The sequence below is a fragment of the Verruconis gallopava genome (assembly GCF_000836295.1).
Source record: "Verruconis gallopava strain CBS 43764 unplaced genomic scaffold supercont1.68, whole genome shotgun sequence".
Taxonomy (NCBI): Eukaryota; Fungi; Ascomycota; class Dothideomycetes; order Venturiales; family Sympoventuriaceae; genus Verruconis; species Verruconis gallopava.
Window position 1 is genome coordinate 1 of NW_015622204.1, and position 67,411 is coordinate 67,411.

General features: G+C 46.6%; 15 protein-coding genes across 16 annotated transcripts; 6 read left to right on the top strand and 9 right to left on the bottom strand.

The window, feature by feature from the left end:
• Positions 1–4,504: 4,504 nt before the first annotated feature.
• Positions 4,505–6,007, bottom strand: PV09_09422 (uncharacterized protein; the record flags this gene model as incomplete). The annotated part of the gene is made up of 2 exons (XM_016363479.1): positions 4,505–5,797; positions 5,858–6,007. The coding sequence occupies 2 exons, from the start codon at positions 6,005–6,007 to the stop codon at positions 4,505–4,507; spliced, it is 1,443 nt and encodes a 480-aa protein (XP_016208678.1).
• A 2,046-nt stretch (positions 6,008–8,053) lies between these two features.
• PV09_09423 (uncharacterized protein) lies at positions 8,054–9,210 on the top strand (the record flags this gene model as incomplete). Its single annotated transcript, XM_016363480.1, has 4 exons — positions 8,054–8,059; positions 8,184–8,240; positions 8,294–8,387; positions 8,468–9,210. 4 exons carry the CDS (start codon positions 8,054–8,056, stop codon positions 9,208–9,210), a joined length of 900 nt encoding a protein of 299 aa, XP_016208679.1.
• Positions 9,211–10,945: 1,735 nt separating this feature from the next.
• PV09_09424 (uncharacterized protein) lies at positions 10,946–12,603 on the top strand (the record flags this gene model as incomplete). The annotated part of the gene is made up of 3 exons (XM_016363481.1): positions 10,946–11,029; positions 11,088–11,575; positions 11,664–12,603. 3 exons carry the CDS (start codon positions 10,946–10,948, stop codon positions 12,346–12,348), a joined length of 1,257 nt encoding a protein of 418 aa, XP_016208680.1. The 3' UTR covers positions 12,349–12,603.
• A 566-nt stretch (positions 12,604–13,169) lies between these two features.
• Positions 13,170–15,096, top strand: PV09_09425 (uncharacterized protein). The gene has a single exon (XM_016363482.1). The coding sequence runs from the start codon at positions 13,391–13,393 to the stop codon at positions 14,885–14,887; it is 1,497 nt and encodes a 498-aa protein (XP_016208681.1). The 5' UTR covers positions 13,170–13,390; the 3' UTR covers positions 14,888–15,096.
• Positions 15,097–15,289: 193 nt separating this feature from the next.
• On the top strand, positions 15,290–18,348 carry PV09_09426 (uncharacterized protein). The gene has a single exon (XM_016363483.1). The coding sequence runs from the start codon at positions 15,399–15,401 to the stop codon at positions 18,288–18,290; it is 2,892 nt and encodes a 963-aa protein (XP_016208682.1). The 5' UTR covers positions 15,290–15,398; the 3' UTR covers positions 18,291–18,348.
• Positions 18,349–18,655: 307 nt separating this feature from the next.
• Positions 18,656–20,773, bottom strand: PV09_09427 (uncharacterized protein). The gene has a single exon (XM_016363484.1). The coding sequence runs from the start codon at positions 20,631–20,633 to the stop codon at positions 18,717–18,719; it is 1,917 nt and encodes a 638-aa protein (XP_016208683.1). The 5' UTR covers positions 20,634–20,773; the 3' UTR covers positions 18,656–18,716.
• Positions 20,774–21,018: 245 nt separating this feature from the next.
• On the top strand, positions 21,019–22,731 carry PV09_09428 (uncharacterized protein). The gene is made up of 2 exons (XM_016363485.1): positions 21,019–21,756; positions 21,885–22,731. Exons 1-2 carry the CDS (start codon positions 21,368–21,370, stop codon positions 22,624–22,626), a joined length of 1,131 nt encoding a protein of 376 aa, XP_016208684.1. The 5' UTR covers positions 21,019–21,367; the 3' UTR covers positions 22,627–22,731.
• Positions 22,732–24,284: 1,553 nt separating this feature from the next.
• PV09_09429 (uncharacterized protein) lies at positions 24,285–26,291 on the bottom strand (the record flags this gene model as incomplete). The annotated part of the gene is made up of 5 exons (XM_016363486.1): positions 24,285–24,841; positions 24,899–25,296; positions 25,349–25,525; positions 25,583–25,721; positions 25,787–26,291. The coding sequence occupies 5 exons, from the start codon at positions 26,289–26,291 to the stop codon at positions 24,285–24,287; spliced, it is 1,776 nt and encodes a 591-aa protein (XP_016208685.1).
• A 1,291-nt stretch (positions 26,292–27,582) lies between these two features.
• Positions 27,583–28,587, bottom strand: PV09_09430 (S-methyl-5'-thioadenosine phosphorylase; the record flags this gene model as incomplete). Its single annotated transcript, XM_016363487.1, has 2 exons — positions 27,583–28,490; positions 28,557–28,587. The coding sequence occupies 2 exons, from the start codon at positions 28,585–28,587 to the stop codon at positions 27,583–27,585; spliced, it is 939 nt and encodes a 312-aa protein (XP_016208686.1).
• A 1,118-nt stretch (positions 28,588–29,705) lies between these two features.
• PV09_09431 lies at positions 29,706–32,823 on the bottom strand. Of its 2 annotated transcripts, XM_016363488.1 has the most exons (3): positions 32,277–32,823; positions 31,939–32,165; positions 29,706–31,877 (listed from the first exon to the last, which is right to left on the bottom strand). In XM_016363488.1, the coding sequence occupies exons 1-3, from the start codon at positions 32,537–32,539 to the stop codon at positions 29,974–29,976; spliced, it is 2,394 nt and encodes a 797-aa protein (XP_016208687.1). In that variant the 5' UTR covers positions 32,540–32,823; the 3' UTR covers positions 29,706–29,973. The 2 variants fall into 2 exon arrangements, with proteins under 2 accessions (XP_016208687.1, XP_016208688.1); XM_016363489.1 differs by lacking the exon at positions 32,277–32,823 and having other exon boundaries at positions 31,939–32,271.
• A 999-nt stretch (positions 32,824–33,822) lies between these two features.
• PV09_09432 (uncharacterized protein) lies at positions 33,823–36,869 on the top strand. Its single transcript, XM_016363490.1, has 3 exons — positions 33,823–34,675; positions 34,762–35,324; positions 35,438–36,869. The coding sequence occupies exons 1-3, from the start codon at positions 34,071–34,073 to the stop codon at positions 35,473–35,475; spliced, it is 1,206 nt and encodes a 401-aa protein (XP_016208689.1). The 5' UTR covers positions 33,823–34,070; the 3' UTR covers positions 35,476–36,869.
• On the bottom strand, positions 35,514–37,784 carry PV09_09433 (uncharacterized protein; the record flags this gene model as incomplete). The annotated part of the gene is made up of 2 exons (XM_016363491.1): positions 35,514–37,330; positions 37,508–37,784. The coding sequence occupies 2 exons, from the start codon at positions 37,782–37,784 to the stop codon at positions 35,514–35,516; spliced, it is 2,094 nt and encodes a 697-aa protein (XP_016208690.1).
• A 470-nt stretch (positions 37,785–38,254) lies between these two features.
• Positions 38,255–39,572, bottom strand: PV09_09434 (uncharacterized protein; the record flags this gene model as incomplete). The annotated part of the gene is made up of 7 exons (XM_016363492.1): positions 38,255–38,378; positions 38,425–38,532; positions 38,593–38,997; positions 39,049–39,194; positions 39,262–39,318; positions 39,376–39,427; positions 39,479–39,572. 7 exons carry the CDS (start codon positions 39,570–39,572, stop codon positions 38,329–38,331), a joined length of 912 nt encoding a protein of 303 aa, XP_016208691.1. The 3' UTR covers positions 38,255–38,328.
• Positions 39,573–39,838: 266 nt separating this feature from the next.
• On the bottom strand, positions 39,839–41,877 carry PV09_09435 (uncharacterized protein). The gene is made up of 2 exons (XM_016363493.1): positions 41,590–41,877; positions 39,839–41,540 (listed from the first exon to the last, which is right to left on the bottom strand). Exons 1-2 carry the CDS (start codon positions 41,781–41,783, stop codon positions 39,929–39,931), a joined length of 1,806 nt encoding a protein of 601 aa, XP_016208692.1. The 5' UTR covers positions 41,784–41,877; the 3' UTR covers positions 39,839–39,928.
• Positions 41,878–44,955: 3,078 nt separating this feature from the next.
• Positions 44,956–46,727, bottom strand: PV09_09436 (uncharacterized protein). The gene is made up of 4 exons (XM_016363494.1): positions 46,259–46,727; positions 46,169–46,209; positions 45,800–46,115; positions 44,956–45,751 (listed from the first exon to the last, which is right to left on the bottom strand). Exons 1-4 carry the CDS (start codon positions 46,530–46,532, stop codon positions 45,225–45,227), a joined length of 1,158 nt encoding a protein of 385 aa, XP_016208693.1. The 5' UTR covers positions 46,533–46,727; the 3' UTR covers positions 44,956–45,224.
• Positions 46,728–67,411: the final 20,684 nt, after the last annotated feature.

Genomic DNA, 67,411 nt, shown 5'->3' on the forward strand with positions numbered 1-67,411 from the left:
AAAAAAAAAAAAAATTGAAGAATAGAATTAGAAAGAAAAAAAAATGTTAGAAGGGCACATGAGGCGCCCTTCCGGACGAAACGAGGGGAGCGAAAGGGGTCAAGCAAAGGTGCTTTTTTGAAGGCTGAACTTTGCGCCATGCAGAGCACGCAGCGGACGGACAAGATGCTAGTACACCGACCAGGTATTCCCTATTCAAGCGGTTGGACGGGTGTGCACATTTTTTTTTTCTTTTCTTTGTTAAGAAATCAGAACGCGCAGAACCGGATGCGAGAGCTCGATCGGACACTTTTTTTCAGCATATTTTTTTTCCCATTCCCGTCCTTGTGTCTAGTTACATCGCCGTGTAGAAGCGCCAATGCCCTCCTTCTGTGTGGTTTTTGGGGAGTAATGATGATGATGACGATGATGATGATGATGATGATGATGAGGAGGAGGAGGAGGAGGAGGAGGAGGAGGAGGAGGAGGAGGAGGAAGATGATGATAGTAATGATGCTGATTATGCTGCCGCTGCAAAGTACCACACTCAAAAACGGTATGATGCAACTCAGCCAGTCCGTGCATGTGAATCCGGGTCAAACGTCGCTCTATATACGCCCGCCTACGACTCCATCTCTGTGTCCTCAGGCTTTGCTAGGCCGTGCTCCTTCAGCAGCGCATCGATTTCTTCCGCGTTCCACAGGTGGTGGTAGACCTTGCCCGACTTGGTCTTGCCTACGGTCGCAAACTCAACTGGATGGCAGCACATCGTTAGCTTTTGCGATGCTGAACTCTCTCCCAAGATGCCTCAGAAGCAGTCGGGTGCACTTACTCTTCTCGCTGCTCAGCTTGGTGGAATCCATCGTCTTGCTCAGCACCTTGACCGCCAGCCCACACGCCTCCTTTAGACTGCACTCCTCGTCGTAGTCCTGTTTTAGCAGGCTCTGCGCGCTCGCATTGTTCGCTCCCACGCTCGTCGCCTTCCAGCCCCCGTAGTTACCAGACGGGTTGCTCTGATATAGCTGAAACTCGCGCTGGGGGTCCCAGCCGGCATAGATGAAGGAGACGCCGAAGGGGCGTAGGCCACCGTGCTGTGTGTAGCCCTGCTTGAGGTCGCACAAGCGCCGGACGAGTTGCTCGCAGGGGATATCTTCGTTGTATGAGAGGAGGTAGCGCTGTGCTGCTTGGCGGGCTATGTTGATGAGGATGTTGGCGTCGGCTGTCATGCCAGCGACTGCACATATCATGTTGCTGCCATCGTCATCACTCAGCATGTGTGTTGTCACGGCGTGGGTAGAGGAGGAAGAGAGCATACTCATTCAAAATGTACAGCTTCTCCGCAGACGTGTCCTGCTCTAGCAGCTTGCTTGTGACTTTGCGCTCCGCTGCCAAAACAATACCATCCTTCGCTAGTATGCCCAGGGCTGTTCCTGCATGTGAAATGGCCTCCAGCGCGTATTCGACCTGGTACAGACGGCCCTCTGGCGAGAAGATGGTTGTCTGGACAACCTTGTCAGCGTTCGACGCTCAATGATACGCCAGGCAATGCGCTTACTCTTGAGTCGTATCTTCGTGACATCTTAACGCAGTCGAGGGCACAATATACGGATTGTGGAGCTGTAGATCGAGGTGAGTGAGTATTGAGTTGAGCAGGGAGGACTGCGATAGAATTATTGCTTCAGCGACGAGGCAGAGCGTCTAGGCAGGCTATTGCACGCGTCCGCCCTGGCCTGGCTTGGGCTTGCGGAGGCCAAGCCACACCTCCGAAAGCTATGACCTTCGTCCACCACGGCAAACTTTCTTGATACTCTCTGCATGACTTCGATGCCGTCGTTTGTCTCGTCGGACGGTGGTGAAGATGTACACCCCAGCATCTCAGGTGCAAGCCGCGCATCTACCGCCACCTGCGCATCAATCTCCTCCCCCGCTGCCTCCAGGATGGACTGAGCACAAGGCTCCAACGGGTGCAGTGTGCCCTGGGTGTATACTGTGCAGAACCAATCGCTGACTATCGGACTAGGCCACACGTACTACTACAACAAAGCATTGAATACATCTACGTATACTCGCCCAGCCCCAATTGCTGAGACTCCCGCAGCCCCAGCGGTAGTCCAGCAGCAGGCTCCAGCGTTCATTCCTAGCTACAGCGCAGGCCAATTCGCCGGTGGCTTCAATCCAGCACAGTTTCAGGCGCCTCCTCACCATCCATCTTTCGATCGTAAAAGAGACCAGAGGCCACCTCGCCGTCCGGATAATGATCGCCCAAAACATAAGTACGAAATCCCGGGTTGCGCCCCTTGGGTGCTTGTCAAAACCAAGCTTGGACGCCGATTTGTTCACAACACGAAGACAAAAGAGAGTCTATGGAAATTTCCTGATCACGTGATGAAATCTGTCGTGGAATTTGATCGAAGGGAGCGGGAGAAGCAAGAAAGACGTGAGCGTGGCGAGGCCAGTGATATAGAAGACGACGCGGCCGAAATGGCTGCGTCAAAGGAGGTCAAGGTTGTTCCTGTGCAACAGGCTGATAATGATGAAGACTCGTCCGAATATGAAGAAATCGAGGTTACAGATTCGGAAGCGGACGATGGAGGAGAAGCGGACGTTGCCGACACACAACGGCCTTCGGAAGGATTCGCGCAGACAGAAGACCAAGGCCCAAGAGAGTTCACCGAAGAGGATATGATGTATCAGCTCGAATCCATGCAACAAGGTGAGGGGGGTTATGACTTCGAACCGGGAGCATATTACGAGGAAGAACCCCCTTTGTCCGAGGAAGACGCAAATGCACTGTTTCGAGACCTTTTGGAAGATCACCACATCTCCCCTTTCACACCATGGGATCGTATCATTGAGGCTGGCCACATCATCGATGACGAGAGATATCTTGCACTTCCGACAATGAAAGCCAGACGTGAATGTTTCGACAGGTGGTCACACGACAAAATACAGGCACTTAAAGAACAGCGAGAAAAGCAAGCCAAGCAGGATCCACGAATACCGTATCTGCAATTGTTGGACGAGCACGCGAGCGTGAAGCTGTACTGGCCGGAGTTTAAACGCAAGTTTCGGAAGGAGGCAGCAATGAAGGACTTAAGGCTTGCGGACAAGGAGAAGGAAAAGCTGTACAGGGAGCATGTAAAAAGATTGAGCATGGAAAAGGACGTCTTGAAGAAGGATTTGACGTCATTACTGAAGAGCGTGCCACTGGGGAAGCTAAATCGAGGGACAAGCTTGAGTGCACTGCCGTCAGAGGTGGTAGGTGATCTGAGGTACATCAGTTTACCGGCCAAGATTAGAGATGCCATGATCGAGGCGTACATATCAACGCTGGATCCCGCACCGTCGAATGGGGAGGGGGTGGAAGACGCTGAAGCGGAAGTGCAGAAAAGGCGCGATCGTGAACGCAGAGAGCAGGCTTTGCGTGATCGGGAGGAGCGTGTGCGGGAAGCGAAAAGGAGGCACCAGCGCGACTTACGGTACGGGAGGGAGCGGCTGAAAGAGAAGGAAGAGGAGCTGGAGAGGGCGATGAAGGTGGGCAAAGAGGGATTAAGAGGCCATTTCGTGACCGACGAGGAGATGAAGGACGCGCCAGGGGAATGATCACCTGACTTGCTCGCTCCGTCGCTCTTCCCCCTTCGTGTTCGGCTTTGCGCAGTGCTGCGCCTTCCGAGCGACCAGCAGACGGTCGATCGCAACTTCCCAGGCTGTCGGCCGCTGAACTCAACTCCAAAACGACGATTCAAGTGCGGTCGGTGAAGTTTGGACATGACACTTCCGCCCCGTGCGTTCACCAACACCGTTCATGGACGTGGACATCATCAAAGTCAGGGGGATGATCGTGGTCTACTCGGTTGAGCATAAGAGCTACGAAAATGGTGTTTCTACGTCCAACCGGGTCTGACTCCTCGATCGTGACTCTCTTTTTATTTCGACATCTCGCCGTCATGCCTTGGAACGAGAGCAGGTTCACACAGAGCGAACAGCTAAGGCTAAAATACCGTCAAAAACACAGGTTGGGATGGATATGAGACGAGAGCTGGTTGGAAGGATGAGAAAGGGATTGATACACGATGAGAGCTTAGAGACGACGACAGCATTCTGCGCGATGGTTGAAAATATGGGCGAAGATCAAGGTCGCATCCTGTCAGTAAAGGCTAAGCTGCCAGTCCTACGATATACGATAGTGTTCGAATAGTAGCAATGAAAGTGAAAAATGCTGATGCATGTCAGCATCACAACCTTTGATTCTCTGTTTGACTAATTTTTTTTTTCTCTTGTGCTTGCACAACCACCCAGCACAGTCAGCGCTTATGCTGCTTCTGAATGACAATCTGGAGAGGGGTATCTGCAAACGCTATGCCTGGTCTCAAATTCATGTTCTGTTTTTTGTTCTGTTCACGGAGAATATAAAGCCTCCCATGCAAGAGCCGAAAAAAAAAAACACCAATCAGAGAAAGTAGAACAAGAGCGTTCAAGTGAAGCGAACACGACACATGACGTGGGTTCGAGGAAGAGAGCGCGCTCAAGGACTCGTCGCGTCCATCTGGTCAGCCCAGCTGCGCTTCTCAGCGGCCGGCGAGAAGCCAAAGCTGGTCTGCTTATCCAGCTGCGGCCGCGATTCGCCCTGGGCCGCCGCCGCCTTCGTCGTATTCTCCTCCGCTGTCGCTGCAGCGCCGTTCTTGTGCGGCGTTGTGTCGATCCTGGCGGGGGTCTCTGTAGTCGCGGCCTTCTTCTTCAGCGGGAACTCGAGGTCCCGTGGCAGGCCGCCGTCCGTCTTGGGCGGCGGAGCGGCCGACGGCAGTTCCGGAAAGTCTGCAGACGTCGGCACGGACTGCTGGACGTCTTTCTTGTGCGGCGTGGAATGGTGGTGGTGGTGGTTATGGTGGTCGCCGCGCCCGCGGCCCCGTCCTCCGCGACCTCGGCCGCGGCCTCTCGACCCTTCGTGTCCGTCGCGCTGGGCGCCATCGCCTCCGTTGGGTACATCGCCGTCACCCTCTCCTCCGACAGGCGCGGCGTGCCTTGTCCCCGCGATTCCTCCATGAGCGCCCCGCCGCGCACGTCTCCCCTCGTCCTTGAAATCGTCCTCGTTCTTCCCGGCGTCCCATTCCCGTCCACTCATGACCTGCAGCTTCCTCTGGCGATTCTTCTCTCGCTCGCCCATCAAGGCTTGCCGCTCCAACCGCTCAATTCTTCTCTTTTCGGCGGCAATCTTTTCCCGTTCAGCGAACGCGTCTTGATCAGCTTGCGCCTTCTCGTGCGCCTCCGTGAGGGCCTTGTTCTTGAGAGACATGGCCGCAAGCTTGGCGTTCAGTTCATCTTCGGTGAGCTTCTTCTTCGCAGGGCCCCCAGTCAGGCTGCGATCACCGCGGACGGACGGTACGGGCTTGCCTGCTGCAGGCCCCGTAGGTGCCGAAGCGGGAGGGGAAGTCGAAGCCGCATCGACTGCTGTTTTCGCTTCGTCAGACCCGTTGGCAGCCGCGGCAGCTCCATCTTGCGTGTTTGTGCTTGCGGTTCCTGTATTGGAGGACGATTTAGGTGCCGAAGCAGCGGCGGAGGTATTTGCACCGCGACCACTGCCACGCCCTCGCCCTCGAGGTCCTCGGGGAACGCCGCGTGGCAGCTCCCCCTTCGACGCGTTACTGTACCGCGGCTCTCGAAATGTCGGCTCAGGCTGGGCAGCAGGCGCTTGTGGAGGTGGGTCATAGACCAATTGCGACTCGGCAACAGGTGTGAAGTCGTCGTCGAAGAGGTCATCGGGCGGCCGCGTCTGGGCAAACTCGTCCACCAAGGGGTCCATTGTATACGCGGGCTCGATCTACGACACACGTGAGCATCCAACACGGCGAGCATGGGCATATGCGTGTGAAGAGCTCACAGACGAAGCTATCGGGGGAGCTGGCTCTTGGAGATGAGCCGGCTCTGGGTCCGGAGTTTGGGCCGAATCGGTCTGCGTCGTAGGCGCAGCGACAGCAGCTTGGAGAGGAGAAACGTCTTCCCGCTTGGGCGCATATTTGGAAGAATACATGGTAATGCAAAGCGGGGCTCTTGTGAGTGAAAGTAGAGTACCGGACCGTATTCACCGTTGCTACAGGCTTTCTCGCACAAGAACCCCACAAAAAAGCAGATCTGCGTCCGGCATGACGTTGGTGTGGCTGAGTCCGCTTTACGGCTTTAGTCCAGTCTGACGGTTGAGACTCGATCCCATCGCTGGCGAAACTCCGAGTCATTACGAAGGTTGGATTTCAATAGCTAGAGCAGAAAGCAGGGTGGTGGGCTGAGTGGGCACAAAGATAACCATGATGTTATGTCATTCGCGTGGAGACGTCGACGGAGCGGACATGCGCACCGTCTTACTTCCATGTGATCTAAGCCTTTGCAGCAGTGATCAGTCCATTCTGCAATTCTACAGCGATATTCAAATGAACCTCAAGTGTGACAGCCACGTCGACTCCTGGTCGCCATTCCCTCGCACAAAGGGTCGAGCTTGCTCACGACGATGTCCTTGCCGGCGCCCCGTAATGGCCGTCGCCATCTCAAGACCTAGTCAACTTGCCCGACACTTTTCTTTTGTGCGTCGGATGCTGTTCTGGCAAGGACAGACTATCATTTAAGCCAACTACCGCCTGTGGAATCTTTCGCATTTTCTGACGCACGCCGCAGACCCAGTTGCGCATTCTGCAGCGGAAGCCTATGAGAAATTCGCTTCGGTCTCCTTTGTCCTTCCTCCCTTTCCCTCCTCGTCAGTTCCTTCCGAGAGTCACACCATGCACTAACAGCAGCTTTTCTTTGGCCGAACCGACCACCGTGGTGAAGCTATTTAAGCCCTGTGGTTTGAGACCACAAGATCTCCTATTGCTCGAGCGGCACCCACCATTCTGTGCACACAGCGCCTTGCTTTCCCTTTAAGCATGTAACTTTTGTAGCGGAGCAATGACAATGAGCCCTGTCTGCACATGGTTTGGAGTATGAGTCCGGACAGTGGATCTCAAATGCGAGCCTGTGCAGAGTGCTGATTTTTCCGAGATTCCCGTGGACGGGATTCTCGTTTTGCTCTTCTCACTCAATTCCATCGACAGGCTGTCTGGAGCATCGGCCGGAGGACTCACGAGCCCGAAAGCTCCGTGTTCAACAGATCCCAAATTGCCCTTTGCACACGCAAATCTCCCGTCTCTTCGCTCCCACTTCTGTGAATTCCATTCGGCTCTCCGTTCACAAGCCCGTTCAGCGGCGCTCCCGCGTCCGCCATAACGGCGTCCTCGTCCGCAGCCTTGACCAGCCCCTCCACCTTCGTCTTCAGCCTCTTGATTTCGTCGACCTCGGCCCTTCCCCGTTCGATCTCATCTTCCATGCGCAAAATGAGGCTCTCTCTTGCCTGATGTGGCCTGTATTCGTTAATCAGGTGGAGAGCGTTGAGGAACATTGTCTTGATCTCTTCTTGCTTTCGCTCGATCTCGGACGGGTTCTGGCTCAAGATGCCGATTAGTTCGAGGAATGAAAGCAGGATGGAGCGTGTCAACTGCCTGAGATGGACTCCCCGGTCCGGCGTGTGGATCGAGGTCGTTGGCGGGTACAGCTGCGTGATGCCTTGTTCTTCGAGGGGCCGCAGATAGTCGCGCGTGGTACGCGTGACACCAAAGAGCCGGTAATCGCCATTGGGAGGTGTTGAGGGAGGCACGAGGTAGCGAAGCTCGGCGGGTAAGTTGAGGAGCGAGATTGACGCGTCGCCGTTCTTGTCTAGCTCCGAGCAATGTTCCTTCTTCCATTGGTCCAGACGTTCGAGATTTTCACTTGTGAACTGCCTGTAAAAATTGGGAGGATTCGGTGCCCACGCCATTGCATAACCGTATTCTAGACTGCCGGGAGCGTGTGGAGGTGAGTGAGTGTGGAATGAAGGATGGCAAAGTTGCGCAAGAGACGCGGGTCAGCGCACAAACCGGCAGCCAAGCAACGAGGGCGGCCTCTGGTTGGGAGCTGTGTGCGGAGCAAGCCACGCGGCTGCAGGGGAGCTTTTCGGTCTCCGACCCCGTGTCTCGGTTCTGTCCTTCTTTGCTGTTTCTACTTTGTTCAGATCATGTTTGTCATGACAGATCTGCAATAATACAAAATGCGTGGGGACGGGTGTCGCCGCTTCTTTTGCGCGGTTTTGGCAGGTGTGTGATTGTGCAGCAAACGCGTCGCGCCAACTGCTAACCGCTCGACAGCGCTCGTATGCTTCGGACTACGTTGGATTTCTTCTGTTGCTGGTTGCCTACTTGCTGGTATGATAACGGCGATGGCTCAGCTCTCCGCGATCAAGACTCATCCGTCGTAGATCCAATTCTTTGTCGAGCCCTTTCATCGCATGTTCTTCCTGGACAACCTCGCCATTCAATATCCGCACGCCGAAGTTGAGCGAGTATCAGTCTGTATGTTGCCTTTCCCTCCCTCGGCTCCTGTTCGCCTGTTCTTCTTATGATATGCCTGACAATAAACCACCCGAAAACAGTTTGGCTCTTCGTATATGCGCTCTTTATCCCCATCGGCGTCATTCTTCTCCTTACTCTGCTCATCTCGCCCTCTCCGCACAAGACCCATGTCGCTCTCCTCGGCCTAGCTATATCTTTCATCCTGGCTTCCTTCATCACCGACGTAATCAAAAACGCTGTTGGCCGGCCTAGGCCAGATCTTATCGCCAGATGTAAACCGCGGAAGGGTACTCCTGCGCATCAATTAGTCACATACGAGGTGTGCACCGAAACGAACCACCATGTTTTGCATGACGGGTGGCGAAGTTTCCCAAGCGGACACAGTAGCAGTGCTTTCTCTGGCCTGGGTTACCTCAGCATGTTTGTGGCTGGGCAACTGCATGTGTTGCGCCCCCGAACGGACTTAGCAAAAGCTCTGGTAGCCATAGCACCTCTTCTGGGGGCTGCACTGATCGCCATTTCCCGCTGTGAAGACTACAGACACGACGTGTGGGATGTCAGTGCTGGGAGTGCGATTGGCTTCGTCGTTGCTTTGTTCTCTTACAAGAGATACTTCCCTCCGCTGAGGAAGCGAAACTGCGACGTACCGTATCCTACGCCATGTGAGATGGCAACAAGACAGAAGGGCAAAACAAAGGCGAGAGCAAGGGATGAAGAGGAGGAGCTGGCAGACGCTGGAGATTTCGAAATTGGCGAGAGCGAGAACGAAGACGGCGACAAGGAGCCGGAAAGGTTGCCGCTCACGTCTGTAAGGCCGTCATGACTATCTAGCTTATTGTACGGAACATTCAATTTAGTCACGCGCATGTAATTGAGCCTGCGGTTCTGCACGGGAGTTTGTGCTTTTACAAGATCTTGATTCAGTGTCGCCCATGTGTATGTATACGTCGCCAACTCCAAGGAGGAAAAATCGACGGTACGTCTCTGCCTCGTCAGCGCCCGTCGAGTGACGTCTGCTCAAAAAGTCGGAATAAACCGCACTTGAGTCCAAGCATGGAAATGCTCGATGAGAGATGGTAAAAAAAAAAAAAAAAAAAAAAAAAAAAAAAAAAAAAAAAAAAAAAAAAAAAAAAAGCCCTTCGAACAGTTTGGTGATACGCAGCTGCGCATTGTTTCTGCCGCGGAAGGTGGATTAGCGAAATCCTTACACAGTCATCTCTGAGTAAAAGTCGACGGTAAGAATAACCACCTTTCCTCTAGTATAAGGGAAGCGGTACTGTTCACACATTCAACATCGAGGACGACGTTCTAGCCATCCCGGCTGTGGGGAAACCCTTGGCATATATATTTAAGGAAACGTCAAAGACAATGAATACTTCTTCTGTTTTGACTTATAACCTTCGAGAGAGAACTGTGCTATTCTGGGATGCCTTGAACTGTCTTGTAAGGGGTTTTCGAACTCTGTTGGTTATAGGCATGGAACCTGGGGTTTGACGTCGATCCACAAAACTCATCCTCAAGGCGTCATTTGCTCAAGAATGGTTTCCCCGCAAGATGCAACGTGAGGTTAGTGGCATCCGAAATGAGCAGTTCTCCTGTTACAGAATTTTTGAGCTACGCTAATTCCGTCCGTCTTTATGCGATGCTCGTGGCATTTTTCGGCTTGTCAGGAAATTGTAGTAGGCTGTGCAAAACCTAGGTCAAGTCGTCAAATTTCAAAGCTTGCCTTCTTGGCATTGACCTCGCTAACTAATTAACCCGGTTATGGTCTTCTCCAGCTTGTTGGGTCCTGAATAGAGAATGCTTTTCAAAAGGTTCAAGTACTTTGCATTGTGGTCGTTATGATGGAGGAGGATAACGACCGTGGAATCCGAACCCGAGACCCGGCACGACAGACTCTTTTATAGCACCCAGTTCAAGCATATGCTTGCACATTCAAAGCCTCAGAAGCTTTGAAAGACATTACGACCGAACAAGACGACGAACCTGAAGCTTGACCCCGGGCTGGTTCCACACTATCGTACCCACTCCTGTACTGCCACCACAAGACCCGGGCACTTGTCTGACCTTTAGGTCTACGCTGAGTGATCGAGAAGCTGAATACGAGTTGATCTTAGGTCAAGGGACTGTTTCGACGCTAAGATATGAAGTCTCTGTCACGAACAAATGCGACGCAAAAGGCCGGCTCAACGTTGCATCCAGAACCAAGCTGCATCCAGCATTTTCGTGGACCAATGTCTTAATAGCGGTACCATATTACTTTCTTCCAGACTTCTTCCACTTCTTCTTTGGCTTTCCTTGCTTAACCTGCCAAGCACAGGAATTATATCTCTATGTGTATTGCTTGTTTTTAGCTCACAATGGCAGTGTTTTTGGAAATATTCTCATTTACCTTTCTTATTTATTCTTATCTACTTTGCGGAGTGACTCACGCTCACGCGATTTCTTTGGACGTATCGAGCACAGGTTAGCCCCTCTGGTGTCCCTGACATGTCTGGTATGCTGAACGTATTTAAGACAGTATAAAAGCTGCCGCGCGTAAATTAGCAGAATCTTGTATGAACTTTTATGACGGAGATAAACCGGGTGGTATTCCAGGGCAGTTGCCACCATCTGCTGCTGGGCAATACAATTGGTGGGAGGTAAGCATTCGAGGAAAAGCTTTGGACTTTTCGCGTACAAATGTTAAGACAATTGAAGGCAGGGGCACTCTTTGGACAGATGGTCGAATACTGGCACTACACAGGCGACGACACTTGGAATGCGGCAACAACTGAGGCCATGCTATTCCAGGCCGGACCGGACAGCAACTTTGAGCCGACAAATCAGTCGCGAACGGAAGGCAATGATGACCAAGCATTTTGGGCATTTGCGGCCATGTCTGCTGCCGAGCTCAAGTTCCCCGACCCTCCACCTGGCCAGCCTCAATGGCTTGCGCTTGCACAGGCTGTCTTCAACAGGCAAGCAGCGAGATGGGATGACGCAAACTGTGGAGGAGGCTTGAGGTGGCAGTTTAACCCACTTAACAACGGTTGGTTAAACAAAAACACAATCTCGAACAGCTGTTTCTTCCAGCTTGCCGCGCGATTAGCACGCTATACTGGCAATGTCACGTATGCACAATGGGCCGAGAAAGCTTATGACTGGCTATGGAGCTCTCAGCTGATCAACAAAGACACTTTCGAAGTGTACGACTCATATAACTTTAAAGAGACACCACGTGTGTGCCCGGATGGCCCGATCGGCATGATTTCAATGGAGCTACAATATTGGAAGCATCATCGCCGGGTCGGCGTTTATGTACAATTACACCAATGGCGATCAGAAATGGGCAGACCGTCTGAATGGATACCTTGGCAACACGCAGAGAGTATTTTTCCCTCAGCAGTTTGGTGGGAACATCATGACGGAGTGGGCGTGTGAAACGGTCAACAATTGCAACAAGGACCAAAGATCGTTCAAGGCGTATTTGTCGCGATGGCTTGCACTGACTGTCGTAATGGCACCTTACAAAGCCGAGACAATCATGCCTTGGATTCAAGGTTCTGCAGTGGCAGCTGTCAAACAATGCGTCCCCGGACCAGAGAACGCCGTCGGTGGACCAGTAGCATGTGGTAGAACGTGGTATTCCGCTCAGGACGATGGAACACGCGATGTGGGTAATCAAATGACAGCGATGAGTATCGTCCAGGCCAATCTCATCACCATTGCCCCTCCGTTAGCGGATGAGAAGACAGGTACCAGCACTGGTGATGCATCGGCAGGTAGCGGGCCAGATACACCGCCCACTGCAGCGGACAAGCTGAGGACGAGAGAGATGACGGCCGCTGACAAAGCTGGCGCGAGCATTGTGACTATTCTCGTTATCGGAGGCACGGCCTTGCTTCTCTTTGCTTTGCTTACAGAAGACCTCAACCTGGATCAGCTTTTCCAGGCGCGAAGGCGATGGCATGGGTCCTAATCCCATCTCGAAAAACTATCGCTCATCGGCTTCGAGGATAATCATGACACATACGATGTGTTCGACTGCCAGATCTGAAATTAATGACCGATGATTGTTGGCCAATATGATCTTTTGATTAGCTCTCTTAACTGTAGCTCGGATGGATTAAGACCGCCATATCTCGCTATGATCTCTATCCACGCATGAGATTTGACTTGCTGAAGAACAAAGACGTTATGTGGTCAACGTAAGCCCTTTAAAAGGTATATACAGTCAATATTCCCGCAAAGACAGATCGAATACAAGACAAATTTAAGAAGAGTTACCGTGGTGCTACTTAAGTTGATCTCAGTGACTGAAACGAGCATGTAAGGAGTATGTATGAAATGGAGAAGCACGAGAATCAGAAAAGCAGCCAGGTGCCGTGAGACAAAGCCTGGCTAAAGTACGCAGATTCTTGAGGCTGCAGCTGGTCGCAAGGTGTCAAGCGGGAGGGAGATTACTCTTGCTGCTATTCATGGACACGGTGGTGGCATCAAGGCTTTCCCGTTGATCACACTCCTTGCCAAGACTTGCCGTAGTCTCCATTCGGAAGGGTAACAGCTAAAGACGGTTAGGTCGCCGCCACAACTCTGACGAACTATCAGCGGTCTGCTGCGTGCCCCTGAGCCCATCAGCCTTGTTGCGCTGCCCAGATCTTGATTCTTCTTTATCAGAACGAAGCCCAAGCGTCGTCTACTATCAGTGGGCTAGCCCAAGCGAGGGAGACAAAGAGATGACTGGCTCGCGAGTGGTCGCCTCCCTGGGAACTCTTTTCTGCTAGTTTGTGATACGACCCGATTAATTTTGGGCTACGGAGAATATTGATTGTTGCTTTTTTCTCACGCGCGTCCCACTGACAGATGCCCATTAAGCGTCGCCTCTATTTCGCGCGGCACGTAATTCTAACTTACCTTCAACTTCTGCTCGCCTTGGATCGAAGCAGAATCAGAAATCGCTTGGATACAATGATGTCGTGAATCTCATCTGGCATCTAAGTCAAGCCACTCCAGGAGCAGCCATGAGCATCACTCCATCGCGGCGCGTCAGCGCTGTCATTTTCTTTTCGTTTCTCGCGAGCATGATCATCTTTTTCCACGGTACCATCTACCATGAGCTCTATAAGCATACACATCAGCTTCAGACTACCGAGGGACATGAACACCAGCATTTGGTCGCTACGGAAGAGGAACGTCAGAAGCAACTCCAGGACGAATTCGATCGCCAGATGAACATTGCTCACCAACATGGACGACCATCGGACCCGCATTCTGCACCAAATGCAGGACCGGCGTCAAAACGTCCCCCTCCAGGTCCATCGCCGCAGAACGGGGCAGACCCGGATCACAGCGCGCCTGTAGAATTTCCATCCCATTTACCACCAACTATGGTGTCACATGAGCACGCTGGATCGATAGACATAGTCATCGTCGAAACCACCGGCTTCCACGATGAGGTCTCTGCAGCCCTGGTGCACGCTTTCGGATCCCTATCGAATGCAAGACTGCATCTCTACCTTGAGCGTCCACGTTATGGTCTGCTAGATGTTCTCAAGTCGTTCAATCTCTCTTCGCCCATCGTAGCTGTGAATTCCACTTCGGAATTCGGAGCACGTGGGCCTAAACCACAAATATTAGTGTCTACCACATGTGAAGTCGATCCGCTCCGACTGGACGCGCAGTTCAAAAGTCTCTTGGAAGAGCGGAAGACTTTTCTCTACTGCGTTGTGCACCACGCTGATCGCTGGCATGGTTCTGAAAACGACGTTGCCTTGCAGCCGTGGGTTCGCGAGGGCCTTGTGGACTTCATTGCTCTTTCTGAACACACAGCCAACTACTTCCGCGAACACGCAGTTTCTGAGCCGACGCTACGAGCTAGCACAGTTCTCAAGGTTCTTCCTCCTGTGTTTCCGCTGGTTTTTCCTCATAAAGCCAAAGCTCTTTCTGACAGCCGTCTGGAAATCGTTGTCCAAGGCAGCTATGAGACGACTCGCAGAGACTATCAGGGCGTCTTCAGCACGCTGAGCGACTTGCTAGGCCAAAGGGACGACAACAGACACTTGGACAGAAATCTCACTCTACATCTCGTCGGGCATGGCGAGCACCCAACAATTCCCGAGCAGTTGAATGAGCACGTGTTCTTTGACGAAAAGCTAAATTACATACCTTTCTACTCACTCATTTCCGACTCTGCTGCGCTTCTTCCAGCCTTTGCGGGTAGCGAATATCTTGATCGCCAAGCCTCCTCGTCCATAGCGGCCTCACTCATCGGAGGGACCCCGGTAGTCGTGGACAGAGCAATGCTAGATGCGTACAGCTATCTCGACGAGGGCGCCGTTTGGGTTAGAGAAGAAGGCGAGTCTGAGATGGATGTTGTCACCAAGCTACTGGCCTCTACGCCTGAGCTCATTGAGCGTCAGAAGCATCTGGTCAGGATCCAGTGCCGGCAGATCGTCGCGAAGAATATTAAGAGCGTGTCCAGATGGGTTGAAGTGGCCTTGCGACGGCTGTCTGTATGAAGCAGTTCTTGCGTACGTTGAATGGGAGATTTGGGCTCTTTTTTTACTTTGCAATTGGTTGATGAATTAGATATCATGTATAGTAACGGGCAGTGGTCGAAGTCCTTGCATTGAAGAACAGACGTGGGCCAATAAGTGTCTACATTCGACTAGATACCCAATCATGCAGATTCGAATTTCTGTAATGTTAGTACTGCGCGAGAAGACAGACTTTGAGATGAATATCGACGGCAGGTTCTTTTAATGTGGCACATATGCAGGTTCTGTGCTTAAAGTAATATGTGAAATTTCTTGTGATAGTTTCGTCCGCATTGTGGGACGTAGAAGAGTAGGGAGAGCCCAAAAGCGGCAGAAGCAACATGGGCGACATCTCCGAATTGGGAACGATCCGCAAGTAGCACCACCACGTTCGACGGTGTCGAGGCCAGAGGTGCAAAGTCATAGTGCAGCAACACTTCTCGAATTGAAGAGAGAATGTCGCAAGCCCAGGATCGAGTCTTGCTTTTTCGACATGACCGAGTTGGTGAAGCCGAATCCAGCTGCAGACTTCGAGCTGCGTCATCAACGAAGTTCGGATAACGACCAGCAGCTGCCCACGCCCTTATTAACACCGCTCGTCGGGAGCCCGCTGCTCCAGAGCTTCGCACCCAAAGAGGAGGCTATATACGAGTCGCTCGAGGACCGCCTGAACGCGCCGCCAGTCGACTTACCTAGTAGCGACGGGTTCGAGAGGTCGGGTACTGCATCAAAGTCGAAAGACTCGAAGTCGACGTACACTGCAGATGATGGCCCGCGACAGCGTAGCGCCTCAGATAGGCTCGCTACACCTGGTGCTCTCAGCTCCGAGCGGGTGTTGAAGCTGTCGCCGCAGGAGTTGAAGGAGCTTACACTTGATGCTGCCTCCCTGCCTGTGCGAAGAGCAACGCCTAGTCCTACGTCGGAGGATGCACCGTTCTCAGCACCTCTGTACAGAGATGCGAACACCGCCGTCACGATGGAAGACCGAGCCAAGTGGCAGCAGTGGGCCCAGGAGGTTGAGCACAGGGGGCGGCCGACAGTGAACAGAACGAGGAGGTACGGTAGCTTCTTAATGGACAGATCTAAGAACGAAGGCCAAACGGGAGAGGGTGGAGACGGTGAGCAGCTGCTCTCTGGGACATCAAGGCCTCATTTACCAGCTAGAACCGTCTCGACTCCTCCGAATTCACGCAGGAAATATTCGTCAAGAGGGCGCCTCGCGACGAATGAGGTGATCCAGAAGGAGAAACCTCCGCCGTCTCCATCGGAGATTCCCAATCCCAGACAGGATTCCAGGCAGGATAGGATGAATGGACATACAAAAGCACCGGCTGCGGCTCCACCACCTATGCAGACCCCGGCGCTGCCACTGCCGCCGCTGTCCCTGCCGACCTTCTTGCAGCTGGAGCTTGATGCTCAAGAGCCCTCGCAGCTTTACATTTACCGCCCTGCGAATGCAGATTTTCCTTACGAGTCCTCTGCCGTCAAGTTTGAACGGCTGGAGAACTTCCTGCTGCTTCCGGGACATCTTGAAGGCACGCTCATATTCGGCGCTGCGGCGTGCTTTGACGCCTGGCTTTATAACCTCACCATATTGCCGATCAGGTTCTGCAAAGCACTCGCCATTCTAGTGCAGTGGTGGCTGCGTAACGCCTGGAAGGAGATGTGTGACCTCGTCGAGTTCGTCTACTTGGGCGTCGGAAGACTATGGCGCCGGAATCGATCAGGAAGCGCTCCACCAGAGTACGCAACGCCAATGCTTTCTCAACCCGGATCACGTCGTGCGTCTAACGTCTCCGAGATCCCGCCCTTGCCTTCTACTCAGAAAGAGATTCGTGGCGAGTCCAATGGTCTTGCACAGGCTCGTACCGAACAGCCAAAGCGTCTTCTCAAGAACAGCGGTCGACGGCATCGTCGGACACGATCCACGCCTTCCTTATTGATGCCGAATCACAAAGCGGACATTCTGAAGGGCTTCCTCATCATCTGTTCCTCTTTTCTTCTTCTATATCTCGACCCCAGCCGCATGTACCACAATATTCGTGGTCAGGCCGCCATAAAACTCTACGTCATCTACAACATGCTTGAGGTTGCCGACAAGCTTCTCGGATCAATCGGACAGGACATCCTTGAGTGCCTTTTCTCTCGCGAAACACTCGAGCGGAAGCCGGACGGTCGAAGCAAAGTTTTGCGACCGTTCTCGCTGTTCATCCTCTCCCTCATATACAACGTGATCCACGCCTCCGCACTCTTCTACCAGGTCATCACCCTGAACGTCGCCGTCAATTCCTATTCGAACGCCCTTCTCACGCTGTTGATGTCGAATCAGTTTGTCGAGATCAAGGGTTCCGTTTTCAAGAAATTTGAAAAGGAAAATCTGTTTCAGATGTGCTGTGCCGATGTGGTGGAGCGGTTCCAGCTTCTGCTGATGCTTCTCATCATCGCCATGCGTAACATTGTCGAGGTGGGTGGCATTAGCATTTCTATAAGCAGCAGTTCCTTCTCCGCCTCTTCGACGAGCCCGCCGAACACCAACGCTACAGGGTCGCCATTTACCAGCAGTGCGATCCTTCCGCGAAGCTTCAATATCTTGCCGTCGTTCCCAGGCAAGGTGCTCACGCCTTTTCTGATCGTCATCTGTTCCGAGATGGTCGTGGACTGGCTTAAGTACGCCTACATCAACAAGTTTAACAACTACAAACCTAACATATTCGGACGCTTCTTTGACGTTCTAGCCAAGGACTACTACACACACGCGTTCAGCGACCAGAACCTTACCCGTCGAATCGGCTTGCCCGTGTTCCCGCTGACCTGCCTGTTCATTCGAGCGAGCGTGCAGACGTATCATATGCTGATTGCCACGTACTTCCCTCCGCCTGTACCGAGTCCTATCACCGGCCTTGCCATCGAGGATGAGTTGCCGACGTCCACACCGGCGACCACCGCGGCGTTTGCTCATATTGACAGGCTGTTGCGTCGTGCGCTTGGTCGTTCCGACTTCTCGGGCACCGCATCTACCTTCTCGTACTTCAACTTTGACGATTTCACGGCCATTGCTACGACTGTTATCCTGGGCCTGATTGTGTATCTTTTGTTACTCGCCTTCAAGCTTGTGTGGGGCATGTTCCTTCTCGCTATCGCCCGAAGGCGTTACATGGGCTTAAAGGTTAGAGAGACCGAGGTCGTGGATAGTGATGGCAAGCGTATCGGAGGTTGGGGTTCCGTGGAGCTTGGCGATGAAAGAAGAAAGGTGATTTACGAGGGTGATGAGAAGGGGTTGCAGAAAGCTAGGGAGCGGGATAAAGGAACTGAAGAAGGTAAAGGAAAGGCCGTAGACTACAGTCGAGTGAGACGGTATGATATGGTAGCGAAGAGGATATGGTAGAACTGGTAGCAAATTCTGTCATAGAACTTGATCATCTAGCATTTGAACACATCGTTTACACAGAGTTCGTGTGTGAGGAATGCCACATGGTGAGATGTGCTCCCACAGTGGCACATTATTGCAAGCTAAGCCAAGAGCACATGGCAAAGCCATTTCAGCTAAATGGCCCCATGTGAGAAGCAAAGACATGCTTGCTAATTTAATCATGCGATCTGTGCGCAAAAGGAGAAACAGGCTGCAATCTCCTTATGTGCTTGTTTGTAGCTGGCTTAACTACAAGTGGTCCCGAAGCGGAAACAAATGTACACAAGACGGCAGCAGAGTAGAGACCAGGCAGTCAGATGGGGATCACTGAGTCGAAGGAGTGGATGAAAACGTATGAATTTCTAATGAGCTGCTATTTTTATGGTGCCGCTGGAGCACCTGCTACAATTCGTCATCCTCATCCTCGTCCTGATCCTCGTCATAACGCCACGAAGGAGGCATTGGATAACTGTGCTCTAAGCTGTCGGATACTAGATCGTTCAGTCGCAATGGCGCTTTAAGGTTGCGAAGGATGCTCGGGGTCTTTGGTTCAGGCAATCGCGGAGAGGAGGATAAATCTGCCAGGCCATTTTGTACATTAGGAAATCTCGACTTGGATTTAGCAGTGACATTGATAGTTTGCGGTCGTCGTGGCGTATTCAATGGCGAACTGTAAACAACGTTCGTCTGAGAGGTGAATTTCGGCTGCACTGAGAATACGCTGCCATGCTGACCACGTAATGACGAAGACGTCATTGTCTCGTCAACTGTCGTTGCTTGCGAGGGACGGACTTGATGAGAGCGACTTGGAGATGCAGAGATGGACCCATTCGACCTGGCACGTGCCGACGGCGTCATAAAAGGCGGACTTGAGGGCACTCGCTCAAAGAACATTTGTTGCGTTTCTCTCATGAGTTGATCGGATGCTAGATCTTGCGTATCTCTCAGAGAAAACTCCAAAGCAGTCTTGGAAGTGTACGTGCTTCCTGGTAGCGATTCTTGTTTGAGGCACGGGCTGCTAGTTTTACGCAAATCGGCGTCGTCGAGCTCATTGGTATCGTTTATTTTTGATGGCTTCTGAGTCTGTGAGGATGGAATCAAGATTTGTCCCTCTTCTCCCTCGGAGTGAGAATGTCTTTCTGTTGAAAGCCCCATCTGATCGTCGAGATGCACCTGCCCTTGGCCACCACTGCACGGAATTGCCCCACTCAGGTGAGAGGCACCATCCACTGCCGGTAGCTGAAACAAAGCATCTTGAGTTTCAATACCTGGCATTGGATACTGGCTTTCGCAATTGGCAGCACGTAGTGGTGCAGCTTGCATATCAATCGATGAGCGTGTGCTTGAGCGCAAAACACTAGATCGATTACTTTGTCTCTGCATTCCTGACCGGGCGTTCTCCTTCTCGAACAAGGCAAGACGAGCGTTGAAATCTCGAACCCGGCGCTTGGATGGAGATTCACGGATCCTTTCTGGATTAGACCGAGGATTTTGCGTCAAACGATTGGGTGTTTTGGCGTCTCCAGATGTCCAATGCGAGGATTGGATGTTCACTGACTTCTCTTCTAGAGGTGATCTCGGCTCCGGCAGCTCAACAAGGCGTGGAGTGACTTGGGTTGAGAGATGCGTGTCGGGCGGTGACCTCGAAGAAGGCACAGGCAGTACTCGGATTTTTTTTGGTGTTGTGAATTCGCGGCGTCCAGCACGAGAAGTTGAGGCTGGCTGTACGGTATGCATTTCGGGAGAGCTTTGCCCTTCCCCGTCGTATTCTCGGCCGGCTTGCTCCAAGTTTTTTTTTCGACACTTGTGCTGCATAGCGTGCTCAGAAGGCTGGAGAGCGTGCTTTGGAGCTGGCAGTGGCTGTTTCACACCCGCTTCGTCTGGATTGGGCCCTTCATCATCCGATAGTGTCGCTTCCTCGTCCTCATCCTCCGAATCACGTATTACCGTTCCTCTATGATCTGAAGAGCGTTTGACGAACTGCGTAAGCGTGTCTTGACTTTCCGTCTTAGCAGGCAGTCTAGACTTGCGCGTTGCTCGTGCCGGCTTTCTAGTCGCATCCCTCTCATCCGCAGACTCCTCGTCGCCGTCGCTGTCTCCAATGACGTCCAGGAAGCTGCGTCTGCCGAGTTCAAGCTGGGTCATTGTTGTCTGGATCCTCCGCCTCTTCCTTGGTCTTGGGGATTCCTCTCTAGGCATGACAGCTTGAACTGCTCTGACGCGATGTCTGAAATGCCGCTGCCGGTAGACAGGCTTTGAGCTGAAGACTTGGTCCTCAAGAGACCGCTTTCCTGTCTTCGCAGGCATGGCGACAGACATGCCAGACACTTGCAAGCATTCGAGCGGAGCGGAGGGTACAAGGTGTATTCCTGAGACAAATAGGAGCGTCAACAGGCCAATTTCCTGGTAGTTTCACCCTCCTTAGGCGTGCACACCACCGCCAACGTCCTCATCATCTCGGCGTCTTAGAAGTTGCCACGCGACGCGCCCTTGACGCGACACGTGCGGGGACTGGACCTGTCGGATCACGTGACCATAGAACCCATCAACCCAGCTCATGCATGGTCTCAACATGTCTAACACTCCAACCGATAATCTTTCTGCTCGTCCAATGTTGTATTCTATCTTCCATCTTTCAACAAGGGCTTCACTTCGGATCTATTGTCTCTCGCAATGAGTTCTCCGTGTTGCTTTTTGAGGCCATAATACGCCAAAGATGACAGTGGAAGTCCGTGCAGCGTCTGTGCCTCGGTACAATGTGCACATCAGCTTCAGCTCATGTGGACTCTTCGACCATTGCGTGCGTAAGAACAGCGATTGAGCTTCAGCCGCCGGATGAGAGATCATGCATGCGTTCATGTGAGCAAGAGTCCGCGAGCCGCCCTCTGAGCATGCTTTTGAAAGCCAATCACTGAAGTGCCATCCAAGTCAATCGATCCCTCTCGTCCTCGTACTACATCTAGACCAATCCTAGTCCAACTGCTGCCCCCCCTTCTCTCTCTCTCTAACATATCGCTTTCAACCCACAACGTCAGCGGCCTTGCCACGACACTATGGCGGGACTCCTTACATACCAGCCCTTCAAGGCCATATATGCCCTCCTCGCGGCGGCATTCGAGGCTGCAAGGTTCCCTCTATGGATTCTTCTCTACATATCCTCCAGTGGTCGGCCGCACAAGAAATGGACGTTACGGCAAGCAATTGGTGTACGGATAATACGGCAGTTTGTGTACCACAGCGCCGCTGTTGAGGTTGTGACCCCGTACAATTTGAAGCCGGGCAGCGAGAAGGAACGTTTCGTGACCTGTGAGCCAGCGCCCGGCAGCATGTACAAAGGGCCGCTCCAAGACAAGCAAATCAAGCCTCTCACAACTGGCGGGACGTGGACTCCAAAGCCGATCACGCCGGCAGAGATTGAGACGGGAAATATTGACGTCGTTTTGTATGCCTTCCCTCTGCGCGGAGCACCGTATACCCCAACTATCGTTGCGTATAGCGAAGAATGTGCCTTCTGTCGCGCATAGCCAATCTCCTACGCTCACGTTTACTAACTTCTGCTGTGTGCTATAGACATTTCCATGGTGGCGCATACGTTCTGGGTGACGGCAGAGATGCGGACACATCGTTTTTGGCAAAGACACTTCTAAAGCATGCGCGCGTCACCCACGTTTTCACGCCAAACTACCGACTCTCCTGCAACGCTGGTGGTCGTTTCCCAGCCGCATTCCAGGACGCGGTGACGTGCTATTACCATCTCGTCAAGACTCTCAAGATTCCATCCGATCGAATCACTATCTCTGGTGACAGTGCGGGTGGCAACCTGGCATTCGCGCTGCTCCGATACCTCACCGAGTATGGCAAAGACGTCGGTCTTCCGTTACCAGGCTGCGCATGGTTTTGGAGTCCCTGGGTCAATGTCGAGGAAGCTCGCAACCCAGAAGCTCTTCATAATTCCAAGCAGTACAGTACGGACTATTTGACCGCTCCATTCGCGATGTGGGGAGCTCGCATGTTTGCTCCACTCGACCAAGGCCTAGACACCACTTCCCCCTACATCACACCCATCGGCCATCCGTTTATGACGCCTGTCCCGATCTGGGTATCCACCGGTCGTGCGGAGGTGCTGTATGATGACAACAAAGCAATTGCCGAGCAGTTCGAGAAGCTTGGAAACAAGGTTAGCCTTCACGTCATTGACAACGTCCCCCACGACATTATTCTGCTTGGTCACATTTTAGGATTCACGAGGGAGGCCGCGGCTGCGGCGAAGAATGCTGGCGAGTTCCTCCAGGCTGAGAGGGCCAGGCTTTGATCACAAGGAGTGCAAGACAAGCGTTCGATTGCGGATAGACTTAGGGAGGCAGTAAAATGGGGCATATTCCCTGCTGTCATCGGGCAATATTCATATTCAACCCTATGTTCATTCGCCTCGTGCAATTCTCTGCTCTCTTATTTGTTATCACCGAGCCCGAACGGCGTCTCCCGATCCGTACTCTCCATGACGGCTTTCATGGCCTCATCGCAGTATTCCGGCTGTTCTCTGTAGTAATGATTGCGTCCGCTACATTCGACCGCCTTTCCCCTGTCGGTCCCGTCCACAAGCATGGCGACGACTTCTGCAATCTTCTCAACGGGCGTGAAGTACTCCGGCGGGAAGCTCGCCCACTCCTCCTTGCTCAGCAGGTTTGTCTGCACCGTCCCGGGCAGGACCGCGTTCACGCGGATCCCGTCCTGGCGGAACATCTGCGGCGCCACGCTGCGAGCGAATCCTAGCACGCCGTGCTTGGCTGCCGTGTACACCGGGCTGTAGTATGACGGGTACAGCGCGCCGCAGCTCGCCGTGATCACGACGTTGCGGTTGCCCCTTGCCGACTCAGGCGAGAGTCTCATGTAGTGCTGCGCGAGGTACGTGGTGGAAAACACGCCGGTCAGACAGATGTCCGTGATGCGCTTCCACTCCTCAGGCTGTGGCGGCGGCTCGTCCCCCGCGCCGTGCACTTCGTAGAAGTTGTTCCGCTCGCCGATCCCCGCGTTGGCGAAGACGAAGTCGACGCGCCCGTGCTTCTGGAACGTGTCCTTGAACGCTCGTCCCAAAGAATCATACGACGTGATGTCGACCTTTTGGAACGACGCCTTGCCGCCTAGCGCGCCCGCCTGCTTCGCGCCGGCTTTGTCGTTGAAGTCGTAGATCACGACGTGCCAGTCCGGTCGTGCCGCGAAAAGCTTGACCGTCGCGAGGCCAATGCCGGACGCTACGCATTTGAGTGAGCATGTTTTCTCTTTTCTCTTTGTTTTCCCCTCTCGATCTAGAGGCTGTTTCTTAACGTCAAGTACCTCCGCCTGTGATTATGGCCACTCTGTTGTCGGGCATTGCGACGTTCTAACGCTGTAGATATAAGACACTCGACGAGGTTTGAGCAGACATGCAAACGTTTGTGGGGTTTTTTTTTTCTTTCCTCGCCGTTGAGAATCGAACAGACATATATACTGCGTACCGTAGCCTCCAACACGGCTTTCTAACGTCTCAAAAGTTCGAGCTAGTCCGACTCTGCCTTTCAATGTCCGGTTTGTCATACGGATAATAACAGCCGTTGTCACGTGGAGACCAAGGGCGCGCCCTTTAACTTAGTGTCTACTTGCTAGTGAATTCTGCTCTACTCAATGGGCATATTTGTTCTTCTTCCAATTTAGTACAGAGCGGTACGTTGTATTTTTCTTTTTTTTGGGGGCCGGGGGTGGTTGTCATTGGCCTTCAATCTATATTCATACATATTCTGAAATTATCGAAATCTGCGGAATTGGGAACGAGCTTATTTTTAGATTGGTACGTTATGTGATTTTCTGTACACAGGACCTGCTCAAAAAAAAATATAAAAATAAAAAAAAAGAAGCACGATCTGGGAAAAGGCTATGCGTACTGATTTGCACTATTTGCGTAGTTCAAAGCTGACTTTTCTCACATCTACTTAGTTAGGCCTTGACGGCCGATTCCTCGATATCATGCTTGTAATCCTTCACCTGGACGGTCACGTCGCCCGTTAACATGTGGTCCACGTTTGGTGCCCAGATGGATAGAATCGCACCAAGCCCGGAGAATGCGATGGTGCTGAGCCAAACAGTGTTGAAAGCTTGATTCGCAGCCTTCGCATAAGCAGCCATGCCCGCCGCAATGATCTCTGGAGTAACTCCTGGAACTTTGGTGAAGCTGCCAGCGCTAATACCGGCAATGAAGGCCGCAACGGACGATTCGGGCAAACCGGCGGCAATGACCGCGCGAGGGACCAAAGCAGGGATGGTTTGTTTCTGTCGGTTGGACAATATTACGGTGTATATGGTGCTGCAGATGGTAGAGATCAACGAGCGAGCCGAGCCGGCGGCACCGGTCGCTGTTCCGATTTCGCGCTGGTCGTCGATGCAAAGAGTGCTGACGGTCGAGTTGAGCAGTTCAGCAGCACCTACGAATGTCGAAGCGAGGAATATAAAGACCGAGGATCGGATGATCGTGTCGGGCGTTGAAGTCGCCATGACTGATCCGGTGCGTTAGCATATTCGTACGACAAAACATAGGGAAAGGAGAGACGTACGAGCAAGAAAGAGACCTCCCAGCGAGAAAACAACCATGATCTGCCAGTTCGTCTTCTTCTTGTACCAACAGGCACAGTATTCACCGAACAGAATACCGCAGTTGGGCAAGCAAGATATCCATCCAATCCACATGGGTCCATGGCCTTCGGCGTACATAGAAGCTACCATACTCGGCCATAGAAGAGCATTGGCGTAGTAGACACCAGCGCCAAGAGCCCATAGGATGACTGTGATGTTCCAGCCTCGGTTGCGAAGGAGGTGCATCGGCAGAAGTGGCTCTTTCAGCGGCATGAGAGCTTCGTAAATGAAAAATGCAATCGTAAGGACGGCGCCAACCACCATGCACGCAATAACGTGAGCAGATTTCCAAGGGTATACGGTACCGCCCCATGACAAACTAGTGACTGTCGTTAGGGCGTGGGACGTGGAAGAACGTGCGCATAACTCACCCCATGAGGAACAGTAGCAGCCCAAGGACCACGATGAAGGTGCCGACATAGTCAAAGTGTTTGACGAAGTCCATTTTGCTCCGCGAGCCGTGCTTCGCGTGGAATGTAGGCGGATGATAACAGAAAAAGAAAGCAAGAGTGGCCAAGCCGTTCATGGCGATCATGAGGTAGAAAACGCTGCAGGCGGAATGGTAAGCTTGGCTCTCTGGTTTGTGCGTTACGAACGTATCATACCCTCTCCACCCCAAGTTCGTATGATATATGAAGCCATATGCCACGGCCGGCGCAAGACCGCTGAAAGGGATTCCCCAGAGAAACACGTATGCATTCGCCATGAAGCGATACTTCTGCGGTACAAGCTCGCTGACGATGACTGCGAGAGAACAAAACAAACGTGTCAGTTGTATGGTTGTTCGATCGCGAAGCACGCTCACGTACAGGCGTATGATATCTGCACCGAACCGCCGATGCCAATCAAGGTTTCTCCGGCAATGAGCGCGGGCACGTTGGGAGCAACGGCAGCGACAATGCAGCCCAAGGTGCCGACGGCACATCCGCCGATGAACCACCACCGTCTACCGAAGATGTCTGAAACTCGCCCGACTATGATGAGGCCAATGGATGTCGTCAGCAAGTAAGCGAGTGATACCCAAATGATGTTTGCGTCAGGGCCTATGTCCGCGTTGATGACGGTGAGGATGGGAGCGGCGAGGGTGAAGCCTCCCACACCGCAGCCAAACGCTATACCGATGGCGAACATGGACCCCAGGAAGCTGAAGGACGTGAAATAGCCCTTTGGAATCTCCGTATCAGTGACGGTGAAGTCACGACCGATGACCTCGTCGATCCCATGATGAATGTCGTGTCCTGCGTGAGTGCTTGGGAACGATCGTGCATCTTCTGCGTGTATCACGTCGGTCGGGTTTAGCTTCTCGGAGGCCATGGCGCCGACTCGAAAACAAATGTGCGGATAGTGCAGAGGATTTGAAACGAGGTCACGAAGAGTCCTGCATCCTCGAGTCTGTAGACGCCGATCGTTGGCTCTTATCCCAGGGCGGTGGAAAAGCTGATCCGACGGGGTGGGAAACTGAGGACGGTGCTACTGCTAATGCGCGACAAGATAAGCGAATTGAAGGGGGGTGTGTGTGGCGAGGCATAGCGGAGACCAGAGCTAAGCTAAAGAACATGAACATCTGGCTCGGACGGTAGTTTTTCTTCTGCTCTGCACGTCGCATATGAGGACAAGATAAGTTGATGTACGCTTCGAGAAACCTTGGCAGCATATCGTACCAAGCGGACGACTATCTCTTCCCAGATCATCGACGGTTTCTCCAAGCGCATGCAAAACGCTAGGACCTTTGTCCCCGCGCCATACCGATGAGCTTTCAACAATTGGTGCGACCGTCCTGGCGGCGCATAGCTAAAGTTAGGAGCTGAGAGAGCCTCATCCTTTGGACGGGAGTTGAAGTCGTTCCATTTTCCGGGGAAGCCTTGGCAAACACCGCCAATCGGTCTTTGCGGGGTTTTAGCGCTTGTGCTATAACACAAACACGTCCGAATCTGGGGTTTGCTGCGTTTTGGTGCCAATGGCTGATCCCGTGCGTCGTGCGTGATGATTCAGTTGAGGAACGGTTATAGAACTCCGAGGAGAGAAAAGGACAGACAGAGAGTGAGTGAGGGAGGGAGAATCCGATAGAGTGGCCCTCGCCCCTAGCTGCAGCACGCGGGATAAACTTAGTTAACTTATGCAAGTTCTGCTGTCCAAACCCGTCAGCTGATTTCGCGATCGAGGTTGTTTCGGCATAGCGTGGCTCGACACGTTGAAAAGCACGAATGGAGAAGTATTTCCACCTTGACTCAAAATTTCGTTTCATCATAGCTAGAGGGGTGGGTTTGGCTTGATGACTGTGCATTTTGAGACCAAGACAGGTTGCAAAGTGGAGCACAAAAGGAGCAAAACTGGCCGGATCAGCGCGCAAATGCTGGTTTCTTTGGGCCGCGCATTTACCGTCTGTGATTTTCTGGTTTGTCCTCAGTGTAGCCGTTGAGTCTCACTATCTAGATTTGCAGGGCTGTTGAACGCCGGCCGAGCCCCTCGAAAGCCTTGCTGGTATATGATCACTGTACGCCCCGATGTTTCCAATGAAGAACGTAGCGCTCACGCATCCTTTTTCTTTTCCCCCTTCCTTTTTCAAAGTGCGCACCGAGGAAGCTGGCATCCGCCATTTGTTAGCTTAGCCGAAATAGCCTTTGCCAAAGAGCCACTCGAGCTTTTCGACCGCCTCCTTAGACCTCCCGCTAGCTGCGGTAGAGACTGCGTACTTGCTTCCGCCCTCCACGTGCTTCGCCAGCACTTGCTCTGCGTGCTCCTCCTTGGTTAACTCGTCCAGCACGGCGCCGACGAAACGCCTCGCGTTTTCGGCGTTCGCCTTCATGTTGGCCATGACCATGGCCACATTTACGTCCTCGGTCTCGTGCCAGCAGTCGTAGTCGGTCGACATGCAGATCATCTGATAGGCGATCTCGGCCTCGCGGGCAAGCTTGGCCTCCGGCAGCGCGGACATGTTGATGACGGAGCCGCCCCAGGAGCGGTACAGGTTGGATTCGGCGCGCGTCGAGAACTGCGGCCCCTCCATGCAGATCAACAACCCCTTGTCGTGCAGTCTGACGCCCTCGCCCTCGAGCGAGTGGCCGCATCTCCTCACGATCTTGGCCAGGCCTTCGTCAAACGGGTCGCCGAAGCCGACGTGGCCGACGAAGCCGCCCTCGAAAAAGGTGAACGGCCTTACGCCTTTGGTACGGTCGATGATCTGGTCTGGCACCACGAAGTCCCTCGGCTTGATCTCTTCCTGGAGCGAGCCCACGGCCGAGAAGGCTATGATGGTGCGGACGCCAATGCTGCGCAGCGCCGCAATGTTCGCACGCACTGGAACCTCGTGCGGCGCATACTCATGGTGCAGACCGTGGCGCGAGAGAAATGCGATGGGCACCTGCTTGCCCGTGGTTGGAGAAGCATGGTGAAGGATGGATATGGGCGACGAGGTCTTGCCCCACGGCGTGTCGACGTTCAGACTGGCTACGTGCGTGAACCCGGGCAGATGAGAGATACCGGTGCCGCCTATGACGGCAATGTGCACGGGATCTGGCGAGAGCGGACATCAGCAAACTGCACCGTGCGTGTAGCATACGGTGGTTGATTCTGCAGTACCTGCGTACGTGGAGGCGACGTCGGCACTCATCTTGAGGATTCGGTCTCCGATAGAGGTTGTTCCAGTGCGACGCGTCAAGGCCCGAGCAGTGTTTATGGCGCGTATCAGCATGCACGGCGGGAAATTTTCTTGTTGGGGTTTGACCTTTTTTTTTTTTTTTTAACGTCGTGAGGAATTGCGTCAGCGAGGTCGGCGAGGATACGACGTGGGGCCCAATTACTGTACTGTACTACAAAGAGCCCATCACGGAAACAGACGCGGTACTTTGATCAAGTAAAATCATCTGAATATGCTGCTTGAGCAATTGGCGACTTTCGCTGCTTGGAGATCATACCAGAACGGTACTTTTCCACAGTAGGCGCGCGTAGGCGTGCGTAGGCGTGGATCTGGCATCAACCGGCGGAATTATAAATTGCCGTGCTATCCAAAGCTTCTAATCTCCATCGCGTGCTTAGCTCTGGGTGTAAACCTGAACTGACGCCCCCGATTCTGCTTGCAAATACAGAGGCATGATCTGATTGTTGTTGGGAGCGAACACACACCATGCCCGATTCACTAGAGCAACGCAAGCAACGCCTGTGCTAAATGGCCAACTCCACGACACACGTTCATCTACGCTCACGATGACCTTGGTGTCGCTTCCGTCAACAGAACTTATGTTCGTCGTTAGCATGCCTCTGTCAATTCTACCGCAAGAAGAGTTGTGCTTGGCGTGTCGTCCACGCCGGTACGCTCTTCAATCGTTATGAAGCTGAACTGCCCGTAGTTTCCCCAGCACTGCACACGCGAGGAGTTCTCGATGCACCACTCGGAGGAGGGCCATACAGCTTCCTCTCGGCTTTCCGATGAGTGAGTCAGTGTGTGCGCTGCACATAAAACTTGAGCCATGTTCCACGGTCGTACGTGGCTGCGATGCAGATGCACATATAAAGTGAGGCAACAGGATGCCACTCACCAAGTTAAGAGAAACACCTCAAGTTGAGAGAAACACCTGACCGAGAGTCAGATCGTGTTCCACTACGCAAGCGTCGCGCAACATTGTTTGCTGTTCAATGAGCTGCTTCGTTGAGGGGTGAGCTGGTTTGCTCGCAAGTTCATTTCACTTACTTATCGACGAAGGCAAAGATGCAAGATTAGAACGCAGTTTGAGCAACTTAGAATCGACTTTTTATGTTTGTGTGCATATCACAGGTAATAGTACATCGCTAAATCCACCCGTACTGAGGCCGCGAAAAGAAAAAGTCATCCGATGGAATATCTAGCTTCGCCAACTAGACATGGACATTCTCGTAGTCCTGTTTCTCCATCTTTTGCGCGGACCGTCCGCCCTGAAACAGCCGTAATTCTGCTGAAAGCATGAATTGCAAAGAGAACCGGGTCGTGGAACGCTCGACTCTTTTCCGTCCGCTCTCTGCTTCACTTGGATTTCGCGCCACCCAGCAGTGGCGCTGATTCACCGCTCTCGTCCTTCTTGTGCTTCTTTTTGCCCGCTCTCTTCTTCCTCTTCTTCTTCTTCTTGTCTGCAGACTCTTCGCTAGTCTTTTTGACATCAACATGCGCCTCCTCCTGTTCAACCTCGTCACTCGAGCTCGTGGTTTCGAGAATGATTTTTCGTACACCATCCACTTCGACAACCTGCTCAGTTATGCTACCACTTCTTGCGCTGAGCCGTTTCTTTCTCGGCTCTTCGCTGTCGATTGAGTGCAGACTACCAACAACAGAAGCAGATCCAGCTGGGCTGCCGGAGCCGTCCGCTGCTGATACAGCAACGTAGCTGGAATTTTTAAGCGTCTCGTCTTTGGGCGGCTTGGGAGAGTGCTCGTCATCAGCATGTCTTTGCTTTACGTCGTCCTTGGATGAGCTGAGGTCGATGACCATCTTGGGAGGCGTCTGAAGATGACGACTGTGAGATGACTTGCGTGACCGTGAATTTTGTGGCGAGGTATCAACGCTTCCATTTCGCAGTGGCGACGGTTCCTCCGGCTGATAGCCATTTGTTTGGGCTCGAACAAGGCTCGAAACTTTCATGTCCTTCGTCTTGGCTGTTGGGCTGCTGAACGCCCCGTAGCCAATGGCATGAGTGGCATCGCTTGCTTCGCGCCCGGCAGAGAGAAGACTAGTGGTTTCGTTCGCCTCGTCATCCGTTTCGAGAACTTCATCCGTCCGCACGCGTTCCGGAGGGGGCCGTCCGTCGGCTGGCAGCTGCTGGGTCTCCGGCAGAGTTGTCATCTGTCCCAGGCCAGGCTTGATCTTGACGGTGCCAATCCTTGTGCTTTTCGGCCGTGACGCTACGTTGGATGGGCCCAGATGGGCGCGCAGATGCTGTCTCATCTCCTCGGTATCCGAACGAACCGAAACCTGCTCACCGCCGCTGCTTTTTCTTCTCAAGTACAGTGTCTGGCCGTGGGTCGGGCTCCTCCCTAGTTCGAGCGAGGCCTTTCTGCTGCCGCTTTCGGCGAAGGAGCCCTTTCTCGATCTCCGTTCGGCGTCCATGTCGCCCTCCTGCTCGGTGTCGGGAACCTGAGGATCCGGATCAGTGACGATCTCACCTTTTTCCACACGGCGTATCCGGTTGAAAGGCGCCGGTTTCAGTCTCCGGATTGCCTTGTGTACATCTACGAATACGTCGCTCTCGTCGACAATCTCTTCGCCAATCAATTCCTCGATGACGTCCTCCAACGTGAGGACACCGAGCGCACCGCGCGGTTCGCCAGGGTAGTCGGACACGAGAACCATGTGAGACTTGCCCTCCTGGAAGAAGTTCATGATGTCGAGACAGCTGGTCTCGGGTCGGGTCTCGGGTAAAGTTGCGAGCTGGAAGTCGCGCACACGGAGGGCATCCTCAGGGTCGTACGTGATGAGCATCTTGACGAGCAGCATTCCCACAAAGTCACGGGGGTTGTTGACGGCGTAGATTGGTATTCTTGAATATCCCTCTGCAAGGATCTTGTCCATCATAGCTTCGTCGAGGACGGTATCGAGAGACAGGGTGAAGACGTCCGAGATGGGTGTCATGATGGCACCCACCGGCTTGTCCTTCAGGTCAAGCACGGCGCTGATGATCGTGACCTCGTCCTGGTTCAATCTCTCGGTTGGACTCTCGCCAAGTGTCCTGTGCAAGGTGACGAGCGTCTTCAGGCCTGCTTTCTTGTATACGGTGCCATGGTCTTCGCCGAGCAGGTAATCGAGGAGCTTCGCGGTCGGCCATGCAACCGGGCTGAGCATCCACATGAGCGAGAGGACGAGAGGAGCGCACCAGGCGCCAATGGGCAGGCCGTAGCGGACACAGACGGACTGGGGCGCGATTTCACCGAAGATGACTGTGGTATCGAAGTCAGCGGGGGTTGCCGATGACCAAAGCAAGCAGCAGCAGGTGCGTACCGATCAACACGGTCGAGCTCAGCACGGCTGGCCAGCCTCCACCGAGCGACCTGTCCAAGACAATGGGCAGGGTCTCGTTTGTGATGACGTTGCCGAGCAGCAGCGAGACCAGAACCCAGTGCTTGCCGCGTTTCAGCAGATTGAGCACTTTCTTCGCGTTGCGTCGCTCGGAGCCTTCGCCGGAGGCGGCCAGGACTTGGAGGTAGATCTCGTCCTGGCCCATCAAGCTACAAAGTTCAGGTATGCGTCAGTGACGGGCGCGAGCGGATGGAAAAAACAGAGCAGATTGCGAGGGGCGAAGCCAATGGCTGTCCGTAGGGTAGGGACAGACAACGTACGCGATAGTCAAGCCGGCAAAGACGCCTCCGAGAAGGACCAATGCCACTGCGGTGCCCAAGTAGATCCACAGGCTGGCGTCCTCCGCGGGCGCGGGCTCGACGCCGTGATTGTGCGCGTGCAGCAGCGGCGCTGCGTACGAGAAGGGGACATCTGTGAGCGCGAAGATGAGCGGAGCGAGGAGACGGGACAGGCGGAGGGACGAGGGCTGCACCACGCGCTCGCGACGAATACGGGTCAAGGACGGGCTCGAGGCTGCGGCCATTGCAGCTGGAGGGGTGGGCGAGTCGGGCAGAACACAGTGTCACAGAAGCACCGTCGCCCAGCCAGGCGGGGAGGGGGGAGACGGTGAGACGGGAAGGAAGCAGAAGCCGTAGACAACGACGGGCTCGAGATGCCCAGGGAGCGGAGGGCAGGAGAGGAAGGACGCGAGGGGCGGAAACCAGATTGGGCTCGCACGGGGGCGAAGAGAGAGGGCGAGCGTGCGATGATTTTTGGTGTTGAGAACGGCCGCTGGATGATCGGCAACGAGCACGAGCTGCGGGAGCTTGGACGGGAGCCATTGCCAGCGCCCGCGCCGGTGGGCGACGCGGAGCCGAGCACGACGCACTCGCCTCTTGCGGTTGGCAGCGGACGTCGTTTCCATGGCGCGATGCTTGCAAGCGACACGGCGACGCAGACGACAGCAGAGCGCAACGGCGTGCGCGCGCCGGGCTGGCGAGCTGCCAGACGCGGCGTTGCATCTGCCCGTCGCTCTTGTTGCTCCTCTGGTGCGGGCGCTGGGCCGCGGTGTTGCCACGCCGTTCGCTCTGCTTCGCCTGCGCAAGTGCCCGTCTGCTGCGCTGCGGTGTGCTGTGTGTACTTGTCCATCCGTCGTGCTCGCAACCGCACACGCAGATGACGCATGCCAGGTCGCCGCCCTGCTGCAAGCAAGCGCGGCGACGAACGCAGGACGCGGACGGCGCAGGAACAGGCTGGCCTGGCACGCTGGACGTGCAGGTAGCGCTGGACGAAGCCCAGCTACAGACTCGGAATACACAATCCAAACTTTTTGATAGGCGGGCGCCATCGTTTGGCCGTCCGGCTCGTGGAGCCAGCCAGTTCGTCCGTTCAACGGCCAGTCTGCGATCGCAGCCGGGGCGCTGACCACGGCCGCGCGCTAGGTGCCCCCTCGAACCCGAGCCGCTCTGGTGCTGCTTCTACGCGGACAGCCATCGCCAGCGCAGAAACTGCGTGTGGAGAGACGCACATGAAGCCATGACGCCGCAACACCTTGCTGGCGCTCCGTATCAAGCGCCCTGTCGTTGTCCCCTTCGCTCTCCAGATTTTGCACGGGCTTGGTTTTCTTTGGCAATTGAGCTGTCTGTCGCTGCCGTCGTCGGCCGGTCCGTGGTCTCCGCGCGGCAGGAAGCACCGCCCGCGTCGCAGCTGCCCGCGTTCTCTCCAGGCAACTCCAGCGGAAGCAGCGACCCCTCTGCAGATGCCGAGCGCGCACACCAGAGGGAGGCGCAACCCCACCACTGACGTGCCTTCTACTGTCCCAAGAGAAGGAGCGATCCCCGCCCCTGCGCCGCTGGCGCCAGGCACGATCCCCACAAGTTCAAATCTCACTTCTTCCAGCGCTCCTTCCTCCGCGTCCTGCCGCCGCTAGCCGTCGCGGATACCACAACGCGCTCTTGTTGCCCTTCAACAAAAGAGAGCGACTCTGCCTCTGCCCCAAAAAGCACTGCCATTGACTTTGCATTTTCTCTCCTCGACAAATCCTGTGCTCTGTACACGGCCTCTCCGTTTCCGTCATGGCTTCTGCTTTGTGCCCGCGGCTGTTGTTACGTGCTCCCAAAGAGTTGCGCTGCCTGGTTGCCGCTACACAATCGCACTCGAGGTCCTACGCCTCGGTTCCACCTAAAGCCCGCCTGAACGTGCCTACAGATTTTTCCACTACTCCTCTGTTGAATCACACCTCTTCTGCCGCCCTGTCCAACCCAGAGTTGCCCGAGAGCATCCGGAAGTCGAGCAAGACCTCCCGTCTTACCCTCCATGAGGCCGTCAATGCAGCCCTTCGCCATGCCCTTACCGTGGACGACTCCGTCCTCCTGTTTGGGGAGGATGTCTCTTTTGGCGGCGTGTTCAGGTGCAGTGCTGGCCTTGCCGCAGACTTTGGCTCGGCCCGCGTCTTCAACACGCCGCTGGTCGAGCAAGGCATCGTCGGCTTTGGCATCGGTGCCGCTGCAGAGGGCATGAAACCTGTCGCCGAAATCCAGTTCGCCGACTACGTCTATCCGGCTTTCGACCAACTGGTGAACGAGGCTGCAAAGAGCAGATTCAAAGCGGGCACTACACGCATGCACTGTGGCGGGCTCGTCGTGAGGATGCCGACGGGTGCAGTCGGTCATGGTGCTTTGTACGTTCCCGTTTGACTTCTGAAGCGTCCTGTACGCTTGTCTTCACAAAAACACGAATCGCTGACCAGCTGCATGTCCAATCCAGGTATCACTCCCAGTCTCCTGAAGCTCTTTTTTCACATATTCCCGGCCTTCGCGTTGTCATCCCTCGCTCGCCCATCCAAGCCAAGGGCCTTCTCCTCACTTCCATCCTCAAGTGTAACGACCCCGTCGTATTCATGGAGCCCAAAATTCTCTATCGTGCTGCTCGCGAGGAGGTTCCACTTGATCCGTACTTTCTGCCCCTTTCACGTGCCGAGATTCTCAAGGAAGGCACCGATGTGACTATCATCTCCTACGGCACACCGCTCTACTACTGCCGGAATGCAATCGCTGCCGCTGAGAAGGACCTAAAATGTTCCGTGGAGCTCATTGACCTTCGAACCATCTATCCGTGGGATAGAGAAACCGTTTTGAATAGCGTCAACAAGACTGGTCGAGCCATCGTCGTGCACGAGAGCATGATCAACGCCGGTGTGGGCGCTGAGCTTGCGGCCACTATTCAGGAGAAATCGTTCCTGCGTCTTGAAGCTCCCGTTCAGCGCGTCGCTGGAGGTTCTGCGAACATCGGTTTGGCGTTCGAAAAGTGGCTAATGCCGGATACAGTCCGTACGTATAATCCTATGACCTATTCTTTGCGAAGTTGAGATACGTTAAAAAAAAGAGAGAGGGGGGATTTAATCGTCATTGTCTAAGCATCAAAAGCTAACCAAATCATCCAGGAGTTTACGACGCAATAAAGAAGGCTTTGAACTACTAGCATTGAAATGACAAACTAATTAGGCAGACACAGTGTTCTTACTGGAGGAGAATTTCGTGTCTTTCACTAATCCCCCTAAATGGAGACTTCTTCACTGCACATTCGCCGCACCCGATCCTGCGAAACGCGTTGCTGGACGTTTCCGCGTGCTCCAAGAGCAGAAACTGGTCCATCTGGCTGCCGTCGGTCATCCACATGCCAAGGCAGAAGGCCCACATGCGGTCCTTGTGCTCTAGTACCCCCTTCAATGATCCCCGCTGAAGTGGAAGCGGGAAGACGTCTGAAAGGTCTTCAGTATCTTGTACAGTCCGTTCTAACGATAACCTTTCCCCACAAGAGTCAAACAACCGCGCCCATTTCGGGTTAATGTGTCTCCATTCTCTCAGCAACTCCTCATCCTCTGGCTCGTGATCCAAAACAACACTAGAAAATCGCTCCGCTCCACTAAGGTCAACGATGCCGTTCTCGTCTCTCTGACTAGTACGTATCCTTCGCAATCGTACCTCCACAAGGACACCGTGTAAAGTTATGCTTCCATGTTTCAGTGTCATAAAGTCGTCATCACCTTCGTTATTGAAGTCGACTCCAGCAACCGTTGGCCAAGGGTCTGCAAACTCTTCAAAACCCACAACAGGCCTCTGGAGATAGAACGTTCCTCTTGGGTAAGCTACTGCGCCGGAGATCGTCACCCAAGTCCAAGACGGACCAGGCCGATACTTTGCACTATTTGCAGGAGGTAGATCTGTCCTCCGTCTCCATGAGAGATGCACCACAAGTCTGCTCGTCCACAGTCCGCACATGTACCGGGCATCGGTCATGTAACGTGCCATCTGCTTTGCCAGTCCTGCAATAGCCGGAAGTCGATCCGACGTGAAGGTGAGATCAAGTTGGGAATATTCCTCCACAGCGGCGCACCAGCGTTCGGCGTACGCATTTTCATGCCCACCAACACCTTTGAACAGTCCTTTTCCGAGTGCATTGGCGTGTTGTAGTTTTGGTGGATGACTTCGGACACTGCGACTCGCTGCACCGACTTGTTTCCTACAATAGCACTCAATGCAAGAACTGCATTCGAAGATCAAATCCAGGTGACCAAAGTGGAGAATCCGCGGGGAGAGTAGCCTCTCTTGGAAAACCCACCCACGAGTGAGGAGCGGAAGTTGTACAGAGGGCATGGGATGCTCAGAAGAGCCTCGGACGAATACGACGGTAGACTGATTGGCGGCCTCCACAAGAGAAAGAATTGCTCCAGGTTCATCGGGCTTAGCTTTGTGAAAGCCATCTGTCACGTAGCCCACAAGGAACGGTGGTGGGTTTGTGAAACATCCGGAATCACTGTTCTCCGCGACACTAGCTGCTAGAGTTATATACGAATTTTCATAGATGGACGCCATCTTTACGGATTGTTCTTTCCAGTCTTCCCTGCTGTCTTGGATGATGCATAGAGAATCAATCCACAAGTAACGAACTCCAAGCGCTCTAGCGAAATGGATTGCCTGCTGGAATGTTTTTGGGAGCGTGAGCCACGCAATTCGCACCTTGAATTCGGCCATGTTGGCCCTAAGAAGCTGTAGCGGCTGCTTGAGTCCCCAGCGGTGACTCAAGGTTGCGTACAGCCCAACCTCAGACTGCGACTCGTACAGCTTCACGTCGCTCTCGAGCCAGCTCGGGTCATTCACGTCGCCGTTTCCAAGCCAGAGCAGCCTGTCAGGCATGGGATGAGGATCCATTCTGCACGTGTCGTGCGTCATCTGGCATCTTGCGATCTGGCGCTGAGCCCATCCCAACGCTCGCGAGGAGCCCGTATACGTATATCCGGAGTAGAGGACGTCGGCCAAGGCGCCAGCGTCTAGTCCTAGCTATGGGTGTAAGTGCGGAACCAAACATTGCTGCGCTAATGCGGACTGTGTAGACGATGCCAAACACGCTGAACAGGATGCAATCAAGAAGCAAATTGAATGTGCTATTTCGATCGCGTTTGCAGCTTCCTTTCCCCCCTCCCCCACCAAAAAAAAGGAGAAATAACACTGACCTCGCAAGTTACGAACGACAAAGTCGAATTGAGAACCGTATACCTGGCCCGCCTTTATGACTAGGACCTTGATCCCGTGCGTGGCACGCGTCTGAGACGTGTCGTCATCGTTAGTGATGTGCAGGCGCTGATGAGCCTCGACGTCGTGCTTGTTTAGCACGTCGAGGATGATGCGACAGTACAAACACGACTTTGCCGATTCAACGACGTCGGAGGCGTGGCGAACGTCTACGCGGCTCGCGCGCGAAACTGCCTCATTACATATCACGCAAGGCATGGGCCGTACTCTTGCGACTGGAAACTGGTCGCCAGAAGTGCGTTACGTTTCAAGGTGGGCGAGGATGCACGGTTCCGCGAACCGTCGAGCTCTGGTTGCCAACGTGGGGCCAACCTCATACAGCTGCTACATTCAAAGGCTGCGACTGGCGGCTAAGCTCGATTCTGGGAGAACGTACCTCCTCCTGGCTTGCATGACTACGTTCTTGGAGAAAATTCGGCTAGCCAGGCAGGAGAATAGAGGATGACGGCTATTAGTTTCTCTTTGTCCCCAGTATCAAGGAAAAGGTTTGACACACACACACACACACACACACACATGCCGCATGTTTATAAAACTGCGCACAGGTACGTGCCAGACGGCTCAGATGCATGCAGTTATTCTGATCTTTCAAGTCCAGGACATTTTGGCTGCGAGATCATGACAGGATTTGAGAAATAAAGTCGCTGCATGGAAATATCTACAGCGTGATTTTCTTCATTCGCACGAATGATTTTCCAAAGTACAACTCGACACTGGCCAGAAGCTCTGACGACGGTTCTGATCAGTTGGCACTCGTATCGACCGGTTCCATGCCCCTTTTGCTGATTTGCACTATGGCGTGTTAGTGCTTCAAGCCAACCAGGCTTATGACACGTACTGATGTGCTTTAGCCACTTTGCGTCGTCTCGATGATCGTAGTCATCGGCGTTCATGTCGGCGTAGCCGTTGGGATCCATTTCTCGCGAACAGATCACAAATCCTCGCCCTTAGAGTCTATATCAGCACGCCGAAGAAGTAGAAACCGGCCCATACCCATCGCACATACCGTGGATTGACTCATCTGTGGCGATGCGAAGGGCGCACCGTCCCGCGTCGTCGAGGTCGATCCATTGCGACCCGATTCTTCTCAGCATGTCGTCGATGTGCCGCGCGAACTCGTCTGGCATGATTCCAGTCCTGGCCCACCAGGGAGCAAGGAGGTTGATGCGCATACGACCGGATGTGCGAAGACAACACATCAGTCCCCTGACGCCGAACTTGGAGCTTTGGTACTCCGGCCCGCCAGGGAGGTCAAGGTACGAGGCGAGACTGCCTTTCAGGATCAAGCACCGGTCGCGTGACGGGTCTTGCTTGTTGAAATAGTGCATCGCCAGTTTTGCCGTGTAAATGACGCCAATATAATTGACCTTGACGGTCCGCAACTGCGGCTCCGAGGGCTCGTCGCCGTCTTCTGCGCCTGGTCTCAACATCTTCGCGAGGACATTGCCTGCTCAAGCCTTACCGAGCTGGAAGATCGAGTCATGCCCGCCTATTCCGGCGTTGGCGATGACGACGTCGAGACTGTTCTCCGGAGAGTTGGCTATAGCGCCCTTGAAAACCTCTACTTGGTCTTTCCAGACCGTTACGTCGCATTTGTAAAATTGATAACTGCCAATGTTATCAGTTTTGGCTTATAAGAAAAACGTGCAGCCGTAGTGACTTCGTTCTTACGTACTTTGGATTTTCTTGATGCTCGTTGCTCGGGTTGATGTCTGCGTTCGTTACGAACGCGCTAACTGGAACTCAGACACAGATCAGGTCTAATTAATATAATATGGGACGCGAGTACCCAGCATTTAAAAACGCCTTTACATAGGCGGCGCCGAGACCGCTGCTTCCTGCTCGAAACAGTAAGTAGATGTAGAATCACAATTTTGAAAGACAGATAGCACCTCCTGTGATGACGACGCTTTTGTTTTTCATTTTTCCGGTGTCTGATCCCACAGAGCTCTCGACAGGGCCTTTGTTTACGTACGGATAACCCATGATCGACTCACAATGAAGTTGTTCAAAAGCACAATCTTGATACGCGGAGCACAGAGCTAAGAACTATTGCGCGAGTTGTACTTGGGCAGCAAAAGACGAAAGCGAGCTGGCGTGTTAATTTATTGCTTCGAAGTCTCGAACAACCTCGGCTTGTCAGGAAAGAGGAGAAGGCTGGACGGTTCAAAATTGAAAAGGATAGGGCACATGTCACAGCTCGCTGACGGATTTGTGCTAAAATATTCGATATGTTCAAGAAAGGCGTCGTGCAAAACTTTTGGCCGCAGGGTGCTAAAATGATTTCTACAAGCGAGGAGGGATAGATACAGAACATAATCTTGGGCGTTCAGAATAGGAGCCTATGAATTCCTCGGCAGACTGCCAGTAGCAGACTGTAATTCCAGATCCTTTTCCTTCATCTGGGGCTCTTCTTGCCTTTGGTGGTGAAGCGTCGCAGCAACTTTTCCCGTCATAAGATGATCGGTGTTGGGAGCCCACCACGTCAATATAACTGCTACCGCCGAGAACGCAATCGTCGAGAGGTAAACGGTGCGATAAGCGTCGGCATTCGCTTGCTTGTATGCCCTGAGGCCTACGGCTATGATATCCGACGTGGCACCAGGTACGCTCGCGAAGGCAGTCGCGGTGCCGGACGTGATTGCTTTGATGAAGTCGGCAACTGAGGACGCGGGCAGTCCTGCTTTGATCAGTGCCGGGGGAACTTCGGCCGGTATCGTGCTCTCCAGTCTGTTGGTAAGAATCGAGACATAGACCGCCTGCAGAACGGATGAGATGATAGACCGCACAGAGCCAGCAAGTCCTCCAGCAACTCCAATCTCTCGCTGATCATGGACCAAAATGGCGGCATTGCTCAGGCAAATGCTTTCATTCCAACCAATAAATACGCAGCCGATATATATCAGCGCGATCTGCGTAGCTTTGTTGTCAGGTGTCACGGTCGCCGCACAGCCTAGGAACACACCGCCAACAGTAAAAGCAACCATCACCTGGTAGCGAGTCTTCCCAATTTGACGAGCAAGGAGACCGGCTAACATTTGACCGGTGATGAATCCAATACCGATGAGAACGGAGATGTAGCCGACATACATGGGATCTTCAGTCGCGTACAGCACTGCGCATTGCGTCGGCCAGACAATAGCAAATGCGTAGTACACTCCTGCACCTAGACCAAGTAACACCACGGCTGCAGTCCAGCGTCCGTTCGCGAAGAGGCGCATAGGCATCAAGGGCTGACGTGTGGGACCGTAAATTTCCCACAACACAAACAGCGCAAGGACGGCGGCGCCCCCAACAATAGACGTGATAACAGCGGCTGACTTCCATGGATAAAAGCTGCCACCCCAAGAGAGGCCAAGAATGAAAACAATAATACCCGTGGAGAATAACAAGGTACCGATGTAATCGTAGTTCTTGATCCAGTACACCTTGCTGTTCACATCCTCCTTGTGCTTCTCCTCAAATGTAGGCGGGAAGTAGAAGAGCAGCCAGCACAGGAACGCTGCACCATTGATTGCTAGCAAGAACCAGTAAAGTCCTCGCCACCCAACAGAGTAGCGTGTAATAAAGGCGTAGGATATCGCCGGTCCAAAGCCGCTGCCGGCTATGGACCAAGGATATATGAATCCACTGCCCAAGTACCTGTATTTCATCGGCAGCAGCTCCGCCAACACGTACGAGAAGCTGAGCTGGAACGCCGATGCGCTGCCCAAGAACACATTGCCACCTATCAAGACTAGAATGCTGTTTGCGGTTGCGCAGATGATGCTACCGATAACTCCGAACGCAGCTCCCAGGATCATCAAGTAACGTCGTCCAAAGATGTCGCCGAGCCGGCCAACAATAGGGAACCACACTGCGGATGCCACAGTGTAGACCAGCCCGATCCACACGTATCGACTGTCCGGGCCTACGTCGGCATTGATTTGAGCCAGGATCGGAGCTGCGTACGCGCTGTCGCAATGTTAGACGAGCACAGCATGGGCTTTAGAGTATGCCTTACAATGCAGCAGTTCCCGCCCAGAGGCTCAGCCCGATCGCGAAGAAGCTGCCCAGAAAGAACCGTGAGTAATAGTATCCTTTGGGAAGCTGAGCCTCGTCAACCTCAAATCCCGTCACCTCTTCGCCATCTCTGTGCTGAGTCTGAATCGACGCCTCCTCGCGGCGGACCTCAACGTCTTTCGTGCTTGACACCATGATTTAGCTAAAATCGATCTCCTGGCCACGACCTAAATGTATCGCTGCGGGGGACCCATATTTCTACGTTACCACCTTCCCCACACGAATATATATACATTCAGGCTGCGCCTGAACGAAGAGTCATTTTCACCGGGAACCGGAAAAGAACTCTGTCCGTCTTCGGTGTTTGGATTCGCATTTTCGCCTCTCGGATACAGGTTTCCGTCTTAGAAGCACAAAAAAATCAGCGGGCGCAAGAAGTGAACTCGGGACATGACACGTTAGCGCAAAAGCTCATTAGCCAGGCACATCTGAATCAGGACTGGCAAGCTTTGTTCCCCGCAGTCTGCGCAAGGCTGACTCAAAGATGAAGAATTTTAAAAGGTGGTGCATCCTGCCAATTTTTGCACGTTGCATTGGAGACTGTCCAGGTGATAATAACGTCTGTGAACATTATGTATCGTCAAGTTCATACTGGCTACAAATGTTTCGGGAAAGAAACTGGACAGGAATATATCAAAAAAAAGAAGATGCATTTCATTCATTGAATTTGCTCAAGAGTGTGGCTTTTTGAATTTCTAGCACATTGGTACTTAGCTGCAAGCTATGCTATCCATATTCGTAGATAATTATTCGGCTTTAGACTAAGATCTGCTATACATGATCGTAATGGAAAACTTCTGGTTTATCCTCTTGACCGATGCCAACGTCGAAGGCATTGACCTCAGCCTTCCTGAATTATTCGAGCGTGGGTGTGACGCTCAGGGATGACGTCCAGCTCTGCGAATGTTCTACCGGAAGGCTCTAGCAAACGGAAGATATTGGTAAATAAGCATAAGAAAACAAGTCCCTGCCCAGAAAAACCCAGCACGGTTGCCCCCATTCCAAGCAGAAGGGTTGATCATATAAGTAGTAAGGACGTTTACAATAATAGCTGCCATATTGTACGTGATGCGCGACAATGCCGCAGTTTTGACTTATAGTCGACGAGTTTTGAATCTCAGCAACAAGGGAGAAGGCAACTGTGCCGACAGACAGCTGGTAACAGGTGGCCCATACGAGCATGAGAGACCCGGTGGCGAGAGAAGCTGCGGGCTTCATGTGCGTCCGGAGTATAGCCATGAGGCCGATGACAAGCAGGGTTAAGAAAGAGTCCAGAAAGACCAACAAGAAATAGCCTGCGACGCCCGACGCCCCAGGCCATGAAAGTCCAGGTTATGAAAAGGCCAACAGTGTTGAGACCATAATGACCAAGTACAAAGTCATACAGTATATATCTCCTATAAGACCGGCTTGTGCGAAAAAGTAAGTAGAACAATTCAAGAATATCTTGCCAGCAAGGTTTTGCGAAACGAAAAGCATGCAGACGATCTCTGACCTGCGAAGGTTTATTCCTTTAAAACAATCCAGATAAGACGCGCCCTCTGTAAGCACTTTCTCAAGCTCATCTATATGCTTCATCATATCGATAGTTTCGTCGGCATCAAAGGTAGTATCTTGCTTGGAAGAAGTTAGACAGAGAGGAGCCTTTCGCGCGTCATTGTATCGGCCTTTCTGAACTAGCCACCAAGGAGATTCAGGCGCAAGGAAGATGCCGATAATAAGGGCCGGAAACTACATCCACTAAAATGAAATCATTAAAAAATTGCGGACTCTGACCTGCGGGGGAGAAAGCAAACCTGATGTCCATACAGAATATGATAAACCCACTCATCATCTCACTTAAACATGCTTTTTATTACAGCAATTGCCAGTAGCTGGCCAATTCCCCAACATGAGTTTCCCCAAGTCATGAAATAGCCTCTGACAGCAACGAAGCAGACTTCGCTAGCGTATGAGATGGCAACTTACAGAGGTTAGACCTTGTACAAGTGTAAGGATCAAATCACCTACTGGATATGAATACCCCAAAGGCTACTCCAGCTAAGCACTCTCCCAGGAGCAGGAACTTAACGCTAGGGTCACAGAAGAATATTGTGGTTAGTGCACATTGGTAGAACAGAATAGCTAGGATGAAAAGACGATACCCAAGTCGTTCAACGCCAATATCGGTAACTGCAACGAGATGAGAATCTCCAAGTCAAATAAGGGTAGTTAGAGCGTACGTAAGAGCCCGATAATTCGTCCACATTGGGCACCGTTGGACATACCTGCCTGCCACCTCGCTGGCATCTGATAGCTGCCGTTTAGCTGAAGCTCGCCGTATTTCCGATTGAACGGCGCAAAGGCATAAAATTGCCAATAACAGCGATATCATAACGTTCCATAACACAGCAAGTAGCGATGAGCGCTCCCCAAAGACTTCCTTAATAATATAGCCGAGCACCCTGCCACAACGTCATTTTATGCTCCTTGTCTGTACGCCAGATTAGTTAAATAATGCTTGGGGTCGAGTGCCAGCACTGGCCCGTTGCGGATGCGGCATTGTGAAGCATGTTGGACGTGACAGCATTCCTTGTTGTCTCATGTTGCTTCTCTTCACAGGGTGAAGCTTGGAATGAATTGCTTTGGACATCCATATTGACCTGGCTCTTCAATGGGACCAAACAGAAGTGAGCATCCGAGGATCAGCTTGTACGAGCAAAGAGAGATGCGATGAAGATTTGCATCATGAGATGTGTCAAAGGGGCTAATTTGTATTCGAAGATGTCAAAAATGCTGGGGTCTCCAGGTAATCTTGCCCCGGACTTCAGTGCGTATCCCGGATAATGCACAATCGGACATGACCATTCTGCGGTCGGATGATCGCCGCGTTTTTACTTTGCAGTCAAATTCGACCGGTCCAGACATCGCAGGCACGTACGCCGCCGTCGGACGAGTTTCTTGGTGGAGCAGACCACCAATGATGCGTGAGGTATACTTTACCCCGAGATTTAGTAACAACTTTTTTTGATTCAATTTAGTGATGCGCCACCAATCAATTCATCTCGGACGTAAATATTTGCGCCATAGCTTTGCGTCTAAAATCTGAGATATCCGATTCTAGATCACATGAGTTGAATCTTCGTTCAATATTCTTTCCGTGCTTCTGTGCTGCTGTGCTTAGGTCTCCAAACGTACACGAGGGTAGGAGCTAATCTTGATGCTTTTTATTTGAATTCGAATGTCAAATTCCGAAAGCAGAAACGTGTGAGTTCACGTAACTTAGCGAGACATGCATGAAGTCATCATTCGAAAAGTACTGCTTCTCGGATACCAAACATCTGAGAACCAAGCTAGAACGGTCCCTCTTCTGACGGAGTCTAGTTTCATCTCGCAGACTTTAGAATAGCTTTGAAGTTACACCGTCAGTTGCTGAAGTAAGCTTTGCCTAATTTCGTGAAACAACGGTCGATGCTTGCACGGGTTTGTTTCTATCGGAGTAGGGATGCCAAACCTCTTTTGATTCCCATACACAGAAGGTCAGTTACTAAGCCACGTACGATCTGCTTTTTTTTTCTGTGATCAAATCTCAGTAATCTATAACCATATCGCGTGCTTCAGTCCGCCTTCTATGCTGTCGTTCAGTCTTGCCGCCAAAGTCCAGTTATCGCCTTTATCTCCACCAATCTTATACACCTCAACCCCACCGCCCTCTTGACCAACAACTACGACAAATTGCCCACCGTTGCTGAGACGCATACCGCGGATTACATCAACGCCTGTTCGCACGTGCTTTATGCATTCAACTTTTGTGCCATCCTCTGAGAGTAAAATAATTGCCACATCGTCCCCAGGTGGTAAGTCTTCAGGGACATTTTGGAGATGAGGCTGACGTTGCTTTATATGTCTTTCCCATCTATTGCTAACGTATAAAACGTTCGAAATAAATGGATGGAGACATATTTCAGCTGCATCCATCATATACTGATGGTCGGGATGAACAGTTGGTGGAATAACATTTGGCGCGAAACCGTTGAGAGGCAGGATCCCATTTGTGGGGTTACTTGGCAAGCAAAACGCAATAACAGTGTGCGAAAGTTCGCCAATTACATACATGATTTTCTCTGGGTCGAGTCAGCTTGAATGCCCTTGACGGGCCAAGAAAAACTTACCATCTGGACTAATCACAGCATGCCGTGGACCGGTGCCAGCAGGGCACTCCAACCAGCCACAAACCTCAAGCTTTGTCTCATGACGACGGAGAATCCACACGCGATCCGATCCCAAGTCTGGAGCGTACAGTAAACCGCATCTCGTTTCAACCACTTGGTGAATGTGGCACTGTCGTTGCCGGTCTGCATTCGGACCATGCCCAACTTGCTCGTATGGGAAGGCTGGTAAAGTTTCCACACGAGGAGTATCTGTGAGTAGCAAACCATCATCCTTTGTGATAGAAGCGCTGTAGAGGGCCACAGAACCTCCCATATACTATAAAAATGTGAGTGCATGATAGGACAAGTTGCACACTACTGTATACTGACAGTAGCAAGCGCCACGGCGGAATTGTCGCGTAAGGTGATAACTATAAATCCTGATGAACATCTGCTCCATATCTGATTTTCGTTACTCACAGTGAGCAGGAGCGCCTAAGGTTGGCTGCTGGCTGGTAATTTCGCACGTGTTTCTCACGTGGTCGATTTTGAACGTATACAGGAGGCCAGACTCATCACCCTCCGAAAGCCCGATGAGGTGGTCAATATCATGCGTTGAGGCCGAAACTTCAACCCAGGATGCGTTGAAAGGTGCTTTGTAATTCGCAATCACGCCCAGCTCATTGTTGACCGGGTTGAAAGCCAACAGAGTGAAGTCTGCTCGGTCACCGGAGACTAAGAGCTTATGAAACATGGTGAAGTCTCGAATCGGAAACTGAGCCTTTAATCTGGCAAGATAGCGGCAAAAAGAACGAATCACTAATATCCAAAGGTACAGTATGGGCACTCGCTAAAACGGTTCAATGAAAGCAGGAAGAATCAATCAGCGAATCGCTGAACAAAATTTAGGTTCCCTCCGCAGAAGAAAATCTCCAAAACTCTCTTGTTCTGAAGCAAAAAAAGACATCGTAAGCTGGACGAATGTCTGCAACCGGCAGTATTTACGGCAAATATGGACTCCCGACGCTAACTCTAAATGGTCAAGCTCCATGACGATGTCCGATGGACGAGAGAATAAATTGGCCGTTAAAGAATGTCCGATTACTCCTTAAGTCCAATGACATTTTGTGGCTGACTTCAATGCCGAATTCTGATACCAGCTAAAAGGTCCCAAATTTGAATGCGGTAATGGACCTTTCAAAGCATGAACGGTTCCCTTCGATAGCTTCACTTCGGAAAATGGCAGTTGGATCCGGGTGGTGTTGAACATATTCTCCTGTCCTTGGCCGCTAGGGTTCTCGTTCTATGAATAAATAAAATGTTAGACTTCATTTGTGTGTTGACCGAATATCCTTTGGGTACTATTTCAACGGAATATTTCCTGATTTGAAATGGCTCCACCAAGTCACTTCAAATTGAACACTGGCAGTTTGATTCCCGTGATCGGACTGGGTGTGTAGTCCTGCTCTTTGCTTATAAATAAAAGCTGACATGGCATGAAGGAACATGGCAAGCTAGTCCTGGAGAAGCTCGAAAAGCTATGGCCTATCCAAAATGGGGTGCTGGAATCTGTCACGGAACCACTAGAAGTGATCTGCTCAAGTTATTACGTGAGGTAAACTGATAAGGCTATTAACTATCTATTTGGTAGTGCTATACTAAAGTATTATATAATAATCAAGATATTACATAAAGAAGGGAAGGCCCGAAAGTAGTTCTTGCTAAAAATATAAAGAGGGCCTTATTATATCTTTCCTAATTAGGATTTAAGCGCGCGCGCTGTAAAGGTTTTAGGCTGACCGCCACTTCAGGGGGTAGGTGTTAGGAATACTTTCCCAGTACCGACTAGCTTCACTAATGTAATGTAAAGGTTTTAGGCTAATGTTAGGAATACTTTCCCAATACCGATGTTACGAAGTAACACGTGATCGATCACATGAGTGATCATTTTGATCATTTTTGGGAAAATGATCAAAATGAGCGCACTAACCAATGATTGAGGGTTAGGATATTGCTGATTAGTTAGAGTGATTATTCTGATTATTTTGCCAAAAATAATCAGAATAAGCAAGGCAATAAGGATATCAGGAAAACAGTCTATATAAACATCCTGTCTCTATAGGTATTGTGTCTCTTCATAATTCAACTGTCTAGCGTAGCTAGTAGTTAGTTTGAATATTTTCTCATACTCTTGAAGCTTATGCTACTCTAAGTTATAAATATAACTACCTTATTATATTCCTTCTATAATAAGCTCTGGCTATATATTATTCCTTTACTCTAGGAAGCTAAACCCTTCCAAAGTGGCTTATATTAGTAAAGCTAGTCAGTATTAGGAAAGTATTCCTAATAAAAGTTGAATTACCGAATTATTGGATAGGGTAAGGAACAATATCTTATATCTACTGTCTCTAAGAGAAGTAACAGAAGTTAACAACAGTCTGGTCTACTAAAAAAGAAGGTTAAGGTTACTTCAAGTACTAGTACTGTTAGGCCATCAATATTTAGGACAGCAGTACCTCCACCACCTCTGCCACTACTAAGAGATTCGGAGATCTTACCAGACATTCAGTTATCTGACAATTCTGATCCATCCGACTTAAACTCTGATTCTAGAAGTAAGAACCTTTTTAATAACGATATAGCTCAACCTAAAGTTAATCTACCTAAACCCTTTGAGGGAGAGTGATCTAAATATAAAGCCTTCAGGTCTTAACTTAGAATCTATATTTACTGGAATTAGGATAAGCTTGAAATTAAAGAAAAGAAAATTATATATATAATCTTTTACTTAAAAGGAAATACATATACTTAGATCTAAAGATAAGTTAACTAATATATCCTGAAGAAGGGAGATATTCTATATAATATTAAAAGGATCTTCCAGAGCTATTTAGTATTGTAAAGGTTTTAGGCTGACCGCCACTTCAGGGGGTAGGACACTCGATGTCAAGGCCTTCCTGAGGGTGAGAAAATCAAGAGGAAGAGAGAAGCCTCCCACAGATGGGAACCGTAAAGAAGCTTAGAAGTAGAATAAGATAGTTAGGATAAGGGTATAAAAGAAGATAAAATAAATAGGGAAGAGTAAAGTAAAGATAAAGTAAAGTAAAGTAAGGCAAAGCAGGGCAAAGCAAGGCGAAGTTCTGTATAAGGCAAAGCAAAGCTGGTTTTCTGTTATCTTGTTCTTGTCTGAAGCTATATCTCTCTTATCTTCCTTACTCTCCTCTCCTTATATATCCTCACTATATTATATAACACCTAAGGCCCTTACTCCTGTATCATATAATACTCTTTAGAGTATGAACCATTTTCCCCAGTACAATTCCCCCCCTATCATCCATGAGCCTAACCCTAGGCTCAAAAAGACATATAAAATAACCTGTATAGTAATATACCCCCCCTTTTTTTTTTTTTTTTTTATTTTTCTCCCTCCTCAACTAAATATTTATTCTGTAGGTTATCTATTATTAACTTATCCTCTTTAGTAATATCATCCTCTAGTAATTATTTAGGGAATGCCTCCCTATAACGCTGCTTAAACCCCTTTCCTAAGGCTTAGCCAGGTTTCTATTTTAAATGCTTTATAATGCTCTTGTCTCTGAAGGCCATTATTTCTATAAAGATAAACTCCTGATAGCGCGCTCTAAATTCCCTAGCTATAGCTTCTTTAGCTGCCTCAATCATTTCTTTAAATCTATTATAAGATATATTTTCAGAAATGAAAGCCTTCTTCCATAAGGTATATTCAGCTAATATCTATTATATTTTTCTAAGAAGTGCTTTGCTTGTAGTATATTGCAGAGTAAGATTAACTACTACTGGAAAGATATATAGAATTTTCTTATACTTTACTGCAAGCCCTGAGGATATAACTAGGCTACTTATCTTATTCCTATATACTACTAAGAATTTACTCTAAGAGCCTGCTTCAGGAATTTCGAGTGTCTCATCATTATTGTAAATTATGATAAACTAAGGGAGGACGGTCCTCCTTAAGCTTATGTGAGTATTGCCTTCTGTTAAACCATAAGGTATGGCTAGAGATGTAATATATACATCTCCTGCTTTATAGGGCACCTTTATCCAATCAGTCTTGAATCTCTTAATCTTATGATTTCCCCAGTATTCTTTATGAATCCTGGCCATAAATCCATCTCCAAAAGTTATGCCGCGCTCTTGCATCATATCTCTCCACTCACTCAGCCGCCGCGTGTCATGCATCCCGGGCAAAATCTCTATGCAGTTATATATGTTCTCTCCATTAAGGCTTAGGGATCCTTAAATCTGATTAAACCCTTGATAATCTTTAATAAGCTATCAGAGGTTAATATCAATATAATGAAATCCTATCTTGTTGTTAGGAATACTTTCCCAATACCGACTGGCTTCACCAATGTAGGCCACTTCGGAAGGGATTAGCTTCCTAGAGCAAGGGAACAATGTATAACCAGAGCTTATTAAGGAAGGAATATAATAAGATAGTTATATTTATGACTTAGAATAGTATAAGCTTCTGAAGTATGAGAATATATTTAAACTAACTACTAGCTATACTAGACAGTTGAATTATAAAGACTAAAATATCTATAGAGACAGGGTATTTATATAGACCTTATTCTTAATATCCTTATTGCCTTACTCTAAGTAATTATTTTAATTATTATTAAGCGGAATAATCACTTCTACTAATTAGCATTCCCTTAGTCATTAGTTATTGGTCAGCGCGCTCATTCTGCTTAATACTGAGCAGAATGATCGCTTCTGCTAATCAGCGTTCTCCTGAATCTGCTCATGTGTTACTTTGTAACACCATTCCCCTCCTTAGTAAGTTTATCCCAAGCTTTATACTTAAGAGGTTTAGTAGCTGCTGAAGAAAAAATAAAGATATCTTTAGTTTTTTCTTTCTGTTGTAAATGTCTTACTTCCAAGATTAAGGAATCTGGGAGCGTCGCTATCCTTAGCTGTGAATATTGCCTAATTTATAGACTGACCTATATTATCATATCTTCCTTAAAAAGTGTCAAATATATAAACTATATATATAAAGGTATAAAGTATATTAATATATTATGGGAGGTTCTGGATAAAACCAGAGAGGAAGCTAAATCTGCTATAGAGGAAAACCTTAAGGAACTATCTAAATTAAACACTATACAACAAAAACTTCTTACTCAACTTTCTTAAAATCGAAAAATTTTAAAGATAACCAAAAGTTATGCGAAAATAAAAGCAATTTATTTAATAGATAAGCTGGAAGAGGAAGAAGAGGCTAAATAAGTAAGAAATAGTGGTTACTCTGATGGTGAGCTTCGCAAGCTTATAGATAATCTTACTATCTTTAACTAGACTATTAAAACCTGAGGGGTTTCAGATACATTAGATTCTTATAATAGAATCACGATAGTTTAAGTAGACAGTTAAGATTTTTATATGGTTCCTAAGTGTTTTCCTCCGGTGGGTAGTCTTTCCACTTTATAAGGTAAAAGTATTAATATTATCTAACTTAATGGTCCAAGATCTTCTTAACCTTATACTCTTACTTAGTAGGGTCTTCTAGCTTAGTTTCTTTATTAAGAGGTGTTTCTAGATCCACTTTTTCTAATAGTGAAATATAAAAGATAGGATATATTTTTATATTTTTTAGTAGTTATAGCTTATAGTTTACCAGTCCTATAATCCTTTTGACTTTAAATGGTCTAATTTTAAGAAAATTAAGTTTACTATTTTGGCGTTTAGTGCAAATATTTTGTCACCAAAAGTAAACTTTATCCCCCTCCCTAAGGTCTGGTCCTTCAGACCTTTTTTGATTTACCTAGAGGATTATTCTTTTATTTAGGAATATAATATTAAATTATAGTTAAATATAAAGTAATTATAGTTTCTCTATAAATAGTATTACTTCTATAGGTAAGTATACTAATATATCAACTATTAATCTTGGTTCCTTTCCAAAGTTCGTGTAGTATAGTAATATTTCTATAGTACTCTATTTAGTCATGTTATATACTAGCGCTACTTATAGTAAAAGTTATACCTAATTATCTTATTTATTATTAATATATATTTATAAGTATTATTCCAGTATTTAATTTACTTATTCTATCTAGCCGTTACTCTATAGATGATATACTGTTAATATTCCTTATATTATTTATAGTACTTAGCATAACTCTCTCTAGAAATAAGATATAAATACTTTATCTTAATCAGAGATAATCTTTTTTAATATATTAAATTTCCCTACTTCTTTTAAGAAGACTTTCGCTAAGTAAGAAGCGGTAAATTACCTAGGAATCAGGATAAATATTATATATTTTATCAACTGATTAACAGTAACTATAATATTTTCATATTCCATATTATTTTTATCCTTAGAAGGTGGTAAAGGTCCGATGAAGTCTATTAATACTTCCTACCAGGATTTTTCTGGTACTTAGTTTGGCTGAAGTAATCTATAAGATTTATATTATTTATACTTAGCTTTCTTATATAAATAGTAAGCCCTAATCTAAGTAAAGACCTTTTATTATATCCTGGGAAAGTAATAGTTTTGTTATAATCTTTCCAAAACTTCTTCTGCTTTTGCGTATCCTTATAAAGGTGGTTTATAATACTTAAGTATCCATTCTTTCTCAAGATTTAGAGGTAATATGATTTTTCCCTTATATATATAGACCTATAGGTTGTTATCATAGTTCATATATTATCTGATAAAATCCCTTTTTAATTATTCAGTTTAAATCTTCTAAATCTTAGGTATATTAATTTTTATTAAAGATGCTACTTGATATATTATTGAGTCTCCTTCCTATTATAAGAGAGTATATTTAACCTCCATTCCTTTATTATAATCAGTTCTTCTACTTAATATATCTATGTTGGTATTAAGTTTTCCACTCTGATGTTTAATCTTAAAGTTGAATAATAATAATTTATATAACCATCTTAATTATTGTCTATTTAATACCTTAGTAATAGTGAAGTTTTGAAGATTCTGGTAATCTAACAGAACTAAGAATATATCTTTTATGCCTTCTAAGTAATATCACTAGTGTTTAAATACATCAATAATTACTAGCAGTTCTTGATCTAATATAGAATACCTGGTTTCCATATCTATAAACTTTCTTAAGTAATAGGCTACCAGTTACTATAGCCTATCTTTATCCTATTAACTTAGGACCACTCTGAGAGCATATTTGGAAGCATCTATCTCAACTTTTATTAGCTTTTTCTTATTAAATAATTATAGTACTAGAGTAGTTATAACTAATTTCTTAAATTTATTAAAGGCCTTTTAAGCGTCTTCGGTCTACTGAAACTCCTAAAAAGTAATACCAGTGTTTTCCCTTTTCTTAATAAGTTTAGTAAGTGGTACTACAATCCTTAAATATCTAGGGATAAACTGTTAATAGTAGTTTATAAATCCTAAAAATACTTAAATTTATTTAATAGTTTATGGTTCAGGCCATTCCTTAACTCTTTTAACCTTTTCTGGATTTACTTCTAATCCCTTTTTAGATATAATTAATCTAATAAACTCAATTCTCTATTTATAGAACTTATATTTGGATGGTTTAAGCTGTAGATTATGTTTCTTTAGTACTTTCAAGACCTTTCAGACGTGTTTAACATGTTCAAATATCTAAGAGTATACTAATATATTATCTATATAGACCTTAATATACTTATCTAGGTGTTCCCACAACATATGGTTTATATATACCTATATAGTAACTAGGGTATTTATAAGTCCAAATAGCATCACTCTATACTAATAATACCCTTAATAAATGCTAAATACTATCTTATACTTATCACCCTATTTAATCTGAATTCAATAGAATGCTTCCGGTATATCAAACTTCATAAACCATTAAGCTCCTTAGAGTCAGTCTTGTAACTCCTGGATTAATAGTAGTGTTATGCTATTCTTTACTATAATATTATTTAGGTATCTATAATTTATATAAAATTATAGTCTGCTATCAGGTTTAGATATATAAAATACCAGATATCTTATAGGAGACTTGGACTCTTCGATAAAACCTCATTTTAGGTTTTTATCTAAGTACTTATCTAGTACTTCTCTTTAGTCTGCCCTGAGTAGGTAAATACTAAACCTTTTTAATTAGGATCCCTCTTTTAGTACTATCTTATGATTGAACAGCTAGTGTGGTAGTAAGGCTTCTTCTAGAGCCTCTTTTTTAAAGAGTTCCATAAATTCCCTATACTCTGAAGAAATTTGGAACGCTATCTTCTGCTCCCCTTAAAGCTAATAAACAGTTACCACCTCTATATCTTATATACTATACTATATAAGCTTTTTCATCTACCCTCTAGTATACTTTCTGGCCTAGGTAGGATATTAATCCTTAACTAGAGATATAGTTAAGGTTAATTAGTTAATATATGGTCTTTTATCCTAAAGCTATAACAATCTAAGAATAATATCTAAATCCCTAATATTAGTAATATTAAATATCCTTCTAACCTTTTTACCTAATATTATTATATTAATAGTTATCTTATATTTAACTATATCTTAATCTAAAGTGATCAGAGTTCTATCAGTAGTAATAAGTAAATATAGATCCTTTTTCTTACTTAAAGGTAAACTCTACTCCCTAGTATACTAACTACTTAAGAAGTCTATTATAACTCCTAAGTTAATTATAGCTATAGTAGAATTATCTATAATCTTAACTTCTACTATTAGCTTACTCTTTCTTAATTTACTAAGGCTTTAAGGTTCCTTTTAAGAGTTAACTATTACACCCCTTAATAGTCAACCTCCTTATTTCCTGAGAAGTAAGGGTGCTCGCTTTCACCGTTATTAAGCATTTCCTCACCTGACTCCTATTCCTCGGAATTTCCATCTAGGTTGGATATTTCCTTGGTTACTTGCAGGTTCAGTTAATATAACTTCTATAGATCTTTAGAGTCTAGATCTGTGTTTATCTAAAATCTAATTTAATATAGGTCCTTAGGTAAAACCTATATAATAGCCCTTCTTATTACATTATCTATTATATAGATAAGCTTTATAATATATTTATAGATATTTTCTATTATCTTGTTCTCTTCAGGGTCAAGATTTCCAATTATACTTTGGATTCCCTATAATAATAGTCCAGTATTAATAGATATATGGTTATTATTAATAATCCCCTACTATATTACTAGTATATAGTATCTTGGATATTAGCAACTCTAAACAGTGCAGAGGTTAAGTAAAAGGTACTTATAGTATATATGACAATCATTTCCTTTAATACCCTTAATCTAGAGTATTCGTCGTACTTATATAAAAGAAACTTTAGGTGGTCCGTAAGGATACTCCTATAATAGTTCTCCTAGGTCCTTATTTTTATTATACTCCTAAAATCCGCAATTCTAGACTTTGCAATGGCTAATTAGTAGTACCTAATAGAATTTATAAGCTATATTTATCTAAATATTAGGATATTGTCCTAGGATTCCCTGAATCACTATTTTATCCTATAGTCTTATATTTTAATTTAGTCCCTATCAGTATATATTATAAGAGCCTTTCCTAAGTATTATAATCTTCCGCGTCTGCACGCCTGTTCCTAGAGCCTTAATTAACTATTTCTTAGGCCTTAAATAATTTTAAGTAAAATATCCTAATTAACTATACTTAAAATAATTTCCCATATTCTTCTTAAGATTCTTAGGCTTTCTTAGGGCTTATTCGCCTTTCTAGAGCTTATCTATCTCTATAGGCTGTGGTCTATAGTAATTGGTAGAGTGTCATGGTCTTCCATAATTAGATTAGTAGCTTAATATCTTTCTTTATTTATTAAGCTTATTTTTAAATAGAATGGAATTGATCCTAATTACTAATTCAATAAGTTCGGTAAGGGTAGATATTTCCTTCTCCCTAAGTTATAATTAAGCCTTGACTTCTGGCTTAAGTCCTGTAAAGAACTTAATTCAAAGTATATTATCATTCTATTTCAGAATCGCTGCCTATTTCTCGAATTTGACTGTATAGGAACTTGCATCTGACTTCTGGTATAGTTCCAATAGTTTCTTTTTAGCTAGGTAAGCTTTATTAACTTACTGAAAGTACTAATCTATTTCTCCTATAAATATTAAGTAACTCTAGAAAATCCTTTTGACATCGTGCGGAATATCTCCTTTCTTTAAGATATATTAGTTAACTCGTCTCTGAATCCAGGTATATATATTTCCTCTTAAATAGGAAATAGTATATATAACTTTCTTTTCCTTAATATTGAGCTTATCCTGGTTCCAGTAAATATAAATCCTAAGCTAGGATCTAAAAGCTTTGTATTTAGATTATTTCCCTTTAAAGGATTTAGGTAGATTAACTTTTGGTCAAGCTATATTGTCGTTAAAGAGGTTCTCACTTCTAGAATCAGAATCTGAATCAGATGGATCTAAGTCATCAAATAATTGAGCGTCTGGTAGGACTTCCAGGTCTCTTAATAGTAGTGGAGGTGGTAGAGGTACTACTATTTAATATATTAATAGTCTAGCAGCACTAGTACTTAAAGTAACCTTAACCTTCTTTTTTAGTAGACCAGACTATTGTTGACTCCTACTACTTCTCTTAGAAATAGTAGATATAAGATATTATTCCTTACCTTATCTAATAGTTTAGTAATTTAACTTTTATTAAGAATACTTTCCTAATACTAACTGGCTTTACTAATATAGGCCACTTCGGAAGGGATTAGCTTCCTAGAGCAAGGGAATAATGTATAACTAGAGCTTATTAAGGAAGGAATATAATAAGATAGTTATATTTATGACTTAGAATAGTATAAGCTTCTGAAGTATAAGAATATATTTAAACTAACTACTAGCTACACTAGACAGTTAAATTATAGAGACTAAAATATCTGTAGGAACAGGGTATTTATATAGACCTTATTCTTAATATCCTTATTACCTTACTTTAAACAATTATTTTGATCATTATTAAGCAGAATAATCGCTTCTACTAATTAGCGTTCCCTTAGTCGTTAGTCATTGGTCAGCGCGCTCATTCTGCTCAATACTGAGCAGAATGATCGCTTCTGCCAATCAGCGTTCTCCTGAATCTGCTCACGTGTTACTTCGTAACACTTGTCACCTTAATCCTTGCGGCCTGCATAGTAGGGATAGCTTATTAAATAAGAAGCATGATCTGGTTGAAGCACTATATAGAGGAGGTAGTAGACTATATTACTCCTCACAAGCTACTGGCCTAAGCTATAGTATATGTTTTGCAGCTATCCCTTATAACTTATTTATGGGAGCCCATTAATCCTCTTATGCTAGTAGTATATTTCAAACTCAGCTCTCATCAGCTTGAGAAGTAAGAGGCCGTAGGTGAGATCTCCCTCCTTGACGCCTCCTATTCTCATAGAGTGAAGCTAATTAAAGACAGGCAGAATAATATTTCCATCTCTTTCCTAGGGTTTAATAAAATCTGTCCTTAGGAATTGCCTTAGGTTCTATTATAGACGCATAACTATTTAAGGGGCGATCTATAACCTTTACACTTCTATAAACCTAGATTCTGTCTTATATATATAGATACTGAGAAGATTTTGTGAGTTTACTGGATACTTGGATAGTAGGAACCAGTTATAATATCTCTTATCTATAGCTATATTACTGATATTTGGGAATCTTGAAGCTATATATAGGCGTCTAAATAAGATAATATATATTAATCCTGAGACACTCTTATATATTCCTAAGGCTTATATAGTAGCTTGGTAATATTAGAAGCAGATAAACTATTTTATATTATCTTCATCTAGATTATTAATATTATTAGGTAGTAATCTTCGCAATTTATAGGTGACTTTATAATGCTGTGTTGCTGAGAGCTTTCCAGGAGTTTCCTAAGCTGCCTATACCACTTTGTTGTCTCTTGCTGTATATTTATATTATTCTAGCCTAATTCCAATATTTTCAGGTACTGAACTTATAGATAATCTCTCCTTTCTTATATAGCTTAAATTTGGTAAGTAGGACCCTTTATAGAGCTGCTTTATAGCCTATTCTAAAATAGTTGATAATATTAAACTCCATAGATCAGAGCTTGCCCTTTGGCTGTTGGTCTTCTCCTATTACTGCTTAGAAGGAGGTGATATAGTAAGAGGACTTAATATTAAGCTTAGGGATTTTAACCTAGCTCGCTTCTTATATAATATTTCCCTAGATTTTGGTATCTCCCTAGTAGGTATGATTAGTGAAAATTCTGGAAAGAGTGGCATCCTTAAAAGCTCTTTTCCTATAATAGGCTATAGCAGCTGTTTCTCCATATCTCCCTTTTCTCTTCTGAAGTGTTTTCCCTCCTTAATCCCAGTATTATAGATTAGGTTATATTTACTAGAGTATACCAGAACCACTCCCTTGTCTTAAGTGATATTTTTCCACTCTTAGAAGGTCCTAAGAGAGATCTCTCATAGCTTATTTTCTGAATTGAGGTTCGTATAAGCCCTATTAAAGTCGCCCTTAGAGAAATGTAAATTACTACTTATGCCTCTCTCAGGATTACTTAGTCTGTGCCTTAATGCTATATTCAACCTCTAAGTAAGTTATATATATGATAATCCTTTATTCTTTCCTAACTTATAATATTAAAGAACTGATCTTAGCATATCCCTACTAGGGAGGGTTAAGGCCACTCCTTCTATAGGCTTGGGGTACTTAATGAATACTGTATGTGGATCCACCAGGACTTCAGCAGCTAATAGGTATAGTGCTTATATCTTTAAAATCAGGCTTTCTTTCTTATTCTATAATTTATAGCTAGTACTGATCGCGTTTATCCTCCAATTATTTGGGTTTGGCCTCTAGCCATGCGCCTCCATCCACTGAGCTAATTTTGCTGCTGCTTTGTAATATTTTTTCCCTTTCTTATAAAGTGTGGTTAATAACCCCTAAGCTCTTTTATTCTGGGCCTTAATATCTTATATTATTTCTAGTTTAGAGATTACATCCAGAGAGCTAATAATCCTAAATCCTTCCTATAACTGCGCACTTATTATATATATCAGTCTTTCCCCTAAAGTATAGCGCTATATTACAGTCTTAGGTAGACCTTATAATTATATCTCTATCCTCATACTGGGCCTTTCTTACTAGTTCTCTGAGGCTCTAAATTCTTCCTATATATCAAACTCGCCTCACTTCTTGAATCCTGACTAAGCCATCCTGTCTTATACTGCTGTTTCGCTATTCTTATTATAATATAGTTCTAGTAGTACTACCCTAATTTTATTAAGAAAATTCCTAAGTGAAACTGTGGCTTCCTTAGTTGACTTAGGTTTCCGGGCTATAGAGTACCTAAAGATATACTTTTGTGTTTTCTTCTATATCTTTAATAACTAGTATTAGCCTTCTCTGGCTATTAGCGCCTTCTATTACCTTTATTACCTGCATTATAATGCCTTCCTTTGCCATCCTTAACCAATCCCGGTGATTTTTGGCGGTTTACCATAATTACCCTATATGCCATGCTCTTACTATATATCTTTTACTAATATTATTACCTAAGATCTTCTGTTCTAGAGTAGTTATATATAATTTAACTAATCATATTTAATTATGATTTTACTATGCTATATATTAAAATCGAATTAGGGATAGCGTCGCTAACCAGGATAGTGCGGACTAATCAGAGTTAAGTATGATTTCGCCGCGCTGCGTGGCGAAATCAAATCAGGAATAGCGCTATTTTAAATATATTCCTTCTCATGCAACACTACCACCGCGCTCCATTTAAACCGAAAATATAGCTGAAATCCTGATATTAGGATTAGTTAAAGCCTGGTAGGTCTTAAATATCTATTTTAATAAACTATTAACCTATATCTTTAGCTTATTACTGACGCGCCTGGTATCAAATATTTGGTCAGTAGGGTAGGTCTCATTCTTCTTCACCACTTTCTGAGCTTACAGCCTTACCTGACCCGGTAGATTTGTTCTTACTTAGTATTGCGGTCCTTATATTATCCTTATCTATATCTTTAATTTGATAGCGGTGATTAGTATTAATTTATCTTACTAATATATTCTTAGGTATGATAAACTTCTTTAGCCAGTCGCCTTATATTAGTGTATATATAATGGTTCCATCAAGCTCCTCTAGTAGGTATATCCTAGTAGACTCCTTAGTCTTAGTGAGTTGCAGAACTGAACGAATACAATATAGACCCAGCTATATAAATATAAGCTTATTCCTGAAATCCTTAATAACTTAAATATTATATAGTAGGACGAAGTCTCCCTCCTTCAGGGGTTTATTCCTCCTGTTATTATAATGGTTATCCTCCTAGCATTTATTTACCTTTCCTCATATTCTTTCCAGCTAAGTTTTAGCTTTCTTAATATTATCGTCCCTCCGGTCAATCTATCTTATTTATAATTTTAATAGGTCTGTAGTAGAGCATACACTAGTCCAGGGCAGGGTCTGCCATATCTGATGCTTAAGCTTAATTAGTAGAATATATTCCTCCCCAAGCATCAGTTAAGCCGGTATTATACCTATCTAGTCCTTTACTATTGTGCGGTCTGCCTAAAGCATAAAATGCAGGTATTGCTTCCATAATAATCTCCCTCTATCCATTACCCTTATAAGCGCCGCTAGAAGTGACTTATACTTAACCTCTATCCCTCCTATGGTATAAGAGTTGTAAGGAGATATCTGAACCTTTCTGATCTAATATAGATTTAGCAGTGCCTTAGTTTAAAGTTTATTTTCAGTACTACCATCATAACTAAGCTACTTAAAGTATCCCTATTAATTAAAGATATCCTCCTATAAGAACCTTGCAACTTGTTCAGATATCAGGCTCCCTTACAGAACCCTTGCTTTAGGCCATCCAGATAGCTCTTCTCTGGCTTGGACTATCCAGGTTCCTCCAGACACACTCGTGCAGTCCACCAACCATTACTGACTGAGCGTGTGCCCCACTTAAGTAATTAGGGGTTCCTATTATCTTCTCCTATCGCTCTGCTAACATTTATGACAAGCTTATATATACTATTTTATATTACTATAAAGATTTTCCTATTAATACTATACAGCTATTAAGTGATAGGTGGCTTCTCACCCCTTATACCTATACTTATTATAGAGCCTCTTAATAATCTCAGCTTATTCATCTTAGTTTTTAATCACTTATTTATTAGGTTGACCAAGACAGCCTTTTTAAAAAAGCATTAAACCGATAAGGTGATACTTCATAGTAAGCCTCCTAATTTTACAGAACTCCTTTGCAGGTAAGCCTACTGGGTGTTAGGCAGTGCTCAGATACTCTCTAATAAGCTGATATTCCACTCTATATATAGGCCTATCATACCTATTATTAGTACTGGCTAAGTTATTAAACCCTTTATTATTCAGTATTCCTAGAAAGAATGTCTTCTTATAGGTAATGATTCGCGGTCCGGATAAGTATAATACCCCTAGAGTACTGTTAAGCCACTCCTTATCTTCATAGTGGGAGATATCTTTTATCATAAGACCTTTATATTTTCTTGATAACCTATCAGCTGCTGAATTCCTTATCCCCTTAATATAATAAATTTCAAAGTCTTAAAATAATAGCTATATTAGCTATCTGGTAACTAACGCTCTAGTAACATCTAAGGCAGGCTAATTTAGTTAAATAACTAGTATATTAGCATCCATCTCTACAACAAACTTAACCCCATACAGGTAAAGCTTAAATTTCTTAAGGATTTTTATTAATACCTGACACTCCAGTTTTACGGCATCCTATTTTTATTCTGATGCTAATTAAATCCTACTCTTATATTAAGTTACTATTTGTCAACCATTAGGCTGCACCTGGCCTAAGGTGCCTCTATAGCCATCTCCACTTACATTAATATTTATAATAATTTCCCCGGCACCTTCACTATAATTAATAGGTTATAGAGCCGGTAATCTGATTAGAGTATCCTAAAGCACTTGTATTACTGCCTGCTATTCTTCACCCCAGATGAACTTCTATCCTTTCTGAAACAGCTGAAAAATAGGCTTAGTAATTATTATAAAATCTTTAATCTAAATATAGTAGTATATATAGACTTTAATAAATGCTCTAGCTCCTTTCTAAGTTATAGGTTTAGGCTAATTTAGAATCACTTCTCATTTAGTATAATTAGGGTGTCTCCTATCAGCATCGTAATAGTAACTGATAATAATTACTCCTTTAGCTCCTATTTCTAGTTTCTTTCCAGAGATGGTTGCCCCTGAATATTTAATAATTAAAAGTATCTTACTAACCTATTATAGATACTTAAGTATATAGCAATATATGCCTGGTAGTGCCTCCTTATTATTATATATTATTCTCGGGCCGCTATATACTTCATCATCTATATATACCCTAGTATAATGTTATACCAGTGCCATAATAGCTTAGATTACATAATAGAACTGGGTAATAGAGTTAGTAGCTCCCTGTAGTAAGGTAGTCTGGCATAAGAGACCGAGTTCCGTCTGGAATAAAGTTAGGTCTCTGCTTTCTCTTGCCAGCTCTAGCTGATCATATCCTAAAAAGAAGTCTATAATTATCATAAGAGTATATCCAGTATAGTATTCAGAAAACTTATCAGCTAAAGGGGGTATAAAGGCATCTTATATTATTACTTGGTTAATATGTGTCGCGGAATTAATAAGCCTATAATTCCTATCCTTCTTTTTAATAAGGAAGAAAGGATTTCTATAAGGCATATAACTTCTTTCCAAACGGCCGGAGGATATCCTATCCTGAAGTATTTCCGTTACTATTTTACTAAATGCTTTTAGTATATAGAATAGTTTTATTTACTAAGGTTTATAAGGAACAGTATATATAACCTGTAGGGGGGCCACCTCAGGCTTAATCCTCCTAATTTCTAAGAAGTCCCAGCTAAGTGCAGCCTCCCTTCTAAATAATACCTCCTTAGTTAATAACTTCTCCTGCGGTATAAAGCCAGAGCTAATCTTTATTATCTATAATCTTTCCTGTATAAGCCTGACCCCATAAGGGAACCATATAGTTCTGGGCTTAAACCATTTATCTAATGTAGTCATACCTTCTAGTATAATTTACTATCTATATACTACTAGGACTTTCTTGAACTAATCAATATCACTATCAGGAATTAAGCTGTCCTCTAGTAGGGCTGCAGTAGGCCGTACTTTATCTACCTTTTTCTTATATAATATCAGGATATATAGTTCCTTACTCTTTTACTTAATCTATTATTTCTTACTTAAGCTCTTTATCTGCCTCTTCGTTGCCTTTTTCTGATATCTTATCTTCTCTACCATAGTCCTTAAATCTATAATACTTAAAGGCTGAACCTATTTAAGCTCTGTGCTTCTATCATGCTATTACTAATTATATAGTATAAACCCTACTTATCTTGAATTTTCTGGAATTAGTAAGGCGATATTACCTCCAGAATATAAGCCATCTAATCATTTCCTAATAATTCTTCTATATCCACCTTAATTTATGGTTTATTATCTATTAGTGGATATTCAGAGATTGCTATAGCAGCTTGCCAGTATACGCTCCTGCTCCTATTAGGTACATGTGCTCGATAAATACAACTTCTATCCCCTATATAGTAGGTTTTAAGCTGGGCTAGTAATATCTAATCAGTTCCTAGGATTACTTTAAGACTAAGATTTCTAAATATAGCAAAGATAATCAGGTTATATATGATATTAGAACCAGTAATATTAACATATGCTGATACCCAACCAATACAGTATATAGCTCCTTTATTAGCGGCCCTTATATTCTTCAGGATGGTTATGCCTCTATGGATCTGATTGAGTACTAGGCCTTACTCTTTCATAAATTCTTTGCTTAAGTAGTTAGTATATGCTCCAGTATCTATCAGTGCCCTAGATTTATGTTTTGATCCTCTAATATATACAGCTACTATTAGCAGAGGTACTGAAATTCTCTATTGGTTTTATAATCTATCCTAATAAGTGATATAATCACTTATTAATTCCCAGGCTATAAGATTACTACTATATATTGTGCTAATAATTATATCCTCTCTCTTTACTTTTACTCCGGTCTTCTGAGTATTGATTTCCTCAGTTCGCTTTTGGCACGCTTCCTTAGTAGCTACTAGCTGGTCCCTCACTATATCAGTAATTAGATTAGGCAGAGACTGATAGATGGCATTCCAGATCTTAGGTATAAGCTGTAATAATTTTATAAGAGAGATTTCAACAGTACTGTTTATTAGGCGCTTAGTAAATAAGACTACTGTCTACTTATAAGGGACTTCCTTTAGGTAGTTCTTCAGGGTAGGCTTGCTCCCTACCTGGTCAGCCACCTGAGTCACCATAGCTGGCTCTTCTTTTTCTTATAAGGTACCGCTCCTTACAGTCTTAATAGTAGCTCTTATTCCAGATAGCTGACTTTCAGAAACCATATATATCCCTACTTCTTGTACGACTTAATTATATTCTATAAAATAACTGCTGCTAGTATTCTTATAGATTAATTAAACTCTAGTAGCCTACCTTCTTATAATTTATTACTTTATAAGCTTATCAATCTGCTTATATTATATCTTCTTAACCTGGCTATATCTATTTAGTGGAATCAGATCTTGGTTATTACTGACCGGCCCCTAACGAAATACCTTTGCCTCATAATCCTAATAGATTTACCTACTATCTATTAGGGGCATGAGTAATGGGTACCTTATTATATAATGGTAAGGCTGGTTATTATTTATACAGTACCAAAGCTCTACTGAAGCCTGGTCTTAAGATGGTATTACTAGTTTATATAAGCTTATTCTGGTAGCCAAGTTTTCTGTCCTTAGTACTATGGCTTTTAGATACGTATTCGGGAACAGACTCTTAATATAATTAATAATATATCCTATCTATATACTATTTTATTTCCTATTTTTAAGGATTGGATCCTTGTAGATGGCTATATATTACTTTAGGCTGTCCATTATTACCACACTAATTTATAGATTATTAATATTTTGCTGAAGGTCTTCATCTAGTCTTAAGGGGTCGGCATTTCTTCTTAAGATCCCTAGGTACTGAGTTTTTATTATAGTCTTTAGTTGCCTTTCTGTAGGACCAGCCTTCTCAATCTGTTATTGATACTGGATATTTTATATAACTTATCTTACTGCTGTAACTATACTTATAAAGTCCAGGATAGCTTATTACTACTTACTAGAGGGGGTAAGCTTATTACTAATACTATCTAGGATCTGATCTTATTAACTCTCTAAGAAACCCTTTAAAAATATCTGGACTAGCTGGAAGTTTCCTATCCTTCCCTTACTTAGTATTTCTAGGCCTATTTTATAAAACTCGGTGATGTATACTAAAAGAGTTATAATATTATCTTCCTATACAGCCTTAGCCAGTATCTTTAAGTATGATTTACTTCTTTTTATAACCCAGCTATCTAAGTTGCTGAACTTATCTATCAGGCTCCTTTAAAAGGCTATCTAGTTGCTTAATTTATATCCATCTAGGTAACAGATTCTTAGTCTTAATCCTGGCTAGGTATTGATCACCAGCTCTTTACACCAGCTTTCCTTAAGTACCCCTTCTTGTTCCAGCTCAACCTTAAATTCTTCTAACTAATTATTAATATCCAGGCCAGTGAACCAAAGCGCCTCCTTCCTATACACTTTACCTGGCCTAGTCACTTATTACTGAATAAGTAACTACAGGAGGTGAGCAACTTCTGTCTCCTGATATAAGATAGATTCCAGACCCCTTATATTTTCTTACCTAGTAACAGGTACTTTAATAGTACTCTCCTCAGTAGTATTTAAAGCCATATCTTTTAATATCTTAAAGTAGTTACTTTTAGTAAAAAGATAATAGTAGTAAAAATTAAGCAGTGTTGTATAAAATAATCTTAAATCTAGAATAAATCTCCTCCTTTTTCTCTTATTCTCCCTTCTTTCTCTTCTTTTTCTATAAGCTATTTTCTTCACCTCCTTTTTCTTATCTTATATGCTATCCCTATCCTTCTTAATATTTTTCAGATGGTGTAATCCAACCTAAACCAGGCTAAAGAGATAGATTATAAACTTTAACTCTTTTAGGATCTATAATATGATATATCCTAAAATCAGGTAATAAAAGAGTCTTAGGAAACCGGTTTTATCTTTATATAACTAGAGGAGACTAGGTGGTAAAACCTTAATTTCTTTTTTATCACTACCTAAGGAATAATACCTCAGGTATAATAATCTTAATAAATTCTGATATCACCATATCTTTCTTCTTATTAGTCTCCTCTGTAGGTCTATACTCTTATTTTTCATCTTAACCTACTATATTTCCAGTATTATAAGTAGAGACTATCCTCCCTTAGATTTTAGGTGCCGCCTTACTTCGGGCGCCAATTATAAAGGTTTTAGGCTGACCACCACTTCAGGGGGTAGGACATTTAATGTTAAGGCCTTCCTAAGGATAAGAAAATCAAGAGGAAGAGAGAAGCCTCCCACAGATGGGAACCGTAAAGAAGCTTAGAAGTAGGATAAGATAGTTAAGATAAGGATATAAAAGAAGATAAAGTAAATAGGGAAGAGTAAAGTAAAAATAAAGCAAAGTAAAGCAAGGCAAAGCAGGGCAAAGCAAGGTGAAGTTCTGTATAAGGTAAAGCAAAGCTGGTTTTCTGTTATCTTATTCTTGTCTGAAGCTATATCTCTCTTATCTTCCTTACTCTCCTCTCCTTATATACCCTCACTATATTATATAATACCTGAGGCCCTTGCTCCTGTATCACGTGATGCCCTTTAGAGTATGAACCATTTTCCCCAGTACAGTATTTACTAGAGAAATAGATTAGTACTTCCAGTAAGTTGATAAGGCTTATCTAGCCAAAAAAAAATTATTAGAATTATGCCAAAAATCAGATGTAAGTTCCTATACGGTTGAATTTGAGAAATGGGCAGTAATTTTAAAATAGAATAATGATATACTTCATACTAAGTTCTTTACAGGACTCAAGCCAGAAGTTAAGGCTTAGTTATAGTTTAGGAAGAAAGAAATATCTACCCTTATTAAGCTTATTAAATCTATAATTAGGGTCGATTCCATTTTATTCAAAAATAAGCTCGATAAGCAGGGAAAGATACCCAGATATTAACCTAATTATAAGAGACCATAATACTCTACTAATTATTATAAACTATAGCTTATAAAGATTAATAAGCTCTAGAAAGGTGATTAAGCCCTAAGAAAGCCTAAGAATTTTAAGAACAATACGGGAAGTTATTTTAAGTGTAGCTAACTAGGACATTTTACTCAGAACTATTTAAAGCCTAAGAAATAGTTAATTAAGACTTTAGGAACAAATATATAAGCACAGAAGATTACTATACTTAGGAAAGGCTCTTATAATAATTACTGATGGGGACCAAACCAGAATATAGGACTATAGGATAAGACTATAATTTAGGGAATCTTAAGATAATACCCTGATATTCAGATAAACATAGCTTATAAGTTCTATTAGGTATTATTAATTAGCCATTGTAAGGTCCAAGATTATGGATTCTAGGAGTATAGTGAGAATAAGGACCTAGGAGAATCATCATGGGAATTGTTACGAGGTAACATGGTGA

What these genes read in the sequence shown, in the direction of transcription:
- PV09_09426 (XM_016363483.1), top strand. Translation starts at nt 15,399, where the DNA reads ATGACCGAGTTGGTGAAGCCGAATCCAGCTGCAGACTTCGAGCTGCGT.
- PV09_09435 (XM_016363493.1), bottom strand. Translation starts at nt 41,783, where the DNA reads ATGGTGTCAAGCACGAAAGACGTTGAGGTCCGCCGCGAGGAGGCGTCG. An exon ending in TGGGCGGGAACTGCTGCATT is followed by an intron (nt 41,541 to 41,589) that starts GTAAGGCATACT and finishes ACATTGCGACAG; the next exon opens with CGCGTACGCAGCTCCGATCC.
- PV09_09427 (XM_016363484.1), bottom strand. Translation starts at nt 20,633, where the DNA reads ATGTCTGTCGCCATGCCTGCGAAGACAGGAAAGCGGTCTCTTGAGGAC.
- PV09_09436 (XM_016363494.1), bottom strand. Translation starts at nt 46,532, where the DNA reads ATGTTTCATAAGCTCTTAGTCTCCGGTGACCGAGCAGACTTCACTCTG. An exon ending in CTTAGGCGCTCCTGCTCACT is followed by an intron (nt 46,210 to 46,258) that starts GTGAGTAACGAA and finishes CAGGATTTATAG; the next exon opens with TTATCACCTTACGCGACAAT. An exon ending in CCGCCGTGGCGCTTGCTACT is followed by an intron (nt 46,116 to 46,168) that starts GTCAGTATACAG and finishes ACATTTTTATAG; the next exon opens with TATATGGGAGGTTCTGTGGC.
- PV09_09425 (XM_016363482.1), top strand. Translation starts at nt 13,391, where the DNA reads ATGAGCATCACTCCATCGCGGCGCGTCAGCGCTGTCATTTTCTTTTCG.
- PV09_09432 (XM_016363490.1), top strand. Translation starts at nt 34,071, where the DNA reads ATGGCTTCTGCTTTGTGCCCGCGGCTGTTGTTACGTGCTCCCAAAGAG. An exon ending in GCAGTCGGTCATGGTGCTTT is followed by an intron (nt 34,676 to 34,761) that starts GTACGTTCCCGT and finishes TGTCCAATCCAG; the next exon opens with GTATCACTCCCAGTCTCCTG. An exon ending in GCTAATGCCGGATACAGTCC is followed by an intron (nt 35,325 to 35,437) that starts GTACGTATAATC and finishes CAAATCATCCAG; the next exon opens with GAGTTTACGACGCAATAAAG.
- PV09_09428 (XM_016363485.1), top strand. Translation starts at nt 21,368, where the DNA reads ATGGCGGGACTCCTTACATACCAGCCCTTCAAGGCCATATATGCCCTC. An exon ending in GGAAATATTGACGTCGTTTT is followed by an intron (nt 21,757 to 21,884) that starts GTATGCCTTCCC and finishes TGTGTGCTATAG; the next exon opens with ACATTTCCATGGTGGCGCAT.
- PV09_09431 (XM_016363488.1), bottom strand. Translation starts at nt 32,539, where the DNA reads ATGGCCGCAGCCTCGAGCCCGTCCTTGACCCGTATTCGTCGCGAGCGC. An exon ending in TTTGCCGGCTTGACTATCGC is followed by an intron (nt 32,166 to 32,276) that starts GTACGTTGTCTG and finishes TGAACTTTGTAG; the next exon opens with CTTGATGGGCCAGGACGAGA. An exon ending in GAGCTCGACCGTGTTGATCG is followed by an intron (nt 31,878 to 31,938) that starts GTACGCACCTGC and finishes TCGATACCACAG; the next exon opens with TCATCTTCGGTGAAATCGCG.